Below are 61616 nucleotides of genomic sequence, written 5' to 3'. Positions count from 1 at the left end.
TAAGTTCTGTTTCAGCTCCCGGGTAGGAGCCAGTTCAGATCGTTCACTGCAAAGAGTCGCTTCTAAGAGACGCTTCGTTTGCGATTGACACATCACTCGTGCCAACATTACTGTATACTTTCCAAAACAGCTGCTGTTAATTTTATTCCTGCAGAAAAGTAACCTTCTTCTCACAGCACAAAAAGGTGTTGGGTTCAGAACGTGCCAGCCGACTGGGGCCCCTCTGTGTGGGATTTGCACTTCCTGCCTGTGTGTGGGTTCTCTCCAGACTTTCTCCTACACTCCAGAGACGTACAGTGGTGACTGTAAACGGACTACGAGTGAACATGAACGGTGTGAATTGTCTGTCTCGGTGTCTGCTGACCCATCCAGACTGTACACCTGCGTCTTGTCCAGTGACAGCTGGTAGGCTGCAGCCCTCCATGACCCTGTACAGGATAAATATAGACAGGTGAATGGATGGATTGATAAAATGTCTTCTTGCTATTGACTTTTTTCTTATTTCCGTTCAGAATTTACATAACTAAAGCAGAATCTATGATCTGCTACTTCTCTGGTGGTTTGTCCTTTCTGGGCTACTGTAGAAACATGGTGGCCTCCATTCCTATGTAGATATGAAAGACTCTTTCTAAGCTAATAAAATGACACATTCAATGTAATTATACACATTGGAACAGTAATTTATTGACACTAGAAATAAATAGCACTACATACTGGTCCTCTCACTCCCTGGTTGGTTCATGTGTTCATCGCTCTGTTGTGCACAGCTGTACAAAAAAAAATTAAAAATTAAAGCCAGTGACACATGTGTAACTGTGTTTTCATTTATTGCTCCCACAGTTTCAAAACAAGCATATGCACTAATCTTCTATAGAATTTCCATAAATAATTTAGTCAGTTAAAAAAAAATACATTTTGTTTTTGTTTTTTTACATCTGGCAATGTGATGTTCGTGTCTGCGCTTGTCTAACATTTTATCTGTAATGTACATTGCCCAAAAATAGTATAGGGAAAAAAGTGTGATGTATTAATGTGTGGTTAATCTTACATAAAGACTTAGCATTTGGATTGGTTGTATAGGCACAACACCCCCTCTGGGGCCTGTTTATACACGTTCTAACCGTCCATGTCTCACCCTTCACTTCTCCCCCAACACATCCTACTAATTTTCTACAAGAGTCTAGTATGCTGACATCATTTTATATCGTAATATGCTACTTTGGGCTCAAAAGCAGTGCAAAACAGTAAATATATATTTATATATATATATAGATATAAAAAACACATGCACTGCTTAGTAGAAATGCCTACATCATACTTGCTGGTCAAAGGCCTATAGCTCTGGGTTAACAGCAGGAATGTACCTGCATGTTATTATATTTGCCCAGACAAGCATGTATGGTGTGTTCTATTGGCTTAACATTGTACAGTTGGTGCACATCAGTGACTGCAGTAATAATGCACATTTTTTTTTGAAGAAGAAAACTATAGTATACTTGATACTGTACTTGCAGTGCAATTGTCCATAACCCCTGAGTCACACTTCAGAGAAGACAGGCATACAACTAGGGATAAGAAAATGTTCTCTCTCCTTTGTAATAATGCTGTATTACACTAATAGCTGCAAATAAAAAAAAACTGTTTGTATAGTCTGTTCTTAATGACTCCACACAGGCTTTTGACACTCAACAGGCTCTGACATCTATGGCCAAGGCTGTGCTCTGTGCAAACAGTATATATCAGATGCAGAAAGTACCAGGATGTCCACATGACCCACCATCTTCCACACACAAAACTGAGCCGACAAGAAGGCTTAGGCGAGCACAAAAGAGACCTACAGGCCAATTTTGGATGGTAGGTGTCTGCAGTGCACTCTGGAAATTGTGTTTTGTTGCATCTTTGGGGTAAGAAATGAAGCACTAACTAGTCTGTAAATTTGTTACTACAAATTTTTGACAAATTCCTAACATGTCACAGACACTAGGAGCCATCATGCAGCAAGTTAGTGTCATTGTTGATGGAAAAGGCAGTACAGGTGGGTTTAGTTCTCAAGTGGAGGCTTCTGTTTAGTATTACCCTCAGTCAGTGTTTGGTCAACTTCAGGCACCAAAATTGCTTGGTTTGGAACACATCCTGGTTTGGGCTAAAGAACACCTTTCACCACATTTTAGAAAGCAAATTTCTTTTCTACGTAAAAAGCTTGTTCTCCGTTTTCTCTGTTGTTGGGGTGATGAGGCAGCACCAGCACAGTTTGGCCTGGGTGTTGTGGTTTGATGCTTACAGACTTCTATTTATGTCTATTGGACTACCCTGCAGGTTGAAAAATGACGCAAGAGTACCCTTTTTGGTTCAATGTGATGTCAATGTGATGTGAGTCAGGAGCCACACTGTGCTCTGTGACTGTGGAGTACATTGTGAGGGCAGCTAGAGAACGTTCTAAAGCAAAAAGAGTGAGTCGGCACTCTGGAACACAGGTTCATCAGCGACCACATGGCCTGTCCTGTCCCAGCAGAGGAAATTTACAGTATTTGTTTCCACGGCCATGTCAGTGCCTCAGTGTCAGGAAGAACGGCTGTGTCATCGTTTTCCCATTAAGTCACCCCCTCATACTTCAGGTACAGCAGGCTGTGCAGGGAGCTACTTTTGGCTTACATTCATGTTTTAGAGTCTCAGGCTGCACAGGTCAGCTGCCTGAACAAACACAAGTCGATGCTCACCAGCAGAGAGCTTCATGCAGCATTTACACTCTTTAGTCAAATCTTCCATGTCTTCCTGCCTATTCCTCTGGAGTTTAGCGAGACGAGTGATCAATTGTGTCAGCAGTGAGTAATACAGTAGTTGGTCTCTGTCGACGCTCTGTTTCTGGAGAGATAACCTCTCAATCCTCAGACTACAGGCATGGAAGGGTGGGAAAAGGCTCGACAAGATTTGTTGGCAAATCCTTATGTGAAGACATTTCAGGACAGTTGAATCTTCTTGGCAGTGTGTTTGTGTGGGCCCTCCAGATCTCAGTTGTATATTGAGGATGGGCTTCCGCAGGAGCACAGGTAGCGGAAGTGTTACCATGTCCCCCAGGTGACCTACTTTTGTTTATTTTCTTGCCAACACTCTGTACTTATAAGAGACCGCCTATGTGGCGGTGCCACTGCTATCATCTTCTCCTTCTGCCACAACAGAGAGGATGGGTCCATGTTTCCTGTGAGTCCCTGTCCGTTTGGTTTCTCCCTGGATACTTGCCGACCACTCTCAGCACCCACAGATCCTTTAAGTGGGGGGTATTGAGGAGCAGCTGGCTGGAGTCATACTGAAGGGCACTGCACCTCCTGGATCCTACATCTGCTGCACAGACTGAGGACTTGTGGTGGCCGCGACCTGGTAGTGGGGGAGCCAGTCTTTGCCTGGCCTTGTAGCTGACATCAGAATAAAAACTACTGGTAGTGTTGCAGCAATAGCAGAGTGTTAGCCAGTGGGACCTGTCTAGTGAGAGGCAGGTTGGTGAACGGTGGGACACATCTTTCTGTCTGCTTTTTTTCTGGGTTTGTGCAGAAAAATGTGTTAGCCTGGTACATTGATGATTGTGTCTGAGAGCAGATTGTGGGTCATGCCATGTTCATTCTGGCTGGTCCTTGCCTGGTGGCCAATTCTTGTTTGACCAACTGTGTGCAGAGAGAGATGCAGAGCCTGCTAGAGAACAAAGCCTTGGAGAAAGTTGGTTCTATGTTGCTATTTCTATCACAACCAAGTGGAGCCCTTTAACAGCACCCCTGAAGAAAAAGGAGACTTTAGTTACTTAGTGCTGTCCTCCACTGGGTTGAATAGGTTCATCCTGATTTTTATCAGCATCTGTGTGTAAATATGTATAGTAAAAATGAACGTTAATTGTTATGTAACTCTGTGCAGGTAATGGTGCCTTACTGTATTTCCCTGCCTGCAAAAAACAGTGTTTTATCAACATGCACAATGAAAGAACATCTTATTTCTATTACCAAGCCACTGCAAATTAAAATGTCTGTGCCAGCATGCTGATTACAAAAAACTGCTACTTAGTAATTACAGCATTACAACCCCGATATTAGAATACTGTGCCGCTGAAAGGTTTATGGCCTTGGAAAGTGTGGATCTGAGACAGGTCTGTGGACTCCTGTGTTAAGGTTGGAGTCAGAAACTGATGGGGAGGAAGAGGTGGAGGAAGAGGAGATGGCAGAAGAGGTTTCATTTGGAAGAAGGATCAGTGCTGTCTGTTGATGCCCTGTGATCTGTTGTTGTTGTTGCTGTGGCTCTGTGTGTCTCTGTTCAAGAAACGCTGTAAGGCTGTCCTCCATAGGTGCATTGACACTGGCCAAGGTGGACAGAGAGTCTTTGGAATCTTGAATGGTGCTCTCCAGTTTATGGTTGGGGCCCTGAGAAGAAGAGTTACACAATTAGAGTGTTTATTTGTACAGAATCTGTATCCTTTTTAAATCAGTTTTCTTTTTTCAGAAATCTCTGAAAACTTCTGAGAAAAAGTGTCTCAAACAAACAATACCAGAATTTACTAAGGGGGTTCCAGATTTTTTGGTTGGACTGTTGTCAAATTATATTTAGCAAACCCTCCAAACAAAAAGCAAAAATAAAATGATGCCATCCTTACTTGAGTTCCTGTATGGCTGAAAAAATGGCTTGCAGTCAGAGCAGCTGGCTGAACCTTCACAGCAGGCTTGTGATAGTCTGGACTGGCAGTCACAGTGCTGTAGGCAGGAGGTCCCAGAGTCGGCTGTCTCTGCAGCAGCTGCAGAATGGTCTGAATATCTGACATCAGCTGAGACTCCAGCCTCAGAAAGAACAAGAAGAGATGAATGCTTAATTTCTGACAAACTCCTGGCTCCTGGCAGAGCGTGATAATAACTGAAAGCGCACTCAGTTGTTCTTCACTGAGCACTAGATGGAGCTTCGGCTCCTCCTCAGTGGTGTGGCAGGTGTGGAGACACGCTGTGCCAGAGTAGTAGATGGAAGACGCTGCTCTTTGCCAGGAGTGCTAATGAGCTTTGTGTGGGAGGTGTGAGTTCAGCATTTATTGTGGAAATGACGGTATCATACATGCTTCGTCAATCTAATTATGACTAGATATCATCCAAGCTCTATATTTAGGGCATTAGGCAAAATACAGCAGTGCTGAATAACCATTTAATTACCCATACACCATTTATTACACCAGGACATCATCAATCTTTTATGCTTTTGGTTCACTTGGTTATGATAAGGGATAAAGTATCCATCATTTTTTTTCATTTTTTTTGGCTGAATCTGTTGAAGAGAATGCTACACTAACATCTTTGCGTGTCATATGCTTTCACAATGAACACACAAATTGACAGAGAAGCACTGCTCATCCTGCGGCCAGCCAGCATCAGGGAAAAAACAAGGTCAGGTAGAGTGCAGTGGATAAAATGTCTTATTTGTGCTTAATAAAATGAGCTAGTCCAGTATTCCAGGCACTCTGATGCCATCTCTTGTTGTCCGTGATAACTCTAGCTAAAAATACCACCCGCTGTTCATTTGTGTGTCTGTTTCAGGTGGCTGCTGGCTGCAGGTGTGTTGCTGAAACTGTGGCCAGTGTGTGTATGTGTGTGTGTCTCACCATTACAAGAAATAACAGGAATACAACGTGTGAATTTTGAAATGGTGGTAAAATCATATATTTGTGAGGTTTTCTGAGGACTACTTTCTAAAGACTTTTTGTAAAAATGTCTTCTCTCTGCGGTGGTATATCCTGCTTCCATTAGATCCAGCCTCCCACTCTGAGTCCGACAACAGCTTCTGCCAGCTACTTGCCTTCCTCCACCTACTCATGCACATTCTGTGTAGCTTACTTTTAGCACCGTGGGAGGTGACAACTTTAAAAAACAAAGCACTCCATTATCATTAAGTGAAAGTAATTATAACAATTAAGTAAAAAAGCAATGATGGGTAAAGAAAAAATAATCACAATTTTAACATTGCTTCCATCAAATGAGATATCTTGAATATTTACAATGTTTAAATAGATTTTGTAATGTCTTGTGTATAACTCATCAGTCACCATCACCCTTGTGTTTAGAACACACAAGGAAAAATAAACAAATATACTGGGGTTTAGAAATGTGCTGTAATGTCAGATGTCAGATCTCAGTTGTATGATTAAAATGTATGAAATATTAGGTATTCTAACCAAACACGTTTCAAGGGGTTATACATTTAGTCAAGACTTATAAATGTTTCAGTGGCTGGGCCACTAGGTCTACCTAAAATGTTAAAAATGTCCCCTACTTTTGACTGATCAAATAAATTCAGATGCCATTAAATGCATCATATATAACTTATTACTCTTATTACTAACAAAAGCTGTTTATTGATTGATTGCTTCCTTATATAATGAGGTATGTTATAGTGACAGGTTTATTGCTTTTATAAAAATATAAAAATGTTTTATCACACTATATAAAATACTTTATGTCTACTTTAAATTTCACTAATATTTGTGGTGCCTTTAATAGCATGTACATTTATTTGATGAGGTTGTTGAGGTGGGGGAAGGGTAATATTTTCACAAGATAAAAACACACAATATGGGTGCATATTTCCAGTCAGGTACCCACAACAGCTGTGCCACCTAGTTCAAGTAAATGTAGAAATACAACCATGTATAAAATGTTGTACTCTTCCCTGACAATCTGAACATTAGGTTATGTGAAAAAACAGAAAAACAAGCACTCAGTGACACCAGCAAAGGTCACAAATGGGAGTAATTTACAGTTTATGACAGTAAAATGAAGATCAATCATCTTTATGCTGACTCTAAAAATACTTACCTGTTTAAGTGCTCTTGAAGCTGACCTAAGCGTTGTTCCACCTCTCCATACGTGATTTCACTGGCTGAATTATCATCCTCTCTGAGGTCCTGGAACTGTGCTGACTCATCCGGGTATTCTGCAGGCTTCTTACAGGCCCATTTATCACAGCACAGATCTGGAGGACCAAACCAACACGCACGCTTTACATCCGCACATGTGGGACACAACAACGTCATCACTAAACAAAAACCTCACTAAAATAGAATGCAATTAATCTCTACAAGAAAGCTGTGTGTAGGTTCTTTCTCGTAATTTATCAAGCCTTTGTACTGGGAGAATTATTATCACAGTGTTTTCCGGTTGCAAACTAACCCTGTGGTTATCTCTGCTTGGCACATGGTAGTACACAGCCTGCTGTCCACTGATATGTGCTGAGCCCCTTGTTGTGAGAGAGATGTTCTGATTAAACTATCTCATGGGTCTGCACAGGTGGCTTTGTAAGAACACGATGAGTCGTGTAGATTAACTATAGATTCGTACATAGCAGCTAATTTCCCTTCTCCACGCACCTAAATGTTCATTGTGGACGAATGTGCTATGTTGTGTGCAAAAACTGTGATTTCCACATTAGGTGTTATTATGGTGTGTGTTAGATCTTTGAGTCACACTCCAAATCTAGAATTAGCTGTGTTGGATCACCTTGGAGGCTACAGATCAACCACTATAGTAAAAGATTATATGACGATTATGTATGATCATAAATGCATGACATTAAAGCTTGGACATGTGCCTGCAGCTGCATCTCTGTGTAGAAAAATCAGTTGATTGGCTAGAGCTGAAATCTACCAATTTAGGCACAAATCATTGTTTCCCATCACCAGCAAGGCAATAAAATCTTTGTGAAGCTAATAACTTGTGTACAATAACTGGATGGTATTGCATTAAGCTATCCTGCTGTGATTCAACCCAGTCTCTCACTAATTTCTAATGAGCTCTGCACTGTGGTCTGAAGACTAATATCAGCACTAAGTAGTAACATTTATTTCAGTGGGAGCACCACACAATACTTGGTAAAGTTGATTGCGGCTGTTGATTATTAGTTAATTTGTGCTCAAGGATCTTAACCCACCTTCTAATAAGAGTTGCTATTGCAACACCAAGGACTCTTACGGTCTTCCCACCACTCCATGTTTTTAAAGCATGTCCACACCAGTAAAACAACATAGTGGTTTAATTTTTAAGGTGACCAAAGTGACCACTGTTTTTTTAACTACTTTAGGTGATAGGTAGGAAGGTACTTTATTGATCCCTGAGGGGAAATTCAGGTAGGTGATTTGTCTCAAATTCTCCTATATCAACCTTATTGTGTCCTTACGCCACTCACTAACAACCCAATCACTTTGTAAAACCTCCAAAAAGTTACAATTAAAAGATCTATGATTACCTTCAAAAGATGGTCTTCTGTCCAAGCTATCTCTGACAATAAGATCTGAGTCCAGGGCTGGGACGTTGAGTGAGGAGGGTCCCAGGACTACTGAAGATCTCTTTAGGCACGAGTTGGACTCCCTCTCCCTTTGAATGTCTTTAACCACTTCCTTGTTTTCCCCTATGGAGCAGCAATCCACAGGAGTCAGTGGAATAATAAGACTTACACTCTATTCCACAGAGAATAGATGCTCTCAGTAAACAACACTCAGTGAACAAAAACAAAGAAAAGATCTGCAACACACAGCATGCTGAACAAGGCTGTGCAGCTTTCTACTGACCTTTGGAAAGATCTGGTGTGAAAGAGATTCTTCTTTTGATGCTTCTATTGCCCTCACCATCAGAGTCACATCCTTGTTCACTAGGGGGCTAATCAATTAAAGGCAGTCAATTAATGTAAAGTGCTTAAATGTTGTCTGATTGAAACATTTAAAAAAAAAATTCTACCTTAGTGGACTCGTCTCTGAGGTTGAATGTGAGTTCCAAGTTGTCAAAGAAACAGTCAGCAAACTCTGGGTACATGTCTAACACTTCCAGCAGGTCCTCTCTCTGAATGGTGCTCAAGTCACAGTAACTCAAAGCTCGCACATCAGCATTCGACTTTCCCGGCTTGGTAAAGAGATGGATCATTTCACCAAATATATCATTTTTTCCTGTAAGACATATAGACACAAAATGCATCCTCCGTACAGGTTAATTAGCAAAAATACCAACTGTAATGTGTCTTATAAAAAAAGAATTTGCTGTGACTTATTTAACCATTCTTAAGCCGTCACTAAGGGGCAGCGCACTTGTTTTTTTCTGCATAATGAAAATCAAACAGTCTTTCTACTCTCTGTAGATGTTCTCCCAAGGCCCGTGCCTCAATTGTCTTTGTGCCTTTGATGCATTATTTATGCTGAGGAATAACTACTAACTCAAAGCAGCTTTGATGTGAGGGTGGAAAAGAAGGTTCTGATTGTGACTGACACACATTACTTGTTGTGCATTTCAATGGAAATATGTCGCAGAATGTAATGAAGCCAGCTCTACAGCAAACTACCAGAAAGTCATAAAATCTACCTCAGGCTCCAAACTGGGCAATAAAAAGTGCCTCTTTTGCAGAACTATGGGTTCATTTTGCAAAGGACTGGAGGTCTGCTTTAAAGGCCATCATGAAAAATCCCTTTGTTGGTGTGGGGGTTCACTAAATGCCAACACTATACGCAGGGGTTCAGGAGAAAGAGATATGATACGCTGGCTGCCTGTGTGCCTTTCACAGCATGCACCGGACACCTTTCTACCACAGAGGAAAGCCTCACACAGAGCGGTGTAGCTATCCCCTACATGCAGCTCCCACTACCAGGGTTTAGATAGTCATTAGTGTAAGAGACTAATTCCTCACCTGCGGAACAATACGACCAGCCTTGTTGGAGCCATTACACAAGAAAAATGCTTCAACACAAAGGCCTGACAACTCCCATGTTAGAGGCCGGGCCATTTGGTTTGCGATAACAGACTGAGCTACAAGACTCCACAAGCAAAGTGGAACAAAGTGGTGCTGATGCAGCATTATGTTTATATCCAAAACAAATGGGAGGAGCTATGAGATGAGTACCTTTTCCTGCGTGTTTGTTAATCATGCATTTTCTGTGATGCAGCAACTTTTGCTAAGCTTAAACCTCATTCTGTCAGGTGCAGCTTTGGAGAGCATTTATCTCATGAATAATGGCAAATTCAATCCAGGCTCGGCCTGTAGCACCTGGAAGCAGTTCACCCATGAAGAAGAAGAAGATGAATACTCATTATTTTAATAAGATTATATTGTTAAAGAAATATACAATTGTAGATCTGACAGTTGTGTCTGCCACAGCTTTTTTTTTTTTTTAATAATCTCTTATAGTTTTAACTCATTTTCCCACTGCTGTCAGAAAAGTGGCAGCTATTTCACTGTGTTCTGTGAAATTGCCAAACAACCTTTCATGGTGCCACTTAATAGAAATGTCAGAGTCGCAGACCTGTCAGACAAACACACCAACACCCTCACAGAAAATGGAAAGTGGAAACCCATATAAAGGCACATTCTGTGTTTTCTAACATGGAATCGGGTCAGTGTAATATATATTATATTTTCTAAGGTAAACAAACCTTAATATATTGACAAAATTGCCCTTAACCAAGCTAACATGCAATCAGCTGATAGACCTTCTAAATAATATGGAGGTTTACACTTACATCAAAGTCTTAATCAATTTACCATCTGCCACCCAGAAACGATACATCAGATTAACTGGGCATTTAACCCAGGATAAATAAGTGCAGTAACACAAACAACAAAGAATAATATTTACCCAGGATTGCCACCACAATGTCATCTTTTAAGATCTCAATAGAACCGCGGGACAGGAAGTAGAGAGAAGTGATCACATCACCACTGTGGACCAGAGTGTCTCCAGGAGGTGCATGAGTGCTTTGAAAACGCATGGCCAAGGCTCTCAAGCAGCCTTTGGTGGCTCCTTGGAAAGCTTTGCAGTTTTGCAGCAGATTGTTGTTGAGGTGAAGGCAGATATCTGCCTGCAGGCACTCAGGAAAACCTTTTAACACCTGTGATGCAGAGAGAGTCTTTCAGTTAAATGTTTGACCTTCTCAAAGAGATGTTTTTAATAATTATTATGCTATCCTGTGGATACTGGGGTATTAAAACTGATGCACTGTTTTGCTGATGCAAAATTATAACTACACTTGACAAGAGCAGGGATCTGGACATCAAAACACACATGCTGTGTATATCATAAAAGAGGAAAAGAGATCACATGTAAGACTGCTGACAAAACACATTTCTTAGCTAATGACTGACATGATTATAAACTATACTGAGAACTGGTTTTCTCAAAGGATTAAGATGATAATTTTAGGTTTTATTGTCATTTAAACCTATAATAATCTGTAAGGTTTAAGATGTAATATTTTAGACATAATTATTGGTTAGAATCCTACTTAAACTAATTTGTGGCATTGACCACTACGACTCCTATATACAGAGATTAGCTGAATCTCAGATGACAGGATTTGATCTACTCAACAGGGATTTATTCAAATTAGTCAACATACTGTGAAGTTATTTCAAGCATAACTTGACTTACAGTTATTTGCAATGTAGGACATACTGAGATATCATTTTTGATTCAAACTATTGTCTTTTGTAGTAAAACAAATAAGAATTCCTAATGAATTTAACAAAACACACACATTCACAAGCAGTCACACTACTACTACTGGACTGCACTGTGGTGTATTTGAAAATGTCGGCCACCAGGATTTATGTAACCAGCCTTGAGCTAAACACACAGCACACAGTATGCTCAGATTTGACTTTGTGCTTTGCTTTTTTTTTAAACTGATGACACATTTAAATTCAGTGAGGAGAAAGTTTAGATAATTGCAACTAAAGCCACAACATTTATGTGCTAGATTTGTTTCATGCAGATCAATGTTATCTCATAAGGTAAAATCTTAAGACACTGACTGCAGTATTATTTATACATGTTTTTGACCACCATTTATTACCATAAATTCTTACTCTAGAGAAAATGTATATATAAACATTATATATAGAAGTTGTATTCAAATTCACACAAATCAAATTTCTTCTTCATTCCGCTGCACTTATACCATCTCAAATGTACACAGATTAATAAATAAAAATATGTACCTCCTGCTCTTTCCAATGAAGAGATGTTAGTCCAGATGAAAAGCAGATAAGAGGAAGAAAGCTCTTTTTAGAATCGTGCATGTACAGAATTCCTTTGATCATTCAGTGCATTGTGTTGGTTAGTCTTTCCAGTTATACTGGTATTTATGTGGGTGTGTTGATTTCTGTTATTTACCGTGTTCATATCAATGCCGTTAGTGTAGGTCCATGAGTGCTGGAAGTACTCCTCCAGCCTTTGCCTCAGCGGGTTGGGAATCTGGTGAAAGCGGATGAACTCTTTGACCCGCAACATTTGAGCATGATAGCGGGCCGTACCCGAGTACAACCTCTGGATGATGGCAGAGACGTTCCCAAAGATGCTGGCATACATGAGGGCTGAAATACAGATAGTGATTAAAAAAGATGAGTTATATGCTACCGATGGCTTTCATGTTTATTGCAGCAACCCCCATTATTGACTTTAATGAATGTAGGAAAATGCTGCTCTATGCACAATCAGTTGTATAGGATCTAAAATAAACTGTTTTGCATCACTTAAAAAAAACAGTTGCTAATTAAAATCCACATGTAAATAGACCATAATATACTCACAGCCAATTAACATGACACATATGGAGAAGATCTTCTCTGAGTTGGTGTTTGGAGAAACATTTCCAAAGCCTACACTGGTCAGACTGCTGAAGGTGAAGTAAAGTGCTGTGACATATTTGTCCTTGATTGAGGGACCAGAGCTAGGATCGCTGTAGTTGTATCTCTTCCCTATGGACACGCCCAGGTTATCTAACCAGCCGATCTTGTGATCCAAGTAGGGCTTCTCCATGTTGCCAATGGCGTACCATATACAGGCTAACCAGTGAGCAATTAGGGCAAAGATACACATAAGCAACATGAGAACTGCAGCTCCATATTCAGAGTAGCGGTCCAGCTTCCTGGCTACACGAACCAATCGCAGAAGCCTAGCCGTCTTCAACAGGCCGATCAGAGTGGTAGTCTAAACAAAATGCACAGTATTAGTCAGTAGCAGTTTGAATGTCAACACAATTGTAACGCTCAACAGTGACAGAAGACTGAAAAGTGTTAGACATATCCTCAAAAACGTTTTATTTGCTACCACAATTGCAGCAATTTGCTCTGATGCTTTCTTTTTATTACCAACAAATCTAAAGCTGTGATAAATCAAGAGAGTCACTTCACAGACTGAGGAAATGAGCCTGTGACCCCCCACAGTTCTTTACTGAAAAGCACATTAACACAGAAGTGAAGACACGGCAGCCTACAGATAAATCCTCATTTATTCAACCCTGAACTGCGGGTAACACTCACCTGATAGGTCCCTGGGAGGTGTGTAAGTGCTTTTCTGTCATCAAGAAATGTTTTAACAACTCCAACTGCCCCTCTCTTTAGCATGGTCATTTATTGGCCTGGCAATTACCATGACCTTTGAAAGAGAAGTTAATGTCCACACATGAAAGAGATTCTCCTTCCTAATAAGTTTGTCATTACTGCAGTCAATTCAGGGGGGTAAACTACCATCTCCACAACAGTTTCTAACAGGGTTTAAGACTGAAAAAGGACAATTACTGGTAGGCTGGATAATTACGAAATCTGACTCAGTTTCTTGTGTGTTGACACTGATATAACAATGGCTGCTTGAAATACTTAAACAAAACTGCTGTCTCAAAAATGTAAAAACTAAATCAATGCATATCTTATTACTTGAAACTGTGTTCAAATTACCCACTTCGCCATATAATAGCTTTCTAGTCTGGTTTTGCTTTTTTTGACTTATGTTCTTTAATTTTAGGGCATAATCTGGTTTAAATTCAATGTGAAAAACATTGGTTTTTTTCTCAGCTGATCATGACGTAAGGAGATTTTACTAATAGACAGAATTCATCTTACTGCAAAGAAAAATGAAAAAGATGCACTTTAATATCCGCAGTAATAAAAGTTCAATTAAAGTACTTGCACAGAGTATTATGTAATATGGCTGCAACCACCTCCTCCCTCTTTTTCAGTTCTTCTAATAGGAACATGGTTTAAGGGTTCAAGTTAGGACAGAGCACTCAACTTCTTACCCACCATATTCCCAGTGAAACCGCTTTTGTATTTTCATTTCTGTAATAATTACTATTCATATAACACTGCATGATGCCAGTTGTTTTCAATCTTTTGGCAGGACTACGTTGTGTTGAAAACAGCAAGACAGTGAAATCTATTTAACATGTATTTCCTGCACTAATCAAAAGGTTTACTTTAGCGCTTGTAGGTTAAAACCGTCTTATTAAGCTGCTAAATTAAATGAGCCATGTGAAAACCATCTGCCACTGTCTCAGTTGCTTTTATTTTTTGAATGAGGATGCAATGAATGTGCGTTCAGTCAGAAAATTATAGACACTAAGTTGGAAAGCTATTTATAGACATTGTGTCAGCACTGTATATGTCAACCTATTTATAGGTCAGGGAGAGAAAAGACTGGCTTTTCCACTTCAGTTCATTTTCCAAGTCAAGGGATCAAATCGTCATAGTGAGGCAAATGAGAAAGTATTTTACTTGCAAATTACCATGTAAATCTGCCAGGACTGTTTTGTTTGTTAGTGTCTTGTGAGGGGAAACAGATGTCCATTTTCCTTTTGATTTGTTGTCATTCACTAAACTGACTCAGCAGCAGTGATGGAAAAGATGATTATGGTTTATAATCAGGAGCTTTTCTGGTGTAATGGAGTGCCTACAAAGCACGATAAAGCCCTGAAGTGGATCCAGAGCCTTAGGGGACATATCCTACCAACAAACAAGCCAGCAGGCCTGGCAGGCAGCCTACCAATGGCCATCTCACATCTGCATGTAAGCTGTGCACACAGCCCTGTTGGCCTGCTCCTCACATAAATGCATCATTGATTGCCATTTGGTAAGCCATTAATCCGTGTAAATGGATTCTAGAATGAGGACCATTCAAAAAAAAAAAATGAAAGAAAGAAAGAAAAACAGAAAAAAAACATGCAATTTAAAGTAATCCTTTCAGAGCCGAGACAGAAAGATTCAGGCTTTAAGTAGTGGCCCAGGGGCATAAGTCTGGGCGTAGAAAGAGATAACACTGCAAAGCATGCCTGGGGAGATGTGGAATAAAGCTCCCTGGGATAACAAAGCTCAGGTAAAGAAATGTATGCATTAAAGATAACATACCTCATCTGATCCCGAGCCAAATATTAGAAGGTCAAAGGGAATTGCTGCCACCATGTCTATAAGGAACCAGCCTTTAAAGTAATGGATTGCTATTTTAGCCGGATGGCTGACCACTTCCTCATTCAGGTTTACATAAGTGGTCCTGAAGTTTATGAGGATGTCAATGATGAACATGATGTCCACTATTAAATCCACTACATTGAGGGGGCTGCAGGAGTATCCACATTCACGCCTTTTCTGGTCCTCTTGGTCATTGAGAAGAAAAGCAGCAGAGTAGGGAGTGAGGATGGCCGTGTAGATGACCAGCAGCAGGATCAGCCAGTCCCACACGGCTTTGAAGGGGCTGTAGTGGAGGATGGTGAACTTGTCAATGCGTGGAGTCTGGAGTTTGTACTCTGGAAGCACATCAGCTCCAAGCGACAAGACCTGTAGGGTGGCAAGAGAGGGTCAGATGCTGATTATGTGCTCCAGTTTGACCATATCACACCCATCATCATGAAGTGCTTTGAACGGTTAGTCATGAAACACATCAAGACGGCCCTCCCTTCCTCTCTGGACCCCTTCCAGTTTGCATATCGGCCCAACCGGTCAACCAGTGATGCTGTTTCCACAGCACTCCACACAGCTCTCACCCACCTGGAAAATAAAGGCTGACTGACTGACTTTGACTTTGACTTTGATATGTCAGTAAATTCATGACTTCATTCTGTAGTGAAATCTCTGTGTTCATCTGACTGATAAACTCTTTCAAATGAGGGGCCCGTTTCATAAAGCAGGTTCCTTGTTCATTTAGTCCTTATCAGGCACATTTCGTGGAGACTGTCTGAATAAATAATAAATCAGCTGAAGATCATGGAGATCAGGTAGCTGAATTACTTTAGTTACACTTATATTGGGAAGAGTTTTGCGGCTGCAACTTAATAATCTTTTTAAAAAATTTTTTTAATATTCCAATGACTTCTTAATTATACCACACAGAGCAGTCAAATCAACACAAATGACATTTGGCATAAATGTAATGTTAGTTATTTAATTATATTTTTAAATTCACTTTTCAGCTGCTTTCACATCTGTGTTTTATCAGCGAGAGCTGCACCTGCATGACAATGATTTCCAGGTTCAATATTGATGACTGCGTTATCAAGAGTAAAATAGGTGGGCCTCCTTTATTCCAGTGTCGTGGTGCACAAGTCAACACACTTGATTGAAGTAACCCAAATCAGCTCTACCGAAGGTGGAAACTCAGGGCAAGTCAACTCAGAGGTTGTTGAACCTCCTTAATAAAACTGGATCTGAAAATTTTCAAACAATGTCTACCTTTTTTTTCTCAACCAAAATGTTTCCTGACTTTGACTTTCCACTTATGAGGCATACTGAAAGCACCATTAGGGCGAATGGACTGAACTTCTGGCTGTTGTAGGATCTCCCCCTTTTGTACGTCAGGGACTCACACCTCCTCTTTTTCTTTTGAATCCAAATTGTAAACACAATTGCACCTTTCCACAGCACAGATGGCCTAGTTTAATGTAGTAACTTGCCTTCCGGGGAGGGTACGTTCCTCTTAAATTGTGACACCCAACATGTCCTCTGCAGTCAAAGCGTGTTACGTTAAGGCAACCATTCAAGTGGATCGTGCTGGCACCATAAATAATGTGACTGCCACTGACTTGACTACATTTGCAAGTATACAATGCATCACACAGATCATAAAGTGGAGAAATTGATTTGACTATTGATTTGTATTCAGTACTTTAGAAAACATATTGGTAAACTAACATTTAATGTCCTCATATAAATAAATGCACTGTGAATTATACAGCATGCCCAGTAAGGACGAGCCGCCCCCCTTGTTTTTTTGGCTTAATAACCTATGGCAGACAAAGAGATAGGTCTGTCTTTATGTCAGAAAACAGTGTGGGAGTGAGGATGAGGGCAGCAGGTCTTTCTCTTCTTCTCAGCACATTTCCCTTATCTGCAACATATGAATTATAGATTTCCCCATGCTAGCAGTCAGGAAGTAGATGCAGTGTTCATGTCTCAGCAGCGGCCCCAAACTCCAAACTAAAGTCAGCAGGGAGGGAGAGCATTTAATCATGATGAGGGTTTGTCTTCATTTATGAATGAGAAAGCTGTGTTGAAAGAAGTTTAAATATAAGGTTTCTGAGCTGCTGCTTGGTTGTTACGAACAGACCCTGGAGCTATGAGCAGCAATGTTTTTCTGTACCATTGTGACCTGCAGACAATTTTCACATTAGCTATTCATTGTTAATTTTTAATAGATCTTTACGAGAACTGTTAAAAGAAAAATGCGTTTTTTTTATCTTGCCTGTTTAGACAAATGTATTTGTCAGTTTAGAATTGAAACTGTGATGACTATTGGCATACAATGTGTGACATGTTGGCACCAGCTGTGTTGCTAGACTTGTTAAAAAAAAAAGGAATTCTTTCACAAAGTAGTCGTTGTTTACCCGGTGACGGAAAGTGTTGGACCTGCTGTCTGAGACTGAACAATTGATGCTTACAACTACTGACACAGCTCACCACTTTTTTCATCATAGTATCCCATCTTTGTCTGCAAGAAGATATCTTGATCTTAGGCCAATTTATCATTTTCATTAAGATAAAAAATACTTTGATATCTACTTTTTCAATTAAAAAAGAAATCATATATGTATATATCATTATGTATTTGGTATCACATGGTGTCACTTAATGAACACCGATGGTTACCTGGTTCAAACAGAGCTTGAACAGAAACCTTTTTAACTTAAAGGCTCCACAGCCACAATCACTTTGATCATTCAGATTTCTATTGACAGCATCTTAAAGTGCAATTACACGTTAGCTATCTCAGTTACCCTAAAATATGCATAGCTTGAAACCAAACTGTTTTGCTGTGAACAGAAGCAACTCCGACACCTCAAATGTGCTCATAAAAAGACCTGCAAACCCAATCTAAATATGTCCCTCTGCTCATTCTCCATCTGAAACAAAGTTTTGTTTTAGCTTTTATCTCTTTAAACTCTCCCTAAAGGCCCACTTTCTTCTGACTGGTCTGTACTTTTATAGTATTCATAGCAGTCTGAATTTTCTTAACTGAGAGGAACTATTTTACTTCATCTTTTAAATTCATGTCATTATACTTGACAAGAAGGATAATAAGGAAGAGTATTCTATTCATTTCCCCATTGTTTATCTGTTACAGACAACTGTACATGGGATCAAATGGGATCTCCACTTGCTTTTTTCACCCATCACCTAAAGCAAATTCACTCACAAAATATGCGCTCTGTGTAACTGTATCACACTATCAAAACTACAAACTTCCTTTGAGGTAACCAAGCCAATAATTTTTGTATATTAGGAACTATTAGTACAGTAATGAGGATATTATCATTTTGTCAGCTTCACACCTACAAATACTGCCAATTGTAAATTACAGCTTTGAAATACAGAACCAAGGATAATTAAGAATGAAACCCTATGTCTTGTGATGGTGAGAGATACCTGGGACACACTCTCATACTAATGCAATATATATACATAAAATAAAACATTGACTCACCTGTGTGACTTTTTCTGTGACATTGTGAGTTCTCTCTTTCACCGTTGGTGCTATGATGGGTTTCTCAGTGGTTGGTGGAGAATGAGTCCTCTTCTCAGTCCCCTCTGAGAAGTTGAGTGCAATCAGAGGGATCTTGTTGATAGTGCTATACTTGTTGATGTTTGAATCAGAGGTAGAGCCAAGCAGGCTGGCCTTCACATGGTTGAAAGGGCCTAGAGGTTCAAATCAAACACACTCACATTAGTACCCTTGGTAACCTCATAATGGTTCATACACACTACAATAAAGATGAAATTATTAAACATATTGTTAAGGCTCATGATGTATGAGTTTACGGAACTGATTTGGTGGTGCATATAAAAGCCTGCCACATACAAAGGCCTGGTATTGAACTCCCTTGTATACACACAAACCTATATAATATAGTGGATGAGCTTACTGAAGTCTAGAGAATTTCCTCAGACATTTGTCTTTAAATTCCTTCTAAACAAATGCAAGATGCAGTTAGAACTCAGCCTCCTAAGAAAAAAAATCTTGAAATATTCTCTTATAATTCAGTGTCTACTTTGGTTTGACAGCACATGCATAGTTGATAGCTGGTGATTCCATTACCACATCTGGTGGGTACCCAGATGTGTGTTCAGGATATTCAGATGACAATATTTATGCCATATAGACCCAAGCAGCTTGTGGAGATAGATACTATAACATTCCTGGCATGTTGGCATCAATGGGCATTCAATATTAGTTTAGAAATTGTAATGTTAAACCTATTGGTACTGAAGAAAAAATTGTATATTTTTAGAGAGGGGCATATTAAGCTTTGACCTACTCTGCTCTTCTGTTTACATCACAGATGCACATGCATCAACACATGCAGAATTTGTTAACAAAAGGGTGGACAGAGGAGCACATCGCTAACAAAAATATTTTTTTTTATCTAAAAAATGTCATCCATGGCAGTTAGAAGTAGAGAGTTTGATCCTCTACTCGTGCTGACGTATGGCTGACTTACAGCAAGCATAAATTTGGACCATTCATATCAGTTTATACAAGCATATTAGTTAATACAAGTACATATGCATGCACATTTATATAACTGCACTATTTTGTTTAGGATTTTATGAGAGGATGCGATGCGCATGTAACTTTACACACTGCTGATATGACAAAATGACTACATTGGTCCAAGTATACAATCATTCCACATAATTAAGTGCAGTATGCCCACTCAACCTCTCCAGCAAAAGTGGATCTGTGAGGAGCATTAATGCTGATTGCGCTGCTTGAAAGTCATGCTTCAGAACAGCACTGAGTAATGAAATCATGGGGGGGTACCACAAGATTACCTCTGACATTGTCTAAAGGCAGCATTTAGTGGACAAAGCAGATAAAGAAGAAACATTTTAGTTCAGTCAAGGTAAAACTAAGTAAAACAAAAAAGTTTGGCATTCATTACTCTGTTGACCATCAGTGATATTGATTAAGATGTGTCTGTGTTGCACTCAGTCATAATGTGTTGAAGATTGGAGCTTCAGGCTGTAGGACACACTGTACCACATACCTTCACTTGTATGCCGATCCCTGAATACACTTTTGGAATTGGAGCTATAGCCCTCAATTTCATGGACGGATGAGGCTCTCCTCATGCTGCTGATGCTGCCTCTGGGGAAGGTGTTTGACAGGGAGGTAGAGGACTGCTGCGGCTCTGTCTGGTACAGCTTCGCCCAGAGGAGTTTAGGGGATGAATGGTCAAGTGGTTCAGGACCGACGCTAGCCTGGGAAGAGTGGTGGCTGGAGACAATGAGGGCATGTGTGTCATTGGCTTCAATGGGGCTGCAAATGCTTTTGGTGGGTGAGGGGAAGCTTTCCAGGGCCACTGAGTCCTCATCCTCTTTGGGTGAGTCCACCATCACAGCATCTGGGTCCTCTTGCGGAAGAGATTGCTTGTTGGTATTCATTAGGCTCAAAGCGGCCTGGCGAAAGCGGAAGAATCTACTCCGCCCTAAAAAATTGAGAGAAAATTAAAGGAAGCCCTGTTAAGTTTTCAGTGTACTGAAACATAAAAAATTCCCAAAAACATCCAATTATATTGTCTTGCCTAATGAACAATTTCTTTACCCAAGATTTCTGAATTGCACAAATATCTGTGACTTTATTTCTCATGAGGAAAAAAAAAAACAAGTGCCTCATCATGCTGATTAGTTTTTGCATTTTGTCTTGTTTTGTTGAGAATCATGCAGTAGCAAATGTTAATGATCTCTTGGGGCAGAGTGAAAGTTTTGACTCATTAACAATAGAAAGAGGGTGAAAGTGAACCCTGCATCGCTCACGAGGCACCCATCCCTCAGCACCCTCCTTACATAACATCACTGCCATCTGTTTCCATCCCTAGCCAAATGTGCTGATGTTACAACTACAGCCACTTACAATAGAGGCATGACACTCAACAAGTTTCCTGGAGAGGAACCTAATGACACTGTGAGCTGAGAGATATGAACCTTCCTGTCTCTTCTCTGTGTCACCTACGCTGAGAATGTTGTTGACCGTTGCTATAATACCTAAACAACATTTAGGTTATGAGAGGTCATAAAGCTGCTCAGAATGAATTAATTTTAGTATTTTATTGTGCTATACAAACCTAATGAATGTTGGGCACCATGGTCCATGTTTTACTTTGCCAGTTTCATTTTAATAGAAAACAACAAAACCATGAAATCTATTTTTAGCCACACTCGCAGCACGGCATGGTGTCTGTTATAATACATCAGCAACTCTTGGAAGGATTAACATAAAATTGTGTTGCCAACCCTTAATGACCCACCTTCCTTTTTTTTATGGCTGACTGTTCCCATTTTTAAACCTTTCCGAACATTTGTGTCCCTTTTTTGTTCTCAGACTTCTGTTCAGATTATTCACAGTTTGGTGTTGTTGTTGGAATTGGATTCCACATCATTGTTATGCATATAGTTCTATAGATGAAGTTGCTGTACTGTAATCACATATTGTATTTATTTCCAATCCTCCTATAGTTCCTTGGCCACACCATCTTCCGACGGAATTTCTTTTATTGAATCTGCCCTGTTTCTCTCTTAAAATTTTACAAGTTCCTGCTGCTGAAACTTTCCTGAAAAAGCTGCTCAGCTGCTAACAGTAATGTTTTGACATCTCTTCTGAGGCGATTTCAACCCAATTTACACCTTAATTCATGGGACTCAGATGACTCACACATAACAGTCATATGAGCCTAAAGACATGTTTGGCTGTAATAATTCTCATGTGACTTAAAAGTGTGAATGGTCCAATGAGGCGTACTAGAGGCACATCTCTAATGAGTAGACTGATTAAATCTCTTGATTTAGTGATTAAATGTCTTCTAGAACCAAATGAAAAAAACTGCCTAATGTGCCCTTGACCTCTAGATGCTCTAATCTTACCTGGATAACAGGCCAACAGTAATAGTGTTTAAAGCAGAAAGTCACCATTCACATTGTAGATGCTTTATTTTTTCATTTTGAGTCTGTCTGGGAAATAGCATAGCTGGCTATGCACACCTGGGTGCTAACATCATCCACAGTCCTTTTAAAACAAAGAAGATCTGTACAAACATCCTCCCAAAATATATTTAGGCTTGTTAGTGGGGTGCTTTGCAAGTCAGTGTCAATGGGCAATTGACAAGTCTACTGAACCCTGTTAGAAAAAACTGGATTGGGGACCTTGGGCTGTAGACAGGCTTCCCAAGAGACAGAGCATAACATTGACAGCAGGGTTAATATCCACAGAATGAGACTGCAATAGCCAATGTCCTGGGGTTAGGAGCTTGAACAACTATAAAACCTCTAGATGTAAGTGTGGGTGCTTCATCTGAAAGGTTACAGCGTGTGTGGATGACAATTCACAGATGATATAGATAAGACTGACTTCAATAAAGTGACAGGTTTTCATATTTACAGTGTATTGTAACTATAATACACCCGTATCCACAAAATTTTTGTCTGAATGCACCATTAGGACATCTACACATTCAGCTGTAGATGAACTGTGAAAAGATGTCTCTGACTGCAGTGTATCTCTCTGCTGACTAATTTGTAACTATTGTCTCCAGGCCTGGGCCTTGAAGATATGCTGAATCTAGCGAACAGTGTGCTCCAGATGGCAGCTCAGGGAAAGAGGGATTACTATCTGCCAGGCTCAGTATTGTGCTAGTTGATACCTGCTGGCTTATGTATAACCTGCTGTCAACATCTAATCATAATTAGCCCCCCATGTCCAAAAATCACCTTTTGGAAACTGGTACAATAAAGGAAATGACTATGCTGTTTGGAAACATTTCAAAACACAATTATAAAAAAAAACTGTGAAATGTCAAAATTATCTTCACTGCTTTAAAGTCCAACATCAGAATGACTTTCTCTCTTTCTCTTCAAATGAAGTATAGCTTATTAAAAAGGCTGCTCAAAGACAAAAATTATATTAAGATGCATGTAGTCAAGCCTCTTTGTGTCTTTCAGTCACATCATATGTTTATCTGTCTCATTTACCCACAGGTTCCCCAGCTGAAGCACCGTCACAAGCAATCAACTCTAATTAGCAATGTTAGCAACAAACACGTCATATGCACACACACAAGCATATGCATACACACGCTTCAATTCATGCACGCGCACAGAGAGAACAGCACAAGCTGAATGTCAGTGCCTCGGAGGAATTCATACTGAGTGAAGTGGATAGCTGAATGCTGCTCAGAGAAAAGATGCTGAGTGCCTTCAATCAGATAGGAGCAGGAATGTCTGACATTTACACCTCCTGACACATATCCAAGTCAAAAATGAAAAATGTGCTATATGCTTCTCTCCTAGTACACATACAAGAGATAAATAATTTAACATTTTCAACAAGGTAAGGTTACATAAGTTGACAGTTCCCTCTCAACATGGTGCATTTTATTGCTGTACATGTAAAATGAATTGTAACTAAACAGGTTTTAGAATTACAGAAACACACAGCATGTTTGGAAGTTATGCCTTGCATGACAGAGAACAGATTCTCCAGTGCTTAATTAGTGTCTAACAGATGTAGAGGGCTATTATCCTAATTTCAGTAATTGACTTATGATTCTCCCCTTTGTTAAAATAGTCTTTGTTTTGTGGATAAGAACATCTGATAACATTCGTTTGTAATTCATGCAATACTGCAACAACATCAAAACAGAAGCACCGGGAACACAGCAGGTGTAGTAGATTGTTTGCGTTGATAAAAAAATTGTTAACATAGCCTATATGATCTCATGTGGTGTCTTATAACACAGCTGACCAAATCACCATGTAATTTTTTGTGAATTATTAACAATCACCCTAACCTGTCCTAGGAACCTAGGAAAATGAAGAAAATGAATAACACACATACAAATATAACAATTTAAATATACTCACTTTGATCTGACTTTGTAGGGGATGTGGGGCTTATCTTCTCTGTTGAATTGTCACTTCCCTCATCCACAACATAATCAAAATTTAGGATAAACATCATCACCACACCCTCTTCATTCTTCACTGGGATTACGTGAATGTTACACTGGAAGTCAGACCCTGAAAGAAAGAGAAAAGTGTGCTAAAAATATGAATCATAGTATAATAGTCTGGGTGTTTATCACATTTAATCACAATGAGGTAAGCCAATTCAGAAGACAGAAGAAAGAAAAAAGAAATGTTAACCAACACAACACAAAGGTTAATGCCTTCTTGTCAGAATGAATAGAAAGATAAAATAAACATGCCAGAGGGTAAGCAAAGTGTATGTATGTGCCTGTTCATGTGTGTTGCATGGCAGTAGATGGGTCAATATATAATGCAAGAGCTACAGTATAGAGTAGAAGGGATGGTTTAGTATAATAAACAGGCCAGAAAGATTACAGCCAATTTAAAGCAGAGCAGTGTGTGCATAGGTATAATCACTAAAAATAAGCATCAAGTGAGACAGTGGAGCAGAAAATCCAGGAATATCACAGTTTCTCTTCTGCACTCCTTATAGCTGTGTTAGCAAAAGCTATTACTGCCCGTGGGCACAGCTGACCACCAATAAAATTATCTACCCACTGGACTCTAAACACAATAGCTGCTGCTGGCCTACAGCTAAGGTGATGCACAGCATCAGTGCCATCTCTGGTATGGGAAAAGGTGATGTTTTCTTTCTACTAAAACCATTTTTAGCCATTTTTGCACATAAAAAACTACATTAGAAGTCCGAGTTAATCTTTTTATAGTAAATATTGATGACATGAGCTATAAAAACACAATATCTAATACAACTGTCCCTTTGTCTCTCTATGTAGGTTTGTCTGTCATTCTGTCTGGCTTGTTGTGTTGCTCCCACTCGCAGAGGACACATATTACCAGTGTTCACTGTAATCTCCTCAGGGCTCACAAACACCCTGCCAGCAGCATTCATTAGCAGTAGACTTGCTGTCTGACTAAATATAACAAGCTTGGTCTGCCTCAACATGCCAGAGTTCTGTTGGACGGATTTCTGCATCAAAGAAATCCCAGAAGTAATGTTGCATTGTCACAGCTGATAAGATGATAATGTGATTTTAATAACATGGAAATCAAGAAAAATACTGAAACCAGTATTTAAAACCAGACATAATTCCATGTGAAGTAAATTGATGGAAATTCATGGCACAGCTGCATGTGCAGCATGTGGATAATAAGACCAGCAGGTGTGGACTACACACCAATCTTGTCTGGTGTCATGGGTGCCTGGTTTTTTGTGTTGTAAAGTAGGAGAGTGGTGTTTAGAGAGCAGGGGAACTGTGAGTCCTTCCCCAGAAAATCCCCTTTTTTATAAAAAGCACTTTCCTGCATTTCCCAGAAATCCTTTCCTAATTCTGCATTGTCCTTCCTGTCAAAGGGAACATTTTTGTTACTAATTTCATCTGTTTGGTTAAACTAGGTAAATGGAGGCGTTATAGAGAACTAACTTTGAAACTTCTAATTGTGAAATTGTATAATGGTTTCAGTTGAAAGAGACGGAGAACAGCCAGGTCAGAAAACAAGGGGGAACTTTAATAACTAAACAAAACTGGGAAAAAAACAGAGAGCAGCAGAGACAAACAAAACAAAAATGCAAAAACTACAAACCAAAACCTTAGGCTGGAAATAAAGTCAAACCAAAAGAACAAAAAATAAGTAAACCACAGACGCTGAAGACATGAGGAGAAGAAAAAGCCTGGACTATAAATACACAGAGAACTGATTGGCTAACAACACACAGGTGAGTGCCAAATTTGGAAGGAAAACACACAAAGGAAGGAAGTAAAACCAAAGATGCTTAGCATAAAGATGATGCATTACAAGCTGGGCGGGTCAGGCGTGTCGACATAGCCATATGGATAGAAGAAAGCAGAATGTGTGGTGTGCCATAAGATGCTTTCGGAAGAGGTAGGTCTGATTTCTGCACATACTTTGTTTACTGTTAAGAGAATTTGATTAAATTTTCTAAATTTTTTGTTTGGTGTTGTTGATGTGTGAAGGTTCAACCAGCCAAGCAGTGAATCTGAGACTCGGCTGCTGAGGGCATTTCACCCATTTGGTATGCACCCTAACCACTGAGCCATCAGGTCACTCAGTTATCTAAGCTTGTCTGAACTATTCATTAAATATTTACTGGATGCAGCAGTGAGCATGTAATTTAAAAATAGTTTTATTTTCTTAACAGAGTCCGAGTTTCTCTGCTGCATTTGTGCCTGCTTACATATAAACATAATGTCTGGTCTCCTAAGCAGTTTTTTATTTCTTTAAGAATAAACTGACAACTGATTCAAAATCAAGTTGCTTTACAGAACCCTGAGACATTACAAATGTCTTAGTATATTAAGAGGGATGCAGCCACATTAACATTTGTAGCACTGCATGTGAACAAATAAATAAATAATTCAAAATTCACTGCTGAAAAAACAGTAAATAACTGAATATTTACAACACAGAACAAATCCTGTGTGTGCAACCAAGATGGTAAATTCAGCAGAAATATTTCTGGGCTCCAGTTTACCTTACCAGATGGGGAAACAATGGTCATGCTTAAAGGCTAAACCATGGGGGTCCCTTCTCATCTGGCCTCCTGCTGAATGTCACCTCTACCAAATATGGATCAAAGAAAAGCTCTTCCTAACTGTTGAATCAGTAGAGCCTGTGCAGATCTACATTTGATCTATTATTTTTGTAATCATATGTGTGTGTGCCAACAGCACTCTTATCCTGCTAAACAAGAGGAACATTATGTGGACAGAACAGGAAGAGCCTTTCTTTCCTTTACCTATGGCTGCACACCATGTGATCACTACAGCCAAAAGGCAGCCACAGCCACTGTTTGAGAACAACTGTGTTATTCATACAAAATCCAAGTACAGTTGTCTGCTGAATGCATTTTGGTGGACCCAAAGGCTGGATGCTGGTAAAAACACCTAGAAAAACCAAAACATCCCATGATGACTTATAATAGCTTGTTATTTGAGAATTACTCCAGACTGCATTATGTATGTCTGTGATACCCCCTGCTGAGAGACAAATTGCCCTGGCAGACAGAACTCCTCAGCTGAAGTGTCAATAATGAACAACACTGTCTGACAGTTATTTGAGAAGCTGCGGTCTTTTTCAGGATTTTAGATCTCTAATTTGACCTATTTACAGGTCACTGTGTAAATGTGTGTTCTACATTATGAGGCACAGAAAGAGAAACAGCTTTGGAGACATAATGCATTCAGATGTTCCAGTTGTGAAAGAAGCTTTTATGACATTAAAAACAATGTGTGCTGAGGATCTAAGCCCTTTACAGGCAATACACTTACAGTTTTATAATCGCTGCTGTGTTTTTTGATCAATATTTTTCCCATTTTCTCTTCCAGGGAATATTTAATTTAATATTTATTTAATGACTTTTCTAAAAGAACCTTACATTATATAGAAATGGCTTTTGCATTGCCACCTCTCTTGCTGTTCGTATTTGTTATCCCTGGTTTATCATGTCCAAAAACAGTGATTGGCATCATTGCAAATTTGTCAGCGTCAGAGTTGGCTACATTTATTATAACATCAGATCAGATCAGTACCTGATCTTAACACTTCGGTATGATTCAAATTGCCTCAGCTTCTACTGCTACTGGGTGTCTGTGGAAACATTTCCAACCTGACACAAAAGAGTTCCATATAACAGACTTATTCTGCAACTGAGCTCTGTGTTCATAAGTACAGTGTTTTATAATAAATGGTAATATGGCCAGACAAAATAAAAGACTGATAACTATTAAAATATTAATAACACAACCTCACATGGCAACCATGTCCACATGCAAACTGTTCTAGGTGACTGAAACATTACAAAGACACTGTTTTTAGAGTTGATGTGTCCAACATTGTTTTGGGTTAAGGATATATTGTCTGTCGGGTTGGCTCTTCATAGCCCCCCCCCCCCCCCCCCCCGTCATATGCACACTGCTTCTTTCATGTGATTAATGTGACTTCTGACTCTTGAACATACAATATATATACACATGACACCACTAAGAGTGCTGACCATGCAGGTGTTTGAGTATTCAACCTTCTAGTCTCCTCCAACATTCAACGCAACACAACATTATTCTATCACAGCATGGTAATAGCTGCTAGACATAGTTAACATCTTTGACAGTAGAGCAGTTTGTACCACTGAGGGAGTGAATGTCCATTCATCCCCTGACCTTTATATGGGGTGTTTCACTGTAAGCCAAGAAATGTTATTTACACCTGCTTGAATGAATGGACAGTGTATTAAGACTAGCTCTCTTTTCATGATGGAAATTTCATTACTGTAGATTCTATTTCCATCATTAATTATTAAAACATTGCAGCTTAATCAAGTGGATCCTTTTGGACACTATTACAATGACGCCTCACAGGTCAAACAGAGTTGTGGTGAAACCATAAGATGTCTTGAAGAAAAAGGAACACATAGTGTATTTGTATTAGCATAGTAGAGTGCTATACATTTGTTTAATCTTATTTCAAAAAGAGAAGCTCTTTCCTCATTTGCTTTTCATTTTGATGTATCAAGGCCTCATATTAATCTGCATAAGCTGATCTGCTTTAGGAAGAAACATGAGTAATATTGTTGAAAGCTGATTTTTGTTTCTGTTGTATCTTTCTACAGTACTAATGTACTACCCACAACTGCAGCCCTACAACTACTGCCTGGTTGTAAGTCTTCTATAATGAAATCTGACATGTTTCTCTTTTAGGGCTATTCTGCTTAAGCCAATACCCAACATTAGTGGGGCATAGCCCGGCAGGACTAGAGCATGTATGGAGAGGCCATGGAAGCTAACCCTTTGTTTAGAGTCTTTATGGGCCTTGTGGCAGTATCTCGCCTCAGTGAGACTGCCATAAGCTACAAAACCTGACCTAATTTCAGCTTCAATCAGTGTCTTCACAGACAAATAAGCAGCAGCTCCAGCTCAAACTGTGTTTTTATTTGTGTTTACATGTATCACTTGATGATATTTTGCTCCTAGATCTTTTATTTTAGTTTGAAGTGAAAAAAAATAAAATAATGAAAATTGCCCTTAAATTACCTTCATATCCACTGCAAAGTGAAACCAGTATCATAACAGTTAGCTATGTTGCAATATTGAGAATTATGATATTCTAAAATTAAACATGGACATTATATTGTGTTACATACATGACAATACAAACCACTATCACAACAGGTGGTAGTAATGGTAGCAATAAATGGCCATAAAACAGAGGAAAGAATAAGATGACACAGTACCTTGCTAGCTAACACTGCAGTATGCGGTTACTACTGCTAAGCACAATCAGGTAGGAGGAGATGACAGACACCACACCCATACAGTAGTAGCTCAACACTGTGCTACTATTTATTTTGGATTCTGTAAAAATTATGAAGCATGTTTACTCCCATCCAAGAGACAGAGAAATTGACAAAGTTTCCATAAATATCAAGAAAATACTGCCACTATTTTTGCTAGAGTTAATTGTAAAAAATCTGATGACATGGCAGCTGTAGTTACAGTGTTTATGGCTCCACGCATAACTCGTGCACATTTATGTGCAATGTATCTGCAGCTAATCGCTGTCTTGATATAACATCAACTAAGCAATTCAGCCATTCTTAAATTCTTGCGTTTGAAATAAGCTCAAATTACAGTATGTTATCCAAACTTTTTTTTACACTACTTACTACCTAGTGCAACTTGATATGCTTGGACAACTTGGTTTCACAAATGAAACCAGACGACAAAAACTGTTTCATGTCATACGGCGAGACACCAAAGAGAGCTGAGCGTGATGAAAAATGGATGTGCTCCTTTAGAGTTTAGTCATCCAAGTGTCCTGCTGAACACTTTATGTACTGTAGGCACTCTGTGTCCCATGGCCTCTAAACCCTCAGCAGGGGTACATGGCCCCTCAGTCCCCTAGGTGGGGAGTCACCTATGAAACCCTGCACCTACGCATACCACATGTCGCAGATCATTCAGCACGGTTAGCTAAGCTGCTGCTGTTATGTAGCCATTATCCATTTAGCTTCCCTCTGCTCCACGGTGTCAGCTTCCCTTTGTTAAGACTCATTCAGGTACAAAGTATTATTACACCCCGTGGAATAGGATAGCTTCACAAAGCCATCTAGGGAAAGGCATTTATCTCACTGATTATGTATCATAGCTAGAGGAAGACTGCATGTGTGGTATCTCCACTCACAACCTTCCTTGTTCACATAGAGGGGAACACAGAAATCAAAAAGAAAATTCCCTGGTGCTAAATGCCTTCTGCTGTGCTCCCATGGCCGCCATTGTTCCACTAGTTTTAATTTCTAAGCATACACATAAGCAGCTTAACTTTTTTGCCTTTTTAAGTGAAAAGAGCCAGAGGTTTGTTGCTCTTGATGTCGCACGTTTCCTCAAATTCAAAACAAACTACAGCATTTCAAATACCTTAAACAGCCATTTAAGGCACATCTGCAGACCATAAGTCAGCCAATATTAAGAGTGGCTTCATCTCAAATGTGAAAGATAAGGAGAAACAGAATAGCAGTAAACCTGCCTGAGCTACAGCTGGTTTATTATATGATTTGTGACGCACAGTAGGTGCATTGAAAATGGAAGGCTTTAATACAAAGGATTAACTGATTTGCATTAGGACTGATAACTTGAAATACAGTTAGAAGAGGAGACATAAAATACATCCACTTTCCAACCATCAACTTCAATTTGTTGACAGCCCAGAATCAATAGGGCTATTGCTCTCAAGGATGGCATGAATCTTTCATTCCCCTATAGCAGAGGAAGCGTGTGAACTGTGTCCTCCATACCAGTTTAATGCATTTTCTCTGTAAGCTGCTCATTCCCAGTCACTGCACTGTCAGCCCTGACATCTTTATTCATGAGCACACACGCTCACTATAAATTCCTCTGAGGAGTATTAAGAGTTGTGTCTTGAAGCCGTGATGCACACCAGGGAGGATTGTGAAGAGGCTGGGAGCAACGATTATGTTGGAAGGTTTCTGTTGCTCTCAGCCGCTATGCTTCAAACATTAGGCACATGACATTTAGATGGAGGATACGGAACATGCATTGAAGATGGGAGGGAATGGGAAACTAATGAAGTTGCTTTAAAACCCCACTTGTCAAGCTGTTTTTTGTGCTTTCACAAACAGACCCTCGAGTGTGTTATATGATTGTCTTGCAGGTTTCTGCAACAATCTATTTTAGCAGTGTAGCAGCTGGCTCTTGGTTTGTACGTGATTAGCAAAAAAGACTAGGCTGATGGCTGCTGATGGCAGATTAAACATGTATCCATGGCCTAGAATCTAATCAAACTCACAATTAAAAATTAAAGCCCCGGCTCCTTATGATTAAATAAAATATTACCACTTTTTTTCCTCTAGCTTAAACTCCATATTTACTATACAGTCCATGGCATGTTTTCAAAGCATCAGTATGACATAAAAAGTGTTTTTTGTGGCATGATCAATTATGCAATTTAAGGGAAAAACAAAGCAAGAGAAGTACCTTTGCATTAGGTCTGTGCAGCTATGTCATGCTGACCATAAAAAGCTCATGTGAGAGCATGGCAGGAGGTGGTCAATCTGGGGATTTATGCCACTGAGCGGTAACATCGTATTAATTCTCTCTGACTCAGGATTGCCGTCTCTGCAGGACACCATTCATACCAGGACTGGGATTGGCTAAAAATGAATGACAAACACCAGTCTGCCAATAAAGGGAGAGCATTTCTGTATAAAGCTTGACAAAGATGTAACCCGCCACACAGTCAGAAATGTTTACACAACCCTCAACAGCTACTCCACACCTATTCTACAAACCACAAATAAATGCACTGCAGAACTCCAAACACACACACACAGAGTACCACAAAGATTTACTGTATGAAATGATAAAGATGTCTCCATTACTGTTTGCCACACTCCATCAAAAGCTGTTAATCATGTTATCACTTCACATACCCTCTATTGTTTCCTCTTTTAACTGTATCCTATTGTGTGATTAAAGACAGGCACTGTTTTTGTCACTTGCTGTAAATTGGGTAGATCTCAAAACAATGTGTCATATGATACGATTCTCCAGGTGGATTTCAGTACTATGGGCAGTATTAGCTTCCATGCAGCCAAACGTGAATATAAAGCAGGAATATATATAGATATGTTTAATGTATTATTAGTCAAATGTGCAGCACCTATTGTCTGTTTTCAGATTGATATTTGCTTCACCAGAACACCTTTCTGAAACTACAGTGAATAAACCTTCATGATGCATGAGGATTATCGAAGCTATCCGTCTGCCAGTAGAAACTTACAGGATAGAGTTATTTTGGAGCTTACTGTCAGGTGTAATGTGGGCTTGTAACGACTCTGGCTTATAACCAACTGACAGGCCACATCATGAAGTGGGGAGCTATAGTGGGTGCTCTCCCAGGAACAGCACATCATGAAAGACACCCCCCTGAGCATTACGGACATGCTGTGACAGTCACACCACTGTGCTAGGTGGTCACTTACTCACCATCCTTCCGGTGGTAGGTGATCTCTACCTTGCGCTCCTCAGACCCCAGCACAGCCTGTGCCACCTGGTTGATGGCCTCCTTGTCGGTCTGGTCACCGTGGAGGAAGTCACAGGTGCACGGTTTCTGCATGATGTCTGGTCTAGAGAAGCCTGTCATCTCGCAGAAGCCATCATTGCAGTATATGATTGCACAGTTCTCTGCCCTGGCATTAGCTATCACAAATTTCCGGTCTGTATAGAAAGAAACAATATGTATGGTGTGCTACAGAGTCAACATTAGGGTGAACATATAAAACTAAAGAGCAATCAAGTTAATTATGTTCACTTTCACCATATTGTATGGGGAAATAAGCAGACAACTAATGATTTTGTTCAGTAAGCTCGTTGTTAAACTCAGTTCAGCTCTAATGAAATTGACAAATGATTTTATGAGAAACTTAATCACTGTATAAAGTTTAATCAGTTCTCGCATCTCTCTTATCTGATCGTTGATATAACAAACCATCAGAATCTGAACTGAAGATGATACTTACTTTGACCCTCGAATTTCCGGATAATTATTCCAAGGAATGTGTTTTGTGGCGCAACGTGACCTCTCCTCACAGGCATGTTTACGCACAGAATATTCCACAAGCGCCAGCAAAAGCGCCTTTTACAAATAAATCCCGAAGTTACAGTTGTTGGCTCTTTGTGATGCTTCCTTCACCACAGGCTGTACCATGCTCGACGCGCGGCACTCTCTTTCCACTTTAAACGACCTTCCCACTTCACAGAGGAGTTATTTATCCCGTTTGTATGCCCGAGCATGTAAATGCCTCCTCGCCGAAACGCACGGAATCGGGGAGGACCGCTTGGTTTAGGTTCAGTTCGTGAAGCATTTCGCGTTGAGGATGGGTGCGATCCTGTCGTCCTTTGTCGTGGTGTGTTGGGCGCATACAGTGCACAGTGGTTAATATGCCAAGGGGAGTGACGTTGCTCCCGGGGGCTTAGTTCCCTCTACCTCGGGTATGGATAAGTCCCAGCCTTGTGCGGCGAGTCTGGGCATTATGAGCAGAGATGCGCTCACACTGTGCTGCCTAATGTGGGAAAAAATATACTAACTTCACACTAGAGAGCGATAACCTGCAAAGTGATGCGCAGCAATTTAAAACATCACCTCGTCTAATGAAAAACACGTGTTGCTCATTAACCTTTGTTATTAAAGGTGATTGTTAATAGGAAATGAGATTCATTGGAGATGCAGGAATAAACTAGGTTACAGTGCAAAATGACTATTTGGTTATAGTATAAGAAGCAATTAATCACATTTCATAAAGCCGTTACTTTTAAAGCCTATCACGTTTGGCTACTTATATTTAAAAGCAGTGGTAGTTTAGTTAACTACTAACTACTTAGCTAAATTGCTAGCTGATTGCAGATTAGCCTACTAGCACTGTAGCCGACTTTTTATGTAGGGTCTAGCTTAAAAACTATTTACAGCTTGATTTATATCCAATAACACATAAATAGCTAAATGTAAACAATAATGTTAGCAAAAGTCATGATAAAACTGACATACCTAATACAGCAAGCGGCTGTGTTTTGTTTACTTCCGGTGGCGTCTGACGTCAGACCTGTCAGCGTCTGAAGGCCGACCGGAAAAATCCTGACTAAAATAGGATAATGATGGACTTATAAGTGTAGTGCGGAAAGGTGCTGAATAGTTTTTTTTTGTCTCCGCCTTATACCCCATGCCAGCATGAGGCAATCCTTGTGGCTCAGACTTAAAGTCAATGCGGAAGTATAAAATTGCAGTTCACGTCGCAGCCGCTAGGGGCTGGCTCCATAAGCAAGTCACTCCCCATAGACTTAAAATGGCCAACTTTACAGCAGAAATAAACATGTTTACAGCGTGGTACAGAAACGATTCTGGTCTCAAATAATGAGTTTCCTTTTTAGTGTCAACTGTACAGGGGTGATTTTTTTACCTAGCTAAATTTCCACTATGTAATATTGCTATTTTTTTTCTCAAAGCTTCTACAGTGATGTAGTTATTGGCTGTGTCTGTAACATTGTTGTCCTGCCTAGTGGGTAAGGCACTGTTGAAGTAGGCTAATCCAAATTATTTAAACTCTGATACTCACTGTGTGCCAGAATACCTTATAAATCACAAACATCATTCAGGGCACATGCTGTAATTTGTACATTTTAAAGTAACCTACAATGCTTTTAAGTTAAAATACACATCTATGTTTATAGCACACATTGATTTCTAGTGTAGCTTGTCAAATAATACACCCTATTACACTACTGCAGGGGAATTTTTGTAATTAGCCTATTGCTAGACCGCACTAGTTGTGCACCTTCCTACAGAACAAATGGAAACCCAATGTTTCATATCATCAGTTTACAGAGTAGGGTGGCCAGGGCTCAGGTAGTGCAGCAGCTGTCCAGCAGCCATAAGGTTGGCAGTTTGCAGTCCTGGCTGCATGTCGGTGTGTTCCTGGCTGTATAAATATACACGAACACAAAGTTACAGAGTAGTCAGCTGGATATTTTAGCCAGTATGTTATGCCAAACTTTCACTCTACTTTGAACTGAAGGAGAGACGTCTCTGGAAAAGTTGTAACTGACTGCAGCTTCTTTGAGTCGCTGTCCATGGTGCTGAAGTGGGTGATGATGGGAATCCAAAATAAGTGTATTTTTGGCACATGGGTGCAAAAATGCTTTAAAGAACCAGTCATCCTTTTCTAAATTTGTGCTTCCACAAATTTACAACTGCTGTACTGTGGTGGTCATTGTGGCTGGTTAACTTAAATACTCTCAGCTGAAGTGGGAAACATGCATTAAAGGGCCAGTGTGCAGTACAAATAGGAAAACTTGCACTTTAAACAGCCAGATTTTAAACTCATATTCAATTCAAACATTTATGCTGTATCTTTAGAAATGTTTCCTTTCTGTTAGCTTGGGTTTTTACAAAAGTAAAGTCTATGGGGAAGCACAGGCAGACTGAAAGGGGAATGCTAATGTGCAGGTAGCACCACTGCAGATGCAGGAGAAGAGTGTGCTTATTATGTATCACTGTATTAACTATAGTTTCTCTGTCCTGGAACACTTTGTCCTGGCATTTTTTGTTTGGACAGTCTCACAAAACTTTCCAGAAAACTCAGCTTTCATTGTGTGAGGTGAGTGTGTCCATTGTAGGAAGCATGGGAGTCCAGAAGCCATATACACAGTGTGCAGTTGTGCTCCCTCCCTCTGTGTCTCTCTGCCTCTTTGTCTGTTTCTTTCATGCCTTCAGATTTGGACTGTGTATGTTATGGTGACGGTAATAAGGGAACCCAGTCTCTGTAATGTGAACAGATCTAGATGAACACAGCATGCACACATACATACAGCCCCCCCTGTTTTTATGAATGAGGCTTGAACAGCATAGACATAAAGGTTTGTCTAATCTGTGCAGACTGTAGCCAGGTGGTGAAAAAAAAAATGAAAATGTATGCATAATGCAAACCCTCCCTCACAATCTCTGAACATCTGTCCCAGTATTTCAGAATGAGCTCATCAAACATCTGGCCAATTGAGACTGAGAGAGCACAATAATAATAATAATGTACATAGCATGATCATATCCACATTATCACCACTACAAGAGGCATATTTATAAGTGCTTTTACACTAAACATGGCAATAATTTTATGTTAATTATTCAGGAGGATGGGATGCCAATCTGCCGTAATAACAGAAACAAAGGTAAAGTGAATGTGTGTTTACAGTTCTTATAATCTTTCTGCTGCAGTGTTATTTTTCTGCCTTATACTGTACATTTTGGGAGGTTGAGTTGAGCTGCAGGTGCAGGTTGAAAGATGTGTTTTTTCTTGGCCTACATTTTAAAGGAGAAATCACTGGTGGCGGTATCTGTTCTCTTGCTTTGCACTACTATATATACTATAGTTTACTTTAAAAGGCAGCTTAGATAGCAATTTTTTGACTTTGCAAGTTACATGCTAGATAATCTTATTTTCCCCCCAGTGCTCACAAATGGAGACTTCCTTTAGGCCACAGTGCTTTTGTCTGTTGTATTTTATCAAATCACTGTTGCATTAAGCCGGTCTGCAGCTCATATCCATTACTCACAACACAGATACACTAGAACCTTTTGGAGGAAAGTCATTACTCACTGACAATTAAGTTAGAAGACCATGACGTTTTTTTTGTTGTTAATGTTTAGCTGCTTTTTTTGTTTTAATTTATTCAAGGATCCACACTTTAAATGTTTGTTATTTTGTTTTGACTAATGTGAGAGATAACATTGTTGCGTGCACGCCTTTTGCCATATATGATTAACACTGGCATATATGCTGACTAGTCAAAGCAAAGGTCACAGGAGTGGGTGGGTGAGGGGTGATAATAACTGAGAAGGAAACAATGTTCAAGAGAACAGATGTGTGCCTTGGGTAAAGTGATACTGTAGTGTATTTAATTTGACATCTGCACCATACACGTGAATTACACACACACACACACACACAGTTGAGGCAAAAAAAATAGTATACAGACTACTGATTTCTCCTTTAATGCCCTATGAACTATATCATGAGTTTTAGTTTTCCATTTCTATTAAAAGTGCCTTAGATGATTCATTAGCTGATGCAGCTTTAAATACTGTAACTCAGAGATAAGAGTTGTGCAATTTACAGTAAAGAGGATACAAGTTGAGCTCAGTTATCTGATAAACAGAAAGCAATCTGCTCAACTAAGAAGAATGAAAGTGACTGAAAGCCCAAACCTGTATACCACACAGGTCTTATCATGCTGAGAGTGTTTACTCTAATGGCATAAGACCTGATCTTTTATCTTGTAATAGTCAAACAAAATGAGGGAGGCATTAAATCTTCCATCAATGACATGCAGCCATGTCAGTGAGTGGCTTGTAATTGGTCTGTGGCTTACAATACTCTCAGCGTTGAGTTACTCTTAAAAAAAGGGAAGACAGAGCCTCTGTGTCAGAAAGCATTAATCTTTGGAGCAACATAATGAATGTGTACCTCCTCTGGTATAGATTTCTGTTTCCTGGTTGAGCTCAACTACATGAAGCTGGATTGAATCCCACAATTATCAAATTAATTTTTATTTTGAAATAAAACATAACTGACTTTTAAAAATAAACTATGAGATGTTATTAGTTTCTTACAGCTTCAAAACATTCATTGTAGTATGTTTGTTTTGAAAATCACACAGCCATTCATTCATTCAGCCAGTCAGTCAGTCACTCATTCATTCATTGCACATAATCTCTGAGAATTTAGAGCAATCTGAAAAGCAGCAGCAGCGACGGCTGCATCCACTGTCCAGAGCCTAATCCAGGTCTCACGGCACTAGCGCTCTTGCTGTCTCTCAGACTCACTCTATCTCTCTCACCCGTTCCTACTCTCTCTGTGACTGAAGCCCATACACTTATTCCCATGGAGCAGCATTGCACAGCTTACTCATTGTTCATATAAACCATTACGGCCCTGTCTTTGGGAATAATCCACTTCACCAACAGAGTGCTATTGCTGCTTCTGCTGCTGTGCCTTACCCGATGTACAACTGCACACATCCAGCACCATCTGCCCCCAGTGGGGGGAAAAATGGCCACCCTGCACTTTTGGCTTAGTGTGAGACTTCACAATATCATTTAATCTCCCCGAGGTCATATTTTGTCCCTTCGACCCTACTGGAAATGTTCTCATGGGATCAAAATGTATTTGACAAATTGTTTTTTTAAAATTACATGAAAATATAACAAATTAAATCAACATCAGTTAATATTCCCTCTGCTGCCTTATGCTCAAGGATTGTTTTTAGCCATCCTGCATCACATGTTTCCATTAAGGGTCAGACATGCTGCAGCATGTGTCCCTTGACACCACTATGAGTCCCCATGTGAATGCAGCTACAGCCTCTGTGGGCACAGTCGCCATATATTAGCCACCCACAAATAGGCTACAAAGTCATCTGACTGTGTGGTTTGCCTGTGTCCAGGCTGTGACTGCTGATTCATCACAAAGCCAAACGTCTTCTGTAGGTCAGCTATCCATTGTTGTTTATCAGACTGGCAGTGGAAGGAGAATTAGTCCTGATACATTAAGCTTACACAAATCCTACTGGGAGGACATTATCTTTATGGATTACACATACATAGAAGCATTGTGTGAATAAAAACATAGAAAATACTTTAATTACTGTTAAAGATAGTTTTACAGACAAAAGATCAGGACTGACATTAACATCTGTCATCGCTCACACTGCAATAATTAGGATGCATGCGAGACCTGAAGTGACATTAGAGACTTTCATCTTTTTCTAATGGTAGGTGTTCCCCACTGAGGTCATCAGCATCAGCAGTATGTTCTGCCACTGGAAATAGCTCTCCAATGCTACAGCAAAACATTATTATAGATCATTTATTCACAGGCAGTCTAATGGCGGCTGACATGCACAGGCCATCATTACTGAACCTTTCCCACCAAGGAACCCTCATGAATAATTAAACTGTTGCCAATTAAAATAAGATGCTGAGACTTGAATGACTTCTTCAACTGACTGCAAAACAAACAATAGCTGTATGTCTCCTGCTATTGCTGCTGCGACAAACTGCACTGAATCTATATGTGAAGAGCAAACCACAAACTCACTGACATGCACACTGTCAACTTCCAGATTCCTGGCTAACTGTCTGCTATCCAGCTAGCTCACTGAATGAAGCTAGCTAACAGAACATTTGTAAAGTTAGTAATTAACTTGTTGCAGATTCAGCTAGCATCTGTGTAAAGTACAATATATATTAACATACATTTTAATAAAGCAAGAGGCATTATACGAGTAAGTTTGCTTGCATAAAACATCTTAGTGATTAATTTCTATAGTTTATTTATGTATTGCAATTAAAGCTACAACTTAGATGTCACATCTCTGTGACATGTCAGGCACCTGTTGGCATCATGAGACGGCCCTGGTTTATTGAGGGTCCCCCTAGAGTCTAAGATTGCTACTGGCCTAACATCAGTTAATAATGACAAGTCACAAGCAGATTGACAAATGACAAATGAATTCACTTTGTTCGCTGTTGACAACAAAAATATGACAATCACTATAATATATAATGGGACTACAATCCACAGAGGTTTGTTTCTAAAGTGACACATTGACAGCGTTCTCCCTGTATCTCAGGAGTAACTTAGATCAAAATGTGGAAAACCTCTGGCTGTTGCCATCTTTAAGTTCATTAACGCTGTTGTCAAACTGCTGGCAGAGCTCGATGGAGTGATTACCTCATTTCAGTTAGCCCCTCTTTGATGAAATGTTACCATGGAAACTGGTGTGCCCCACTAGATGTGCTACTGCACCCCCCCCCCCCCCCCCCACTCTCCCCGGTGATGCAGACTACTTTTTATGCAGCGGTTCTATGGTCGTGCTTATGTCATAACTGTTGTTAGATCTCTCTTTCTAACAAAGTATGGCCTGTAAATAAACCCATATAATACATGATATGAAATAAATAAACATGCACGTTAAGCAGCAGTGGTTGCGTGTACAGACATGATGATTGGTGGATCTTTTGATCACCCATAATGGTCTGATATTGCATCAGAACAGACCCCATCCCTTCATGTGCTGTTTGGTTTCCACTGCACACATTGAGGGACTCTCGCTGTGAGTAGTCTGGCTCCAAAGCTCTGTCTCTGGAGGGCAGCCAATAGAAACCTTCCATCCAAACTGACAGAGGTGTTGTCAGGCTTCAATGCCAGCATACAGACTATCTACGTATATGCATTTGGTCTCATGGAAAAGCAAGAATTATTTAAAAAAAGAAGTTAAATATAACAATGTTTTTTCAAACCTAGTCCAAACAATTAAGACAAGCAGCTGCCTGCCTGTATTTTCAGTACAGACATATGCACCCACCACAGAAGAGGCGGCAAATAACTTAGTCTCTTCCTTGTTTGCTTCATTCCTCAAAGGCAGAAGGTTTATTTTAGATACCAATACCAGCTGCCAGAGCCTTTTTAATTAATATTCCCCTGTGGTCTACTGTACTTCCTTCAGATCTTCACCATCATCCACTATATGAGTGGTGCAAATATGCAATTATCTGATGACTAAGAATAGGGTTAGGGGTTAGAGGTTTTGAATTTTGACGTCTATGCAATGAGGAGTTTAGGGATGAAGTGCATTCACTCTCAGCCTTTACTTTTACGTTCAATGCATACATTTGATAGATTATTATCTGAAAGGAGCACCTGCTCCCTGCAATGAATGGGACAATAATATTTTGTATTGTTTGTTTTAGTCTGTGGTTGTTATTTGTGAGTTGTATTGAATTACATGGTCAGACTGATGCTTTTGGCTTCAGGCAGAAGTGCAAATAATAAAATACTTGGCCTTACACAGAAGAGGCTGCATACCGCATGAAATATCAGCTTAAACATGAGTTTAACTATGAACATAACTGTCTATAATGGTAGCAGCGGGAGAGGCTGTTCATATATGACAGAAAAGGAAGAGAGGTGCAGCTCTGCAGCTAAAATATCAACACATCAGCACAAAGTTTAGAGACGAGACCTCAGAAAACAACCAGACTGATGAACCAAGTGAACCCCTTTTTCCCCTTTAACCACGTTTTCCGGTCAGGCACCAAAATCTCCAACATTGTGAAGGCAACAGACCCGAGCCGACCTCAGGCGCAGTCATTCAAACATGTTTGAGTTTCTTGGGTCGAGTCTGGACTCAGTCCTGTAGCGTGAACTGATCACCGACCCGACTGCAAACACGTGTTGTTAACAGCCAATGAAAAGAGAGGGTGAGACAGCGTCAGAAGGTGACAGGAAGTAGCGGGAATATCAAAATAAATGACTCCTCCACTACTTAATCCAAACCTGTTTTCTTCCTCTTTGTGTTTTTTCGAGCTCATAGCTGCACAGACAACAGCAGCGAGCCCACTGTCGTCACTATTTGTTTACTACTTCTTCTTCTCCTTCTTCTCCTTCTGCTTCTTCTTCGTCTTTGAGTCTTTTGGCGGTTGGCAAACAACACATTAGCCGCATTACTGCCCCCAGCTGGTATGTTTGCTGCGGTCAGTTGGCTTTTGTTGGTTTGACAAGTCCTGTAGTCTGTGAGCCCTCACCAGAAGTCGTGTAGCGTTTCCCCCCAGCTGTAGTTAGTGCTGAAGTTAATGGCTCTGTGCTGACATCATGTGGTCACCCCAGGAAGTTACAAGCACACATTCACATGCCATCCCTAACATCCCTAACATCCCTATACACAATGTCACTGTATATTCCTATTTTCATTGCACATTACTAAACACGTGTTGTAGTCTTAATAATTACAATTTAAGGTTTAAAACCATGTTTTGCACCTTTCAAATAAAACACTGCCAACATCACAGTATAATCTGGAACAACAAGGATCATTTTATGTCCTTGGTGCATGTCCACTATTGTGAACCTAGACACTAAGTGTTTTTACAATTTCTCTGTCATGGAAAATCAGATGTTTCACAGAGATATTTATGCACTTTGTTTATATTTTTAAATTATGTGCCACCACCAAATCATGGCACTGTCCCATTATGTCCAAAGATAATGAATATGTTTTTTTTAACCAACATCAAATCTTTGGTGCAATTTTCACTTTTAATTAAGTGAAAAATAAAATGCTTCTACTGCACACAGATATTTCCAGAAGAGGGCAGTGTTGGTTAAGATATAACTGAGGAGTCAAAGACTATGATGCACAACCTGTTTTATATGTTGTGCATGAAATGTTCAGCTGTGAATTGATAAATATAAACCCATCCTGATGATACAAATGTCTTTATATAGATGCCACTTTGTTAAAACTCTATGCACTGGTAGAACAGTTTGGTTAACATCCTCACATATAGGATTAAAAAATGGAGGTTACAGTGGAATAAGAGGTAAACTGCTGTGTGTGAAAATGCTGGAATCTTATCCTACACATATCAACATATTTACAACATAGATTCTAACCTTACAATAGAGCCAAATAAGCTTAAATATAAGCATTTAGTATTGTATATCCCAGTTAGGACTTCATGTATTATTTTCTATATATTTAAATAAACTTAATAATAAACTAAATCACTTAATATACTTAACTAGTATGTAAATGTGTCCACTTGAACTGTGTGTGAAAACAGTTCATGAACTTTGAAAATCAGGCACCAGTGTTCAATGGATTTCAAAGCAGTTAGACACAGTTAAGTCTACATTAACCTTCATTTTCTAGATCATGTATAGTAGAGTTTAATAATAATTAAAAAAAGTCAACAGTGCTGACATGAAAGAGGCTACTTGTGCACACAAGCATCATAAAGTAACTTAAGACTCTATTGAAGCTTGAGGATACTACTGTTGTTAGATAGAACGATGCTCTCATAATGATGTGACCGGAAGGACCAAACCCGTGGCACAGTGTGTGTTGGATAAGCACACTGGGAATTAACAGAGGAAGGTTATAAGCCTGTCCGGCTTGCCAGAGGCAGGGTGAGAGCTACTGACAGCCAGAGACACCAACTGACAACAGACATAGATAGATAGATAGATAGATAGATAGATAGATAGATAGATAGATAGATAGATAGATAGATAGATAGATAGATAGATAGATAGATAGATAGATAGATAGATAGATAGATAGATTCACACTGGTGTTTATGTTCACAATGGTGTCTATGTCGTCTTAATAATCCCTCCTAGCTGGGTTGATTCTTAGTGAGAAATGTGTTAGAGAGCAGATTAGGTATACTTTGAAGCCTCTCAAAAGAAAAAGGGTGGAAAGTGTTAAAAGTCATTCTTAAGTGTGGCACTGATGACAGAAAGTTGTTCTTGTGTGGGGAGGGGGCATACCTATGTAACATTCATATCATTTGAATTATGAATCAGAGTAAGGAGAACTATGTTCTAAGATGATGAATATTTAAAGGATTGAGTATACAGATCATCATATTGACAAAGGGAGAATACTAATGTCCTCTTCTCTGAGTCTGATTAGAGGTTAAGCAGAATGCAAACTGCATAATTTATTTTCATTCTTGCATTTTTGCACCTTTTGATTTTTTTTCTCTTAGGTTTGATAACTTCTTTGTGCAAAAGTCTGGCTCTTTTTAAAACTCTTTCAATATGGCAAGGTGCAAAATGAAAATGAGGGATAATTGGTGTCATTTGTTATTTCTTAGCATGTCAAATAAAGTTGAATTTTTTTTTACTTTAACTGTGCAAAATATTTTATGCATAGAAGACCTAATTGGTAACAATTCTTCCATTTTAAGGCCCATGCTCAAGTGGTTGACATACATAGGCTGCCTGCTGTCCCCATTGACACAGACATCGTCCACAATCTATTAAATTGAATGTTGTATTTAACTGGTTTGGAGCCAGGGCAAAGTTACATGCTTTTGTATCATTCACACTCCTCTCTCTGGTGGAATGTGCTTATTTCAGGGAGAGAGAGGCAGAGAGAGAAAGTGGGAGTTAGAGCCCATGCAGGTGAGAGTGTCTAACAGTGAGGAAATCAATATGATGTAAATTATTAAGAGCTCAGGAATGCGTCTGACCCCTACTGTCTTGCAGCAGGCTAGGCTCTGAAGGCTGGCAGGTGGACGCGAGCTTGGACTCTCCCTCTAACACTCATTAGTGGCTGGAAGCCGGGGCTCCTTGTGAGTGGGAAGGCAGGGATCACAGCGGGGAAGTGATGGCCCAGGCCTCTCACATCCCGGCTCAGCCTTCGCTCTGGCTTTGCCAGCCTCTCCCTGGAAGCTCATTAGTAAGTGCACTGATGCATAAGAGCTAGTCATTAGCTGGGCTTTTTTTCCGTCTTCATCTCTTTCCCCCGACACCATGTCTGATCCTGAAGACCGGTGGCAGTGCTGGTTTAAAAGACAAGAGAAGTCCACATTACCGCAGGTGCTCTAGACATATGGATATAAGACAGTGGTAGCCATCAGATTTTTTTTATAGAGGGTGTAGGGTGGGGGTGGGGGGTGGGGTGTCAATTTGGAGTTTTTCAAATGGAGTCCATCCACAGCCCTTCAAACCAAAGAGTAAACATTAGCACTTGACCAAGGCTTTTGCTGAGCTCCCCTTTCTTCCTCCATGGTTGGTTTTGATCTGGGGTATTTGCTTTTGCTGCTGGCCAGATCCCCTCAGCACCTGATGGTTGCCCAGGCTCTGAGTAAATAAGATCTGGGGCCCAGGCCTCTTCGGGGCTGATGGGTAAATAAGGTCTCTGGTGTGTGTAGCGTGCCTGGCAGCAGGGTGAGCACTGGTGTGGAGGCCTCCAGGGACACGCCATCCCCCTTTTCTATATCTGGCTGTTTAATTCTGTTATCCTCTCTCTCTCTTTAACTCACTCTACACACACACATACACAAACACTCACACAAACCTCTTTCTCAGCAGGCACTCTGATTAATGTTGTTCTTTATGGCTTCCACTTAAGCACTTGCAAAAGGAAAATTAACTTGATCACTTGTTCAGGAAAATTAGTTAAATAAACGACAAAAACAGTCCAGGAACTCTTTTGTTAATACAGTACCTGAGGACATTCATATGTTTTTATCAGCTTCTGTTATGCCTGAAGTTTGCAGATGGCCTCAATTAGAATTTAAAGATCCTGTAATTAAAAGTGTTTGAACATCATGTAGAATCAAGCTCTCGTCTCTGAGGGACAGTTTGGCATTTAGTAAGTCTTTAAATGTCAGAATGTAATTACTTTTTCAATGGTAATCTTCCAAGCCCACAAACAAATGGATTTCATAAACTCCTGGAAGATTAAACAATTTAACACCTGATGTCTTTTAGATTTATTAAAACAAAAAAAATGGCCATAAGGGACCAATACAATATTACAGTCTTTATATTGCACAGCCTATTGTTTAGCTTGTTGCTTTCAACCCAAGCTGCTGTAAAAGACGTGGTCCTATTTAAATGTGTGTTGTATATAGCAGTGGAGTCACAGATAGGCAGTAAAGTTTACATGCTATGGTGTCATTCAATCATTGTAACGAGGGATTTGCCTTTGTGAAAGTTTACTGAGTCAAATCTCACCAGCTTAATGTGATCTGGCACTAGCCATGCTGGATCCCCTTATGCCAATTAATCCAGGTTGTAACTCACAGACTCCTGCTGACCAATTCACATTCATTGTTGATAGTTTTTGGCTGCAGGAGCCTTAGAAACTCCTTGTTAGAGCCAAAAATCCACAAGAAACCCACCACCTCTTTCAGCCCCATCATATTGTCTGTTGATTGCCAGCAATTAGTAAAGCCAGGCAGGCTGAGAAATGACAAGATGGGGCATGGCTATTGCAATGCATGGGCGTTGTTGGCTCACACGCCAGCTGAAAGCCTCAACAATGTTTGTTAACCCTAGGGGTCACCACTGATTCACTAGCCCAGACAGAAAACAAGATTTATGTAGCACAAATCAATACGCATTCAGACTTTTACCATTGTGCAGCACCAATCCAGGCACTTTGCTCTATCAGTCTAACATGACACTAATGTGTTTTTATTCCTGTTTAACCCAGCTTGTGATGAATCTGTTGGCAGGCCAAGAAGGAGACAGTGCAGAAGCAGCCTGCCCTTGATTAGTTAGGGAACACATGGCAACATGCAGAGGCTGATGCAGTGGCATGTCACAGAGGCAATGACCTATCAGTCTTCAAGTTCCCTGCTGGGGATTGCTTAGCTCCTGTTTATTCATTGTGAGAGAAATAAGCAATTTACATCCCAGTGCCTGACAGTGTATCAAATGAACTAATGATAGTGTACTTGAGTGCTGATCCCACTCAGTGCTGTCTTAAGTAAATTAGAATGAATTCACTTTATCTGGTTCTCCTTGCCGGGAGTGTTCACTGGCCAACCTAACAGGTCCTCTTTATTCTCTATGCCATCGCCTCTGATTTCATTAACACTGCCTGTCAACCACACACAAAAGGACACACACCTGGCAGAACACTCGCTGCAAACAACTCCAGAGTAAATCATTGTACAGTAGGAATCCTCCTCTTGTAAGCTGGCAGGCCAATAATGTAAAATTTGTTTAATGTCTTCCCCGCTTACCATGTTAAAGGGGGGAAATTGGAAAGTGACATGAGTGACGGGCAGTGTTCTCTGAGCATTGACCAGCAGGCACAATAGAGGAGTTGAGTCTGGTGCCAAGTTCTATTTCGGGGGCTGCATTCCAATTGATTAGGAGGCTTGTGAAACAAACGCTGGTGACAGAAACAAGAGTACGGCCCTGGCAACTGTTGGGCAACATGCCAGGTGTACAGTCTTTCCTTGCAGCATCTCTCTCTCTCTCTCTCTCTCTCTCTCTCTCTCTCCCTCTCTGTCGCTTCCTCATATACACACATTAGTGACACATTAACGACACCCACAATGTGACCACTGGGATAACTTAGCTGCATTATCTCTCTGCATGTCATTTTCTATCAGGCCAGCTTTTGCTTGTTTCCTTGAATTCCACTGATAGTAAGACCGCCAGCCGGCACTCCTATCTTTGATTTTAAAGGGAACAAATACTATTTTTGCAGGTTTTCTGAACTACTGAAAATTCCCCAGAATTTCATTAAACACGGTGCTTGACAATGAGTCCTGAATTGTGCTTCAGTCAAGTATAGTTTTGAAGTACTTTGAGTACTTTTAGCTCCAATCCTCTATATAAATTTATGGATCAGTGGGTGTGGTGTGGTCAAACTCTGTATGAGTGTGTGAATATGTGCGCGCAAGGGCAAGTGGGTGCATGTGTCAGTGCATATGTGGCTGGTCTTAGCAGCAGCACCCTGTAAAACCCCGGCTTGTCTTTACAGTGAAGTTGGTGATTGGATAAACAGTCAGAGTCTGGATTATTGTACTGGAAAATGAAAGCATATGCACAATTTGCATTTTAATGAGCAACTGAGCATTATAAAACAAATTGTCCTGGCAACTTACAATAAAGCTCCGACTTCATACAGTAATGAAATATTTTATTAACACATGCTGATAAGTTATCATTATATCTCCATTTTAGAGCGCATTTAAGAATTAGTTGAAATTAATTTGAGCCTATAAAATCTTGTTTTAGTTTATTGTATGTTCAATATACACCAGTTCATGTGTTGCATGCTGCAAATCTGCTTTGATTGGGACACGTAAGAGGAAGCCATGCATAAAATTTATGCATGACTGATGAAAAGTTCAGTAGGCCTGTGCCAAACAAAACGCTGTTCAATTAAAAGGGAAGTAATGGCATCCTATATAATAAAGGATATCTGCGCATACATAAACTGACAGAAAAGCATGATGGCTCATTCATGTCATGCTATGTAATTTAGTTAATGCATTTCCCCTTGCTCTTTAAAACACTTGCACATTCAAATTTGCCATCATAATCTCTATGACAGAGGACATTAATTATGTTCGTTGGCTGATCTCTGTTTCTGCACAACATCTCTGATTAAAATTTCACACATTGTAATGATGTGCTTCAGAGCTAGAAGCTGTGAAATTTACTAAGAAGTCAGTGGGCTTCAATTCCTATTCTTGGGAGGTTCATCCAGCCCAAAAAGAAAAAAAAAAAACAAAAAACAAAACACACATTCAATCCAAATCAAAGCTGTTAAGTGCTTGAGGAAAAGCTTTATTTACATGCAAATGAAATATATCTGAACAACTTGTTCATTAAAATATTGTGCAAATGAGGGAACAACAAAGCAGTAACTTCTCTCCAGATATGTGGGTTCAAATTTCATATTTGGGAAGTTTAATTAAGCAATAGATTATATTTTGAAAGGAGCGTTCACTTTAATGAATCCCCAGAGACTGCAGATAAACACTGCAATGGTATCAAAGCATTCATCTATTTAATGGATGTGAAAATTAGGGATGTAAATGGCTTTGAGCCTTTACTTTCATTGCTCGTGGGAATATTTACCGGATAAAGACGACACTTATGTAACCTACATTATACATATACTTTCATTTTTGGAAATTGCATGAATAGTACTCGAGCATTTTCAAGGACAAACACTTATTTAAAGCATGCTTTTAACAGCTGCACCCATCAAAAAAATTGAAGCAGGTATTTTTTTTAACCTAATTCCATGTTGATTCAGATACTTACCTTTAACAACAAGATTACTGCTCCGGTATCTGATTCTCAGTCTTCTGTTTGGCTGAGCGCCTGTTCGAGCAAATAGCATATGTTGAGAGAGCCAGTGGTCATTTCAGCTTTCTCAATAAGATGTTTGCCTGAGTGTGGCTCTATATTCTGCAATCGCGCAACAGTGCAGAGTCAGTGAACCCTGGTACATTGTGTGATGGAGGAGTGCTACGTGCCCAACATTCACCTCTGCGAGGCCGGCTGTTGTTTATCCCTGTAATGTCCATTTTATTGGGAATCTCAGCGAGCCTTCACACTACCTGCTGTGCTCAGCAGTGTGGAGAAGCCAGGGCCAGTAGAGTGGTGGTCAGTGTCTGTCAATCACAATCACAAGGATCAGTTAGCAGCCATCAGTCTGAGAAGCCGTACCCAGATGTTGCCTGTCTTCCATCTCCTCACGCTCTCTGATCCTTTTTCCATTACTGGTAGTTTGAGCTTTACACCTTTACATGGCACAAACCATCGTGGTCTCACACTTTTGATAATATCATTCATTATTAAAACATAAAATTATTTTCTTTCAGCTAAAAAAAAAAGGCTGCAGAAATTGTGTTATTTTGAACCCCAAGGGAGGCTTGTTTGTTTCTCTGTTTGTGCTGGAGCCTATAAAGGGGAGGGCTGATGTTGGGGAAGAGAGCAGTCAGAGGTGATAAGAAGGGAACACCACAATATACTCTAGCAGTTGGAAAACAAACACAAAACATTGATTTTATCATCTTTACAGACACCCAAAGCTCACCATGGTTGATGTTTACCTGACACGAGGTAAACAGCATATTGGACTGTACACTTCTGCTCTGCATTTCATTTGCCGCCTTGCCCTCAGTATATGTATGTCTTTGACCTGTTCCCACCCCTAATTTCCCCCATCACATTCAGAGCAGACCTGCCAACGGTCAGCTTCATTACAGCCAATATCTTAAATCACCTCTCATGTGTTACCCGCCAGTTTGGAGCTTGGTCTCCTCTGAATCGCAGTCATTTAAATGTTCCTGTGCTGATTGTGGGTGCAGGTGGTAATACATTAAGGGACTGAGACAGCCAGTGGCACAGTGCTGAAAGACCTTTATCCATTTGCACTAAGTTTCCCCTCACATTCGGAGGCATGTCGGTCTAATTAGGCCATTGGTTTTGACTGTGGCCATATTCATATGGGACAGCTCACTTTAAGCTGTACAACAAGGTGATTCTACATCATATATACTCCACCAGGCCAATAGATTATGCTGTGGTCTAGGGAATTTCAAGAAGAAATTGTACATTAATGAAAGCAGAGAATGGCTGCAGAGAAGAATTGCGACAGGGTTATTGCTCTTTTCCTCCCTATCCTTTAAGTAAAGGAGTCTCAGATCTCACGAGAGGAGAGATGTCTGGAGGTGCAAAACACTATTTTTGTGCAGGTACAAATGAAAATATGTTTCCAACTACCTCAAAAGAAAGTCTATTTACAGTGTATAGAATTTAATTTCTCTGCCTTAATATACAGAGATGGATGTTTTAGAGTGCAGCGTGTCAAATCAATGGCAATGGTTCAATTGTATAAAAACAACTTGTCTGTGTTGAGATCTCTGTGTGTCTCTGTCTCTCAATGATGAGCTCTTCAAGCAGGTAAAAGCTTCAGAAAGCCCTCGGTCCATTTCCATTCTAGCTTCCAGCAGTGTGAGTGGTGTGACAGCCTCTTGGGGGCAAAGGGATTATTGAGATCAGGCCTCCCCCAGCTCTATGCCTCTGGCCCAGCCAGGCGAGCCAACCCAGTCAGTTCCTCAAGCCCCCCCCGGTGCCTTACAGAGCAGCCCACCAGGCGCACAGAGAGCAAAGAGGCACCAGGGACCCCTCTAATTGTCCATGCTTTGGGCAGCTCTCTGGCAAGCCAGCATGAAGAAGGCCCCCAGTCCCAAGGCTGTCCCACTGTTCCCCACTCAGCCCTCATTCTTAGATTCTGAGGACGATTTAGTGTCTGCTCTGAAGCTTTACATTTCTGAGGTTGTCTTATAGTGCAGCTGAAATTTTTCTGAAATGTCTTTGAAAATCCACTTTCATCATGGCAGTTTTTGTTAGAGCTGTGCAGGTGTGTTGTGGATTAAAGGGTTCTAAGACTCAACTAAATATTTGATTTTAACTAGTTTTGGTCATTTTGGTTCCTATATTATCAGCCATTGCTCAAAATATTTATCTGTGATACTACTAATAAAAAATGCATAGGAAGTTATATACATTATGGTTCACATGTAGTGGAGGACTAAAGCCTTGAGAACTATTAAACTATGTTTCTGCACATAACAAGACATATTTTGTTATGTTAAAACAATGCATTGCTTTGTATTGTGTCTTGGAGGAGCTGCTGTTTACCTACTGGTGAGAGCTGAAGGAATTGTGGGAGCCACGGCTGCTGGGAACTGGATGAGGACTGACAAGGCCACCCATACAAAGGAAAGGGGCAGCCCATAGTCATGCAGTGGGGGGAGGGAAGGCAAATGACGGTGCAGCTCCAGCCACAATAATACAACACACAATTACTTACATGACGCCTACATACTGATCGCATCTTTCCTGTTCATAGTGCTGTAGTATTTTATCACTCTCACTCTATGCGACTCTATTATATTGTTTACTTAGCAGCACCTATACCCAAGTGAAGAAAGCATTTAAAAAAATGCAGCAATTGAAAGGTAGAAGATCATGTAGCAGTGTTGTGACAAGAGAGTAGCCATTATGTTCTGCTTTCTAACTGCATGATCAACCAAACAGAACTAAAAGCAATTATGAACCACAATAACATCTGGGCAAGCGTGCCACTCTGAGGACTGACAAAACATCACAATAACTGTGTATGTATTAGCAACTCATTAGCAACATACACATTGCACAATACCCTTAGCCACTTAATTAAAGTGATTTCATTATTTACACCCCCCCCTTCTTTTTGATTTATAAATAGAGCAACAGAGCAATCTGATGAATTCTGCATCATAAATTAATCTGTAAGGCTTAAGCGCTGAATGTGGGTGGTGACTTCTGATGTCTTTTATTTCTGCACCTTTTTACTGGCTGTTGTTCACATCTTCTCCTGCTCACTTCCCATTCAAATCTTCTATCTGGCACAAAACAAGCCCAAATGTTCATATTGTGCAACCGCAACCGCAAAAAAAGTTACGAGCTCAGTAAATAGCTAGTTAAGCATGCTGGTCATGCCAGTAACAGCTATGCAAAGGATAGCTAGACAATAGCCCTTAACTGGACTGTGACAGGGTAATTACCATGTGCACATAATAAAATTCTCTTTACATAGGTCACTCGGAAAGTGTAATTTAAAAAGCGTTATAGATTATTTTTATTGAAGCAATTAAATCAAAAAAGCAAAAAGTAATTAAGTGTGGAGGTAATAATAGTGTTGGTCAACAGCATTTGTTTTGAGAGAGGGGATTTGTCAGCTTCACCTCTCTCTAATGCAGCACAACCATCCTTTAAATTACAGACTGCCATTTTATTACGTTAAACTGTTTTTCTGCTGTTACAGTTTATAATGCCAGAAACTGAGATTTAAGATTTAATGAAATCATTATGATGAGTGACAGTTGTGAGTAAATGCTAGATTTGAATTATCCTCTTCCTCTACGTGCTAAATTAATGAAACGTTACTATTCATACTACTGGTTTATAATTATGTTAAATTGGTCGTCTTATCAGCAGTCAAAGACTTGGGATTATCAGTGCCTTGTCTGTGCGGACTGTGCCAAATTCCTTGTGGATATGCGCCTGTTCCCAGCATAAAGAAGAAGAAAAAAAGAAGAGATAATATTGGGAGGTTAAACTCCACAATTTTCTCTTAAAAGATGTAAGGAGAGCTTCAGCACAAATGCACTCCTGCTTTATGAGGGAAATCAGACTGACAGGTCTGTGGGTCATTAACATCCACTTGACTTTCACTGAAGCCGATTTTACAAGCCAACACATACATGTAGCTGACACATCAACAGCGTTGATCTCTCCAATTGTGTCAGGTAACTGAATTCAGATGATATGTTAATATGAAGGGGAAATATGTTGCCCTCGTTAGCATATGGGCCGCTTGCATTTCAGAAATTTTCATTATCATTCAGCTCACACAGTTCTGGAAATAACAGTAATAATCTAATTGTCAGGTATGCAACGGTGGGGAAAAAAGAAGCTGCATTTAAAGCAGTAAGGTTAAAGGTAAATATGTAAAAAAAAAAGAATGGGATAGAATTTTCTGTAATAAATAAATAAATAAAAAAAATATTTAATCATGTTTTATATAGAAATGTCATTTCTATATAAAGAAAAATATGCATAACATAAAAAGACATGTGACCAAATCAAAGAAACTAACTGTACTAACTGCCACTGTAAAGCTCTGAAAGCTTTTGCCTGGTTGTGACATAAAAATACACAACATCATTAGACACTATTATTAGACACTACTTTTAGACACTATTAAAATCACATTATGGATACTTAAAAAATAGATAAATAGAAAGTATGAATAGTTTGAATAGTTTGCAATCACAATACAATTAAAACGTTGCTTCAAAAAGTCTGCACCCTTCACTTAAAAAGAAGTTGCTGTCTTGTTGAACACACATTTCAAGCTGCTAGCTAGGGAGCTGCTTACAAAGGTAAGCTCCCAGTTTACTGCAGATTGGCCTGTTAGCATTGTTAGCATGGTAGATAGTCTGCTAAGCAGGTCTAGCTAAACTGAGTGGAGATCAGGCAGCCTACAGTCTGCATGATGTGTAATACACCTTTGGACTAGGTGAGACTTTAAAACAGCTGTTTGATAAATGCTAACAAAATGATACTAAATTATCTTAGATTTTATTACTGTTATACCCTTTTCACCCATTTCAGGTTCTCTTCAATGGAAAATAAAGAAGCTAATGAAAGCTACCTTTTCTGTTGCCATTGTTATTTTAAGATTAGTTACAAGATAAAGAACAAAACAAAATGTTTCATGTAACTATTAATTCACAAAAAACATTTTGTTTTTGTTGTTTTTATCTGCATCCTGCATCCTTTTATCCAGACAAATCATCTCCATCAGAGTAGCTTCTGGGTTTGAACTAGGTTAAATAACACAATGTAAAAGACAATGCTGAGGTAATACAAAGCACTAAAATGCATAACTCACTTTGAGCTATTTAAAGTTCAAAACTCATTTAAGGGCATGTGATCCGCAGTCTGTAGTAAAACACATTGTGTATCCCTGCCAACATTGTATTGTGTCCTTTATAATGAGTTATGTAACCATAACCTGTACTGATAGAGGTTTCACACAGCTCAATGCTACATGAACAACAAAATACAACAATATGGATTTTTCCAGCAACAGAAAAGGAATGAAGCGTTGCTTCTGATTCACCTGCAAGACAACATTTGTGATTTGATCCGCAACTTAGTGATCTGCTTTTGTTCCATCTCCTGTTATTGGGAATGCGAACAGCAGAGGGCAGCTTGAATACATAAATACAAACTAGAAGGGTGCATCTCTCAGTCATCAAAGGCATGCACTCCTTTACATCCCTGAGTTCCCAGTACATAGCTCAGCTCCTGTCTGACAGCTGGCTGGACCGCAGAGAGCCAGGGACTGTGATCAGCATCAGCCCTATCACAAAACCACACTGGGGACACAGTGGAGGAAGTGGAGAATAAAAGAATTGTGGAGTGACAGGTAATTGACCAACACCAGCCAAGTAGCAGGTAATGTTTTGAAAGCCCTGTGTCAATTTGTAAGTCACATAAACTCCGGAGCTCTCTCTCTCTCCCTTTTGTCTCTCTCCGCCTCACACTCTCCTGCAGGTTGCAGACAGTTACAGCACCTGCTGCTGAAGAACAAACCTCGAAGACAACACTCTATGCTGCTTTTATTGTTAAACCTGTGTTCAGCCATTGTCTGCCCTCCCTCCTGAGCTCCATCTCCTCTTTGCTTTCTCTCTCACTCTGCGACTCTCGCTAACCCTCTCTCTCTCTCACTGTGGCTCAAGATGAATCTGCCAGCATGTGCCCATGCTCTTCATCACTGTCAGGTGCCCCACGGTGGTCCTCCTCCTCTTTCTCAAACTGGGCACCAACCGCTGGCTAGAATTATTCCTCACCTCCAAAACTCTCCCCACTGTTTCTAAATAAATGTGGCTGTAGTAACCGAGGAGTGTTGCTCATCCATCTTTACCGTGGAGCCTTGTGGAGTGTGCTGTGTTTTCTGAACTAGACAGAGAGCCTAATAAGCCTCACGTAAAGACACAGAGGCTAGAATGTAACACAATGTGTTACACTGGCATAACATTAGAGTGGACACAAATTTAAAGACAAAAGGTTTTTGTGGGTTTTGTTGCTGGTAAATCAGCTATGAAAAGGTGAATGACTGCTGTCTTATTGCCAACAGAAGCTACATATGTACTAACTGGAGGTAATAGAGTGGGGTTATAGTATCCATATCATGGATTGATACTAAAATTGTGAGAAAGTCATTGAATTTACCAACATTTAGTATATGCAGATTTGCTTTTTGTAAAAATATGACTGACTGATTTCTCCTTCTCTTTATGTTATTATTGTTAAATATTGTGAAATGTCTGACTTCTTGAACATATTTAAGAAGCACACCTGTCACCCAGGAGAAATGGAGCCTTTTCCATTGCAGAGATGGTTGTTTTGGTCTTTTATGATCAGCGTGAAAGGGTCTTTAGGGTCAGCTGCTGATTTTGCGTTCAGGTTGATCATCACTGGATTTTACGGCCAGTCATACTCATTTTTTAACAGATAAGAGACTGTTTCGTTTTTTTTGACACCAGAATAACAGCTTATGTTTAATTAAAGGCACAAAATAAAGCAACCATCTGTTGACATAAAGGTGTAGTGTTTAAACGCTGCGCTCTATCTTAATGGTTATAAGAAGGAAACACCTACACATGCTGCATCATGCTGCATGTTGCTGCTGCTGCACACAGTGTGTAGTGAGTTCCTCCCTCTGTGTTGGTTATCAGACAGACAATTAAAGAGGAGGCATTAATTTGTTATTCTTTGAGGTAATTAAGCTCTTCCACATGAGTGATGTTGTCCTTATTGTCCCCTGCTTCACGCAAATGTGATTTTCTTCCAGTCCTTTCATGCACATACCGCTGAAGTCTGTGGGAATATAGACGACACAAAGTGTTATTCGCTCTATTTAAAAAAAAGAAAGAAAAGAAGAAAAAACATGCATGTTGCTTAAATTTGGAACGTACCTGGAATATAACTTAAGTAGCAGTTAAATGAAATGATACGCAGGGCCGGACCTTTGCGTTGATCTCCTGTGGAAACACATCAGCCAGGACTCTTCTTCCTTTTCAGTGCAAATCTCATTCCTCAACACAAATGCACATATTAAGTTCCCCCCAAGTTCAATTTTAAATGGTTTTGTAATTAACAAGTAAGCCAAGCTTTAAAATGTCACATTTATTGTATTTTCATATCTCTAAAATTCAGCGCTGAAACAGAATGATGTGTGTTTTATAGCCGTTATGATAAGAGGCTTACACAGTCAAAATCTCAATATAGATCATTTGACAAACGTCTTTGGTGGCCACTCGTTAAATTGGTTTCACCCGCATATTTGGGCCTTATTTAAAAGATATCTTTGAATAATGGTAAGCAGTTTAGCTCCTCTGAAAGAGGAGGGTGAAGCAAATGAACTCCATTTCACTCTGTTTTGTTTAATCTATAACATTGTAGGTTTTCCACAGTCCTCTCTCACTGAGTTTATAGCTTCTATATTCTAGGAGAGATTAATACAGTTTAGGCATACCTATCTTGAATTTAAGGCAGTCTAATACTCCTTGTTGCATATCAAGGACACAGGAACATATTATCTGATCAGTCCATGCATTCATTACATTAATGAATCAAATATGAATAAGTGTTCCTCTTTAAAAAAAAGTCCATTATCATAAACATTAATATTAATGTCATTATGTGGTGATGCTGAGAAAAAAAATGTCTAATGACTTGTTTAAATATGGCAGTGACTTCAAAAATAAAAAGAGAAACACAAATATTTTTTGTAATTGTTTCCTGAAATATGCACATTTAGAAACAATCATTGTGGAAAAAGAAGATATTTAAAACATGCTGTCAATAATAAGACTGGACGTGGTGTCTGTCATGGAGAGGCAGGCAGGTAGAGGTATTATCTGCTTTCTTCTCACAGACATCTCTCTTTGAATTATCAGTGTACATCTGCTGAAAATCACCAGATGTAAAGCATTGAATTCTACATAAGTCCATAGAAAAATAGCATGACATTTCTAGTAGGAATATACACTACACTTCCTTTCTTTTTAGAGAAACACACTGTGCTGCTAAACATTATGGCACACATCGGAACAATGTGCCCCAAATATTCTGAAAAGCTGTTGCTGTTTTTTTTTTTTTTTTAAACCAAATGCAACAACAAGCTGGTTGTATTTTACCCCTGCTGAAACGTTGGCTGTCAACAGAGCTCCCATCAAAAGCAACGGTACCATCCAGTGCCTAGAGCGTCTGGCTCTGTCCTCTTTTTTCAGCCAGACTGGTCTCTGGCAGCTGCACGCATGCACACTGGCCGAGGTCAAAGCTGTCACTTCAGAGGGCACTGTCAAATCTCAGCCAACGCTGGATGATGTGGGAGTGCTCCCTACAATCACCCAGATGTTTCCAATCAGCTGGACTTCTCCTACCCTGCTCACCCACTTTTCTGTACTGTGAGTGTGGAGTGTTGCAATCGACCACTGGAAGCATCGCATGAAAGTGAATGAGGAAATCTGATTAATTGAAAGCTCTTCTGACATTTGAAATGATGATTTTGAATTTTTTTTTTCTCTCCACTCATCACTGAAGCTGTTCTTACATTAACATTCTTTTTAAAAAATTGCAGGTAGTGAGTTTTTGTGAGAAAGTTTTGTCTGTATGTAATCACACAATACAATTATAAATACATTCTGCAGTATTTGCTTGTTTTTACTTTGAACTCACATTCATCTCCTGTGCATGTTAATAGGGTTAATCAGAGATTATCATGTAAGCTATTTTCATCATGACTGATAATTATCTTAATTAATAGTAACTGCAGCGTGTCACAGATTATGTATAGATATAAGGCTACAATAAAAACAGATGTATTGCACAGCATGCAGTTTTAGCGGGTGCTAATAGAGGCGTGTTAAATTGTCTTAAATCACAAAAATACAATCTGTAATATAACAGTAGATCTATTTTTACAATAGTTAGCACATTTTGCTTTGTGATCATCCAAGACAAACAGAAACAGCAGCAGTGTTAATAGGATGAATGTGTGATGTGATGATAAAGTTGGTTTGAAGTAGTAAAGGAATGGAAAGGAACTGGGGTTCCAATGACCAGGAATGGAAACACATTAGCATAGCTTGAAGCTGCCATGTATGTTGAGTGTTTCAAGCTGATGCCTTGAAAAATAGGCTTGGGGTGGAAAGGGTTAATGGCACTTTGGAGGCTACCATGCTGCGACTTTCATCCGACCGCCCAACAAGTTGATTCAATACAGCATCAATATTGTACTGAAACAGGAGAATAAATGTCACATCAAACTGATCATTTCACAGAAAAGCTGTGCTATTGTGATTACTGTCGCTACCAGAAGGGGGAGTTTAACATTTCTGGACTGTTGCTTTAAGTTCGCTTTTCTTTTTTTTCCTGGCCTGTCAAAAGCAAATGCATCAAACGTGACGGATGGTATTATTTAATTCTGGATACTTGTACCTCAAGGAGCAAAAATGAATCATCCTTGACTTCACAACAGCACAACAGTGAGACAAGGCGTGCCTCAACCATCCAATGCAAATTACCACAATTTAGAGTGTTATATTCAGCGGGAGACCATTGCTAAATGGTCAGACAAGCTAGTCACAGATATTAAAATAAATTATGTCTAATTTGAATTTTAGTCACGCTACATTAACTAATAGAAAGTTATTAACATTTCAAAAGACAGAAAAAAAGCTTTTGCCTGCAAAATTAACAGTGGCTGGGCTGACCTGTGAGCCATGCAGTCTGATCACTGTAATGACAGTGTAATGGCATATTTACATTAAAATCTGGGCTGCTAATATGGGATTCAAAATGGGAGACTCAGTCAAGGATTATTTAGTCTGGCCTGTTGGCCTTTCACTGAATGTTTCTTTCTTAACTTCAATACAAAGCAGAAAGTTCTCATTTCATGACTATTTATGTGGCTGCTCTCTGCGGTTTGCTTTCCCTCTCACCACACTAATGTTCTCTTTAGTTCCAACCTTTTATCTTTCATCTCCTCTCTCTTTTCCCTCCTTGGTCTTTAAAGGCAATTATCATTTCACTTCAGAAATGTCAAAAATCCTACACTTCAGTTGTATCTCGAGGAGCCTCGTCGGGATGAATGGAATTCTTCACCGACAGAGATGAGTGGCCATCTCCCACCAGCCCCGAACCTTCAGATATTACAGTCTTTGAAACAAGAGAATTTCTTTGCATTTTAAATATTCCTAATTCATTTCGCCCTGCTTTGATATTCTCCAAGAAACTGCTGTGCTATTTGAAGATAGAGGGTGTGAGCACAGATGTGATAGGATCACAGCGGTGAAGAGGTTTTAGGTTTAAGGTTTAATTGGTGTGAAAGCAGTGATGGAATGAATTTCCTGTAATGTTGAATACATTTTAGCTTTGGACTATATCCTATACATTTGTGTGAGTCCATGGGCTGAGTATGAAGTGCATTCATATTTCTTAGACTGCACATAATGATCAAGGTGTAGATCATTTTAACGGTTAATTGATCAAATAAACATTAAAAATATTCTGAGAGTAGCAGATAAACATAAAACAATGGCAGTGAATCTTTAATTTTTTCAGCTGGAAATAGCAAATATTTAGCATTTTTGTGTATATTCAGTCACTATTTGGTGCTTCTTCCAAATCTTAGGCTCTAAAGTTGCCTAGAAAGGGTTAGGGAAACATCATGTTGTGGGTTACCCTTTCACCATGTTACAACACATCTTATAAATTTCTTCCACCTCCAGCAAGCTTAGTGACAGCTTCAGATAAAAGCACATGACAATGAATATGTCTATAATAAAAGAGACTGATGGTAAGATGCTTTATTGCTCTTTTCACTATCACTATACACCATGCTTATAATGTGGCTTATGATGACATGGTTCCACTAGTCCCCCAGCTACACTGCTCTTACCTGCACTGTTGATAAAAATCATCATGACTGATAGGAATATATATATCTGAGCTAAACTTATATACTTCTTCATCTATTTGTTAACTAAATGTTTATTTGAATCATCATAGTTCTTTTGTTTGATTACTAAATGGCATAATACGGACATCCTTATAATGAGCAATATGGCGTGTAAACAGAATTTAAAGAATGAAAGCAAGGCTCAGCAGTAATCTTATAGAAGTATAATTTCAGAAATAAATGATAATTCTATTGTGTGTTGTGTTACTGGTTCTGCACATCACTGTAAACCATTGGCTGTTATTTGAAGTGCTGATACAGTGATGATGCTGGGAGTGGGCGTTTAAAACAATTGTTACTATGAAGTGTTTTAAGATTGTTTGACTGGCTGTCCTCACTTTACCTTTAGAAAGCAGACTAGGTTATTGCCACATGGACGCCACATGACTGTTGGCTGTGAATATTGGACTCTGACATCCTGCAGGTGGGAGGAGGTGATATGTATTTAAAAATGCAAAATGACATCTAATGTTTAGCGTTGCTGCTTGTTTCCCAGACCCGGGCTGGACCTGACCATCTGCTCCCCTGGTCAGATGGAGCTATGCTTTTGGCAGCGCTTACAGCTCTTCCATTGGCCTCCATCTCAAAGGACACACAGTATTATCAGATTTCTCTTCCCTAGAAAAACTGAGACAGTGGCACTATAAGAATAACAATATGCTTAGAGAAGGAGGGGGTGGAGGGTGGGGCTTGTGTGGAGGATAAAATGGGTAGAATGGAGGGAGTGGGACAACAATAACAACAAGTTGTCTTGGTAGCAGCCAGATACTGTCACATTACGGATGGAATCACTTCAAAAAACATGGAGAATTAATATCCTAATGAAGCTTCGAGTGGCCATTAGGTGTGTGTAATGTGGCTCCAGGGGGCTGGGATAGATGTCCAGCAGCTTTAGGCCCTTATTTGCGCGCAGTCACCTCAGCGGTTGCTTTTATTAGGGTAACATTAGAGGGAAAGGGAGAATGCCACAGAAAGATAGCGTTTTATTAGTCTTGTTCCCAGGGAGCCATGCTCTACCTGTCACAGGCACACAAAGCATGCTGTTTTAGCTCATTTTACAGCTAAATATCTCTGTTACAAATGTTTCTGTCTATGGAACAACATTTGGGCCATTATCACCAAAGTGCTCCAGTGCTGCCTGGAGATGAGTTATTTGGTGTAATGTTTCGAACGGTGTGAAAGGATTTCTGTGCAGACAGCTGTGAATATAAATTTCATTCACATTTTTCATTCACATTAATATACTCAATTTCTCTCTTTTTACCCCCCCCCCCCCACCCAACACCACCACCACCACCATCACCACCCACCTCTCTCTCTTTCCCT

At 39.8% G+C, this 61616-nt stretch overlaps 1 protein-coding gene across 1 annotated transcript; it reads right to left on the bottom strand.

Moving 5' to 3' along the window:
- Window positions 1-4097: 4097 nt before the first annotated feature.
- Window positions 4098-33416, bottom strand: kcnh7 (potassium voltage-gated channel subfamily H member 7). Its single transcript, XM_028433640.1, has 16 exons — window positions 33341-33416; window positions 32808-33038; window positions 24166-24321; window positions 20298-20738; window positions 18734-18945; window positions 15169-15594; window positions 12577-12976; window positions 12161-12360; window positions 11986-11988; window positions 10625-10877; window positions 8742-8947; window positions 8576-8663; window positions 8254-8415; window positions 6828-6984; window positions 4631-4811; window positions 4098-4400 (listed from the first exon to the last, which is right to left on the bottom strand). The coding sequence occupies exons 1-16, from the start codon at window positions 33414-33416 to the stop codon at window positions 4098-4100; spliced, it is 3495 nt and encodes a 1164-aa protein (XP_028289441.1).
- Between the last annotated feature and the right edge of the window lie 28200 nt (window positions 33417-61616).

Source organism: Parambassis ranga, chromosome 21 (genome assembly GCF_900634625.1).
Source record: "Parambassis ranga chromosome 21, fParRan2.1, whole genome shotgun sequence".
NCBI lineage: Eukaryota > Metazoa > Chordata > Actinopteri > Ambassidae > Parambassis > Parambassis ranga.
The sequence above is the reverse complement of the archived record's forward strand: the minus strand, read 5'-3'. Positions and strand labels throughout refer to the sequence as shown.

Coding starts and splice junctions, on each gene's coding strand:
- kcnh7 (XM_028433640.1), bottom strand. CDS start 33,416: ATGCCTGTGAGGAGAGGTCACGTTGCGCCACAAAACACATTCCTTGGA. Junction 20,739..24,165: donor CCCTACAAAGTCAGATCAAA/GTGAGTATATTT, acceptor TCAATTTTTTAG/GGCGGAGTAGATTCTTCCGC. Junction 6,985..8,253: donor CAGAAGACCATCTTTTGAAG/GTAATCATAGAT, acceptor TTGGTCCTCCAG/ATCTGTGCTGTGATAAATGG.